Source organism: Leopardus geoffroyi, chromosome D4, assembly GCF_018350155.1.
Source record: "Leopardus geoffroyi isolate Oge1 chromosome D4, O.geoffroyi_Oge1_pat1.0, whole genome shotgun sequence".
Classification (NCBI taxonomy): domain Eukaryota; kingdom Metazoa; phylum Chordata; class Mammalia; order Carnivora; family Felidae; genus Leopardus; species Leopardus geoffroyi.
Window position 1 is genome coordinate 2,103,683 of NC_059342.1, and position 72,089 is coordinate 2,175,771.

The following is a 72,089-nucleotide window of genomic DNA, read 5'->3' on the forward strand; positions in this document are numbered from 1 at the left end:
CTTAACAACCCCATTCAAACACAGCCACTTGAGCGGCACGTTGGTAAAAGTTGTTGTCAGGATATGCAGTCTGTGACTTGGAAAATGCTGACTCCTTGCCCTGCTCTTGGAGAAACGTGACATTTTGTAGGAAGAACTCAGCCCAGGGAGACCCAGAGTCTCATTGACTGTCAAGTCTGTTTCTTCAACAGGAATGCTTTCATTCCTGGTTGGGGATAGTGAAGGTGGATAGTTACTGCCTTCACTGTGACGGCCTTTTGCTGGCGTCACTGACCAAGTTTGCTTTGGTCAATATTATGTACAAAAGTTTGCCCAGAATCTGCCTGTCTCTCAATCAGGCCGCAGCCATGCTGCCCCTGGGATGAGGCATCTCCTCTGTACACCCTGAACACAGTGGTTACTTCCCTGATTTTATGACTGTGTCAGCCATGTAAACTATTATTTCTTGATGTTCTTTGCAACTTTCAATTCTGGAGAAATTGAAATCCTTTTTGTGGATTACAGAACAGTAGGGGCACATCTTGTCTAACTAACCCAGTCCCTTTACAGTCCTTAGTTTTGCCCCTTTGAAGGCCTCCCAGGGGTCAACACCCATGGTCTGGTGAGTTGACAAGATACCATGTTCTATGCAGGTGTGGAAACCCCCTCCAGTGTCTGGGGGGAGTAGGTAGGGGCTTCCGGATGGGAGACAGGAATGCATGTCAACTACCGGGGTGAATCCCAGGAAAGAGTTCCTACATCTGGTGTGGGTCACCTTTCTGCCCCTGTCTGAGAAGAGGCCCTTCAATGTGGGATGATGACCAGCTACTCTCAGAGGGGATGAGGTGGAGCCATGTGTCCCCTACGCACAGAGCCTGAGGCCTGCAGGGAGCACCTGTCAGCACCTCTGTGGGGGTCAGGGCCCAAAAGGGACCTTGGGAAGTGCCTTCTGGAAGGATTTATCTGTCCCTAGTCTAGACATCAGTGCCTTAGGCCTCCACCACGCACCTGTCCTTTTGGGGTCCCACACCCAGCAAGCCACAACCCTGACTTCCATGTGCAGTTTCCCCCATGTGTGGCCAGCCAGGCTGCGACCACCTACCCCGAGGGTGTAGATAAGCAGGACAGAGCCCACTGCTCCCCACTGGTGAGGCAGCTACAACAGAAAGGTGGGGTCCTGAGAGCAGGGCCCAGGTGTCAGGGAAGTGGAGGCAGAAGCCCAAGAAAGCTGATGCCTGACAGATGGACCCATTGCCTGAGCCCACATCCATGGTGTAATTCAGGCTCCTGTGTTTGCTCTGGGATCACATGACCCCACGGTACTGGCTGTCACAACCCTGTGTGACAAGTGCAGTCAGGCAGGGGGGTGTTCCCTGGGCGAAGTGACAGGACACAGCCTCTCAGGGCACAGTGGGCTCCAGACTCAGCATTTATGTCTAGATTGTGAGCCCATTGATTCTGGGGGGCATGACAGCATATGGTGAACAGACGATCTATACTCTGAGTCACACAGGCCAGGAGCCAACCACCGGCCACCACCCTGGGTTGTCAGCTGGCCTGGCCACACTCTGGTGTTTTACAGTTCAGCCTGCAGAAAGCTCGCTGTTGGGAAGGCACACACAAGACAGCCATGCAGAATGTGATCAAGGGTCTTGGGTGCTTCATGCCATCTAAACCAGAGGCTCTTAAATAGCTGGGGGTAGGAGACCCCCAAATCTTTACTGAGATTTCTGAGCCTATCCCCATACCCCAAAGTTTGCACAGATTGCCAAGAGGTTCATGTACTTATTGATAGAATTATTAATCAAAAAGGAATCAGAACTTTGGTGCTTTGGACAACTCTTAGCCTATCCACATTTCAACAATGGGAAAGCTTGTTTGAAGGTGAACACTGGGGTGCTGCTGGGCCACCATTTGAAAGAGAGACCATGGGTGCAGCTCATGCATTTAATCAGCCACCCCAGCAGAGGCTAGGAACAGAGACAGGGTTACTCCAGCAGACACAGTGACCATCTGAAACAAGGGGACAGAGAAGCCTGAAGGAATGAAGGAGGGTGGCCCAAATTCTTGGATCCTATAAGTGGGAGAATGGTGCTATTTGGCCATGAACATGTGCTTCCCTTTGAGAAAGGGAAGGCAGACCCCAAAGGTAGTATAGACATCATCGGGACTGAAAATTCCAGCACAGACCTAGAAGACACAGGCCCAGGTGTCTCAGTTTTGAAAGACAAGATCTCCATCTCCCAGAGCAGTAGTAGTCCACCAAGCTGAGGGAGTGGGGCTGCCTCCTGACCTATGGAAGTGATGTCCCCACTCCACGGGGCCTGGAGGCAAAGCATCTCACCCACAAGGGTTGTTGTCACACATTAAGATCTAATGGGATTTGCCTCACCAGGTTTGGACTTGCTTAGGACCCCTCACCCCTTCCCTCATTCCTATTTCTTCCTTTTGGCATGGGAGTATCTATCGCACATCTGTCCCACACATGCAATTTGGAAACCCATGACTTGTCTGGTTTCACAGATTCATAGGTGGAAAGGAATTTGCCTCAGCATGAATCTACCTCCAGTCCCTCCCAGACCTGATTTGGATGATATTCACATGAGACTTTGGATTTTGGATTTAGAGTTGATGGAGGAATGAGTTAAGACATTTGAGGCTGTTGGGATAGGATGAGAGTATTTTCCAATACGGACTTGGGTAACAGTGGAAGAATGCTATGGACTTGTGTTCTCCAAGATTCTTAAATTGAAGCCATAATTCCCAGTGTGAGGGTCTTGGGAGGTAGGGCCTTTGGAAGATAATCAGATCATGGGGGTGGGACTTTCACGATGGGATTATTGCCCTGATAAGGAGAGACACAGAGATCTCTCTTCCTTTCCTCTGTGTGAGCACATAGCAAGAAGGCAGCCTTGTGCAGGCCAGGAAGAAGACTCTCCTCAGGAACTGGATGTGAAATCTGGGTCTTGGGTCTCTCGCCTTCAGAACTGTGAGAAGTAAATACTTGTTTTTTAAGACACTGGTCTGTGGTATTTTATTATAGTGATGTGAGCTGGAGAAGACACAGGGAATATCTAAAATGGTCTAATATACATATACCCAAAAGTAGAGACAAGAGAGGACAAGGAGAAGCAACATTTGAAAAGATAATATTATGTTTTAGAGTTGATGAAAAATGTGTGTTGTCTATTAATAAAGCAAAAAAGATCACACAGAGGATAAGAAAAAATTTTTAGCCTGAAACTAATCACACCTCATGAAACTGTGGAACTCAAAGACAAAAGGTAATCTTAAAAACAATTAACAAGGAAACATTGATCACCAACAATGAGAGGGCTATGAAAATGGTGGAATAATTTTCAATAGCAAAAAGAAAAGCCTGATTACATAGAATAATTTTTCAAATTCCTAAAGGGAAAATTTTTCTATATAGAACTGATTACCCTGAAACATTGTAATTTATAAAAGTTGGCCAGTAAGAGAACTGATAAGTTATTTTTAATATATTCACACAATGCAAAATTATAAATAATTAAAATGAAAGAAAATCTAATATGTCAATTGTTATCACCTTGAAGTCAGAATGTTGAAACAAAAAGCCAAAGACAATATGATACATAGATTATGACACCATACATGAACAAAAATATTATCATTATGTATACTTTTGATTACAGCTTAAAGCATAAAGACTTTTATAAGATGGATATACACCAAGCTCTATTTATTTTTTAATTACAGTATAATTAATATACAGTGTTTATTAGTTTCAGGTGTACAACATAGTGATTCAACAATTCTCTATGTTACTCAGTGCCCATCATGACAAGTGCACTCTTAATCCCCCTCACCTACTTCACCCATCTCCCCGGCCCCCAAGGTCTTGATAATGGTTGTCTTTCCCACTGTTGGTAGGAGTGTAAAATAGTACAGCCCTTATGGAAAACAATGCAGAGTTTTCACAAAAAATTAAAACTATAACTATTGATGAGGGAGCGTGGGGCAGGCTGAGGGCAAAGTACAACCTAGCACCTCCTCTCTTAGGGTGGGATATGTATGATATTCCTCAGGCATTCCTGGCTGGCCAAGGACAAAGGAAAGGACAGAAAAGAAAACGGTTAAACTGATAGAGTCTACATCAGTTTACAAATATCTTAGTAAATTACAAGAAAAAGGCAATCTTATCAATATCCTAATTTCCAGAAGCCTATAGATTCAGTTTCCTGGAGCCCCAACATCACCCTCCCCTCCATAGTGATGTGGGGAACAAAGGCAAGAAGGAAATGACAGACAAAATTAAATTTCCTTATATCCTGCAGCCCATTGACAAATACTTGAGGCAGCTGAGCAAAACATTTCTCCAGAAACTCCCTACTGTCTTAACATTAATGCTTTGCTAGAGGGAAAAACATTAGCTTGACGATAGCTAGGCCTCTAGTAATCTGTATTTAGCATATGAAAATCTCTTCAGAAACTTCCCTCTTGACTTTGTCTCCCCAGACCCCATAGTATACAATGAGCCACTTTTCACAACCCCAATGCAGCTCTTCCTGCCCACGGGTCCTGTCCCCATGCTTTAGTAAAATTACCATTTTGCACCAAAAATGTCTTCAAGAATTCTTTCTTGGCCATCAGCTCTGAGCCCCATGAACCCACCATCACCCCAAAACCTCATCAACTAGCATATGATCCAGCCATCCCATTGCTTGATATGTATCCAAAAGAATTCAAGCAAGATCTTTAAGAGATATTTGCATGCTCATATTTATTGCGGCATGATTCACAATAGCCAATTGGAAGAAACCCAAATATTCATCAACAGATAAATGGATAAAAAAAAATGTGGTCTAGGAGTTAAGATGGCAGAGAAGTAGGGAGACCCTAAGTTTGTGTTATCCCTTGAACACAGCTAGTTATCAAATCATTCTAAACACCAGAGAAATCAACCGCAGGTCTGAATGAACAAAACTTGCAAGACTGCCTATACAAAAGGGACCACCATTTGGAAGGTAGGAAGTACAGTGAGTTTACTGTTATGCCCAGAATTCGTGATCCCCAAAGACCACCAGGGAGCCGAGTCCGATGCAAAAGTAAAGAGCCTTTATTTGAGCTAGCTCGAGTTCAATCTCCTACTTGCACCGACTATGCAGCAGTGAGATACCGGAGAGAGTGAGTTTCAAAAGCACGAAGGTTTTATAGGGGTCTAGGGGCAGTTGGTGAGGTAATGGCTGTGGCCTCAGCTGATTGGCTGGGGAAGGGTCGTGGCCTTGGCCGATTGGCTGGGGAAGGGTCAGAGTCCTGTTACGCAGGTCACCAGGTGTGTTTTGATCAGGAAGTTTGAACGGGTGAGGGTGAGTGGGAGGTTACTCAAGGGGAGGAGGCGTGGTCTGAGGTTTCTGCGATTTTCCGGAAAGGGGGCATGTCGGGGACATAGTCACTCAAGATGGAGGACACAGAACAAGATGGAGTCGGCCGGCGTAGGTCTGCTCTTTCATTACCAGGAGAGATATTGCTCTGGGCCTGGCTGCAAGATGGGAGCCAGGTTAAGGAGGCTACCACAAAGTAGTATAAGCAGTCTGCTACCATGGGGAAGCACCTGGATTAAAGGTGCTCATGTGGTGAATGCGGGTAGAATCCCAGGAGTGACAGCATCATCTGAGGATCCCTTGGGTCGAAAGGATGGGTCCTGCCAATGGGCAGTGTTGTTTCCAGGCTTAAGAGTGGGCACTCTCTCTGCCTGAGGGCTGAAAGCAGGGGTTCCTGCAAGTTAGGGGTTCCTAACTCTTAACAGCAGCACAGTTGCACCACTGCTTTTTTCCTTCTGCCAGAGGAGCACCATGACTGCATGCTGTGGAAATCCCTAAAATTTGGGAGTTTTGAAACTCAGTCCTGCACTGAAATAAAAAAGCTTACACAGGCAGGGTGAATGTTGAATTCCAAGGGAAACTGGGGACACAAGAGAGGCGATTGATTGCTCTTTTATGAGGGTTCCCTGAAAAGTGGGTGTGCGAACATTCAGCTCCAGGGCTAGAGAGTGGGGCACCGCCATAGTCATCCTGCCCATCAGAGTTGAAAACCTTCAGGTAGCAAAACAGGGTCACCTAGTGGAAGCCAGAGCCATGTACACCAAGCCCTGCCCTCCAAATCCCCAGAGGCGCATTTCCACTCAGTCAAGCTAGCCTGAGAATCAGTGCGGTAGGCCCCTCCCTCAGAAGACCAGTGCACTATCATCAAGTCTCTGATCATAATGTTGCAAAACTTCAGCTCTAGGGGAAATAGGATCTAACTTCCTTTCTTACTTTTATTCTTTATTTCTTATAATGTTTTTCATTTATTTGCCTATTTTTATCAATTCTTTTTTTACTTTTTACTATTATTATTTTTTATTTTTATATATACATTTATATATACTCTTTTTGTAATTTTTATTTTATTGTTTTATTTCATTGTATTTTACTTTATTTTGTTTTGTTTTATTTTATTTTTGGATCTAGATCCTTTGATCTTTTATCAAGCACATCAAAACACACCCAGGATCTAGTTTTATTGTTTGTTTTAGTTTCTGCTTAGTTCTTGGTTTTTTGTTTGTGTAGTCTTTTCTTTTCTTTCTTTGCTTTTTTCTGGACAAAATGACAAGATGGAGGAACTCGCCTGAAAAGAAAGAACAGGCAATAGAACTCATGACCAGGGATTTAATCAAAACTGATATAAATAAGACGTCTGAACTAGAATTTAAAACCGTAATTATACGAATACTAGCTGGGGTTGAAAAAAAGCATAGAATATGCCATAAAATCCCTTTCCGCAGAGATAAAAGAACTAAAATCTAGTCAGGCTGAAGTAAATATGCTATAGCTGAGACGCAATCTCCAATGGAGGCCATGACAGCAAGGAAGGACAAAGTAGAGCAGTGAATCAGTGATACAGAAGACAAATCATGTAAACTCATGAAGCTAAAAGAAGAGGGAAACAAAGGCCAAAGATCACAATACAAGACTTAGAGAACTCAGCAACTTAGTAAACAGGAATAACATTCACATCATAGGAGTCCCAGAAGAAGAAGAAAGAGAAAAGGGGGCAGAGGTTTATGTGAGCAAGTTATAGGTGAATACTTTCCTAATCTGGGGAAGGACACAGACATCAAAATCCAAGAATTCCCACTAAATTCAACAAAAACTGACTGTCACCAAGGCATATCATAGTCAAATTCACAAAATACACAGACAAGGAAAGAATCCTGAAAACAGCAAGGGAAAAAAAAGTCCTTAACCTACAAGGGAAGACAGATCAGGTTTGCAGCAGACCTACCCACAGAAACTTGGCAGGCCAGAAAGAAGTGGCAGGATATATTCAAAGTGCTGAATGGGAAAAATATACAGCCAAGAATTATTTACCCAGCAAGGCTGTCATTCAGGATAGAAGGAGAGATAGAGTTTCCCAGACAAATAAAAACTAAAGGAGTTCATGAACACTAAACCAGCCCTGGAAGAAATTTTAAGGGGGATTCTTTGAGTGGAGAAAAAAGTGAAAGCAAACAAAGAACAAAAGCAGCAAAAACTAGAAAGGACCAGAGAACATTACCATAAATACCAACTCTACAAGCAACACAATTAAACTAAATTCGTATCTTTCAATAATCAGTCTGAATGTAAATGAACTAAATGCTCCAATCAAAAGAGATTAGGTATCAGAATGGATAACAAGACAAGATTCATATATATGCTGCCTACAAGAAACTTGTTTTAGACCTAAAGACACCTGCAGATTGAAAGTGAGGGGATGGAGAATCCATCATGCTAATGGATGTCAAAAGATATAAGCCATACCTATATCAGACATAATAGACTTTTTTCTTTAAATGTTTATTTATTTATTTATTTATTTATTTATTTATTTTGAGAGAGAGGGAGAGAGAGAGAGAGAGAGAGAGAGAGAGAGAGACTGGGGGAGGGGCAGAGAGAGAGGGAGATAGAGAATCTCAGGCAGACTCCACACTGTCAATGCAGAGCCTGACATGGGGCTCAATCCCACAAACATCAGATCATGACCTGAGCCGAAATCAGTTGGACACTTAACGAACTGAGCAACCCAGGTGCACCAGATAAACTAAACATTAAAACAAAGACTGTAACGAGAGATGAAGAGAGGCATTGTAGCATAATTAAGGGGTCTATCCATCAAGAAGATCTAAGAGTTGTAAATATTTATGCCCCCAGCTTGAAAGAACAGAAATATATAAATCAACTAATGACAAACATAAATAAACTCACTGATAATAATACAATAATAATTGGGGATTTAACACCCCACTTAAAGCAATGGACAGATCATCTAAACAGAAAATCAACAAAAAAACACAATGGCTTTGAATAACACACTGGACTGGATGGAGCTAACAGATATATTCAGAATATTTCATCTAAAGCAGAAGAATAAACATTCTTTTTGAGTGCACATGGAACATACTGGGTCACAAATCAGTCCTCAACGAGTATAAAAAAATGTATTAAAAAATACCATACATATTTTTGAATCACAATGCTATGAAATTTGATGTCAACCACAAGAAAAAATTTGGAAAGCCCTCAAATACATGGAGGTTAAAGAACATCTTACTAAAGAATGAATGAGTTAATCAGGATATTCAATAAAAAATTAAAAAATACATGGAAGCAAATGAAAATGAAAACACAACAGTTTAGACTCTTTGGGATTCAGCAAAGGCAGTCCAAAGAGGAAAGTAAATAGAAACTCAGGCCTATCTCAAGAAGCAAGAAAGATCCCAAACACACAAGGTAACCTTACACCTAAAGGAGCTAGGAAAGGAGCAGCAAATAAGGCCTAAGGCCAGCAGAAGAAGGGAAATAATAAAGATTAGAGCAGAAATAAATTATATGGAAACAAAGAAAAATAGTAGAACAGATCGACAAAGCAAAGAACTGGTTCTTTGAAAGAATTAACAAAATTGATAAACCCCTAGCCACACTTATCAAAAAGAAAATAGAAGGACCCAAATAGATAAAATAACAAATGAAAGAGGAAATATCACAAACAACATCACAAATACAAATAGTGATAAGATAATACTATGAAAAATTATATGCCAATAAACTGGGTAATCTGAAAGAAGTGCACAAATTCCTAGAAGCTCACACACTACCAAGACTGAAGAAATAGAGAATTTGAACAGACCCATAGTCAGCAAAGAAACTGAAACAGTAATTAGAAATCTCCCAACAAACAAGAGTTCTGGGCCAGATGGCTTCCCAGGGGAATTCTACCAGACATGTAAAGAGTTAATACATATTCTTCTCAAACTGTTCCAAGAAATTGAAGTGGAAGGAAAACTTCCAACTCATTCTATGAAGCCAGCATTACCTTGATTCCAAGACCAGACAAAGACCTCACTAAAAAGGAGAATTACGGGCCAATATCCCTGATGAAACTGAATGTAAAAATTCTCAACAAGATACTAGCAAATCAAATTCATTTACAATTGCACCAAAACCTATAAGATACGTGGAGATAAGCCTAACCAAAGAGGTAAGAGTTCTATACTCTGCAAAACTATAGAAGCTTATGAAAGTAATTGAAGAAGACACAAAGAGGGGCGCCTGGGTGGCGCAGTCGGTTAAGTGTCCGACTTCAGCCAGGTCACGATCTCGCGGTCCGTGAGTTCGAGCCCCGCGTCGGGCTCTGGGCTGATGGCTCAGAGCCTGGAGCCTGTTTCCGATTCTGTGTCTCCCTCTCTCTCTGCCCCTCCCCCGTTCATGCTCTGTCTCTCTCTGTCCCCAAAATAAATAAACGTTGAAAAAAAAAAATTTGAAGAAGACACAAAGAAATGGAAAAATGTACCATTCTCATGAATTGGAAGAACAAATATTGTTAAAATGTCAAAGACATTTGAGGTCAAAAGACCTCAAATAGCCAAAGTAATGTTGAAAATGAAAACCAAAGCTGGACGCAGCACAATTCTGGACTTTAAGCTGTATTACAAAGCTGTAATCCTCAAGACAGTATGGTATTGGCACAAAAGCAGACACATAGATCAATGGAATAAAATAGAGAACCCAGATATGGTCCCACAAATATATGGCCAACTAATCTTCAACAAAGTAGGAAAGAGTATCCTATGAAAAAAAGACAGTCTCTTTAGAAAATGGTGCTAGGAGAACTGGACAGCAACATGCAGAAGAATGAAACTGGACCACTTTCTTACGCCATACACAAAAATTAATTCAAAATTGATGAAAGACCTAAATGTGAGACAGGAAACAATCAAAATCCTAGAAGACAACATAGGCAGCAACCTCTTTGATCTCAGCTGCAGCAACTTCTTCCTAGACACGTCTCCAGAGTCAAGGCAAACAAAAGCCAACATGAACTATTGGGACTTCATCAAGATAAAAACCTTCTGCACAGCAAAGGAAACAAAAGATAGCCTACGGAATTGGAGAAGATATTTTCAAACAACATATCTATAAAGGGTTAGTATCCAAAATCTATAAAGAACTTGTCAAACTCAACACCCAAAAAACAAACAACTGAGTTTAGAAATGGGCAGAAGACATGAATAGACACTTTTCCAAAGAAGACATCCAGATGGCCAACAGACACATGAAAAGATGCTCAACATCACTTATCATCAGAGAAATACAAATCAAAACCACAATGAGATACCACCTAACACCTGTTAGAATGGCTAAAATTAACAACGCAAGAAACAACAGATGTTGGTGAGGATGTGGAGAAAGATGAACCTGTTGCACTGTTGGTGGGAATGCAAACTGGTACAGCCACTCTGGAGAACAGAGTGGAGGTTCCTCAAAACTAAAAATAGAACTACCTTATGATACAGCAATTATACTACTAGGTATTTAACTAAGGGTACAGAAATGCAGGTTTGAAGGGGTATATACACCATAATATTTATATCAGCATTATCAACAATAACCAAGCTGTGGAGAGAGCCCAAATGTCCATCAACTGATGAATGGATAAAGAAGATGTAGTATAAATATACAACGGAATATTACTCAGCCATGAAAAGAATGAAATCTTGCCATTTGCAGCAACGTGGATGGAGCTAGAATGTATTATGCTGAGCAAAATAAGTCAATCAGAGAAAGACAGTACCATATTATTTCATTTATATGTGGAATTTAAGAAAGAAAAGAGATGAACATATGGGAAAAGAGGCGAATCAAGGAGAGAGGTAAACAAACCACAAGAGATTCTTTTTCCTCTTGGACATTATGCTGATTAAAATAAGCCTGTCACAAAAGAAAAAAATATTGTATGATTCCCTAATCACTCATATGAAGTATCTAAAGTAGTCAAAATCATAGAAAGAGAAAGTGGAAAGGTGGGTTGCCCAGGTCTGGGGAAGGAGGAGGGAGGACTAGTGTTTAATGTGTACAGAGTTTCAGAACTAGAAGATGAAAACATTCTAGAGATCTCTTGCACAGCAATGTGAATATACTTAACACTACTGAACTGTATACTTCAAATCGTTAAATGATTTTAAAAAGGTAGAAAGCAGAGGCATAAATATTCACAACATAGGGTCAGTCAACATATTTTTAGGTCTGGCAAAATGGCACAAACAACAGAAGAAAAAATACATACATTGGACTTCATCAAAATTAAATACCTTTTTACTGCAAAGAACTCTATTGACAAACTAATAAACAGCCTGCAGAATGGGAGAATATTTTTGCAAATCATCTCTGAATAAAAGATTTTATCTAGAATATATAAAGAACTCTTACAACTCAATAATAAAGGACAAATAAACCAATGAAGAATGGGCAAAGGATACATATATATCACTCCAAAGAAGTTACAGAAATGGCCAATAAGCACATAAGATGCTCAACATCAGGGAAATGCAATCCAAAACCACACTGAAAGCCCACTTTAGAACCACAAGAATGACCATTAGCAAAAACAAAAACAAAAACAAAAACAAAAAACAAACAAACAAACAAACAAACTAGATGGTAGGAAGCATTGGCTAGAATGTGGAAAGTAGAATCCTAATACACTGCTAGTGCAAACATACAAAATGGTGCAGGCACTTTGGAAACAGTCCAACAGTTTCTGAAAAGGTTGAATATAGAGATTTCAAACAATTCAACCATTCCACTTTTAGATATATAGCCATGAGAAATGAAACATGCATCCACACAAAATTCACACCAGAATTATTCGTGTTAGCCAAAAGTAGAAACAACCCAAATGTTTGGCAACTAATCCGTGGATATAACAGACAGTAGTACATCCACACAATGGGATATTATTGAAAATGTGCAAACACGAGTGAAACATGGAAACCTTATTCTACGTAAAAGAAAGCAGACATAAAAGGATTATCATATAATCCCATTCATACAGAAGTGCAGAATGTGGGATGTATAGAGACAAAGGAATGAATGGGTGCTTAGGCCTGATGTCCAGATGGGAATACAGGGGGACGGTGAGAGGATACAGGATTTCTTTTGGGGCTGATGAAACTTTCTATAATTTATTGTGGTAACGGTTACAGATTCTACAAACAAGCTGAAAGCCATAAAACTGTACACTTCAAATGAGTGAATTGTATTTCATGTGAATGTCTAAAAACAGTTTTTATTTTATAATTAGGCTAACATGCTAACGTTGCCTATATCTAGGTGTTGTCTATTGTGGTTTCTATTGCATTTTTTTCATTTTTTCTATAAGCTTGAAACATTCCTACTGAAATTACCCATTTTCTAAAATGGAAAATAAGCAGTTAGTGTGAATGCAGGCCATCTGGGATCTATGGACCCTTGTCGGCTCGTTTAGAATCCCAGAGGAATCTCCTAGCATCACCTAGGGTATGGTCTGTGTCCAGCACAGACCTGTTCTGATGATCTGTTCTGATGTCCTGGTTCTGATGACATCAGGATGGTGACAGTGACATACCATTGTGTGACTAGTGCCTTGGGGGCTCTCCTTCTCTACATTATGAAGGATGAGAACACCAGCATCTGGCCAGTTTCATTAACAGACTGTGCAGGAAGAGTAATTAACAATGACCACCCCCCGAGTAAATAAATTAGGAGGCTTACAATTGGGGATGCCTCTGTAGTTTGTGGTTGGAAAACATCTTTTAATGTCCATGCGCTTTGTACGAATTCACACAATACACAGCCCTGAAGCATGATCTTCGGAATGAACCACGACAAAGGACATTCCAAAGGACAGACTATGGGAGGTGGGTGGAGTCTGGCCTTCAGAGACTGCGGTGAAGTAGGGAAAATGAACCCTCACACAGCCCAGCTTAATCGCAAGATATTTTGCTAAAATGAGCACCGAGAGAGAGCCCAGGCTGGCATGCAGGCATCCCAGACAGACGGGCCCTCAGACTCCGTGAGTCACGTCCAGGGCCTCCCAGGAGACCTGCGAGGCTGTGGGGACTCGTGCCAGCTCATCTGGAGGAAGGGTCCCGTCAAGTAGGTCGTGGGGACCACAAGTGGGGACTTTCCGAGCCCTCTGATTCCCGGCCCAGAGTCTCCAGAGCAAATGCTTGCAGGGGTTCCGGGGATGGCTCAGCACTGTCTGTGCTAACAACTGGCCACGACACCATCTTTCTCTGCTGGAGCCCCCTAAGACACCCGTGCCCAGTGATGGCTGATGACCGATGGAGGCATGGGTGCGGGCAGACCTCCCCAAGATCAGCGTTTGGGGAGCATGGGGGCACCCTGGCCAGGATTCCCCAAACCAGCCTGCTCTCCCCCTTCCCGCCCAGCACACAGTGACCTGTAGGACACCCCGCAGCTCGGAATGAAGAACAAACGTGCAGCCAGGACAGGGGGGCAACAGGGAGCCCGACTGCCCGGGTGCCATCAGAAGACATGACACCGTCATCAGTGGGGACAGGTATGCACCTGGATGCGAGGGATTTCCCCAGGACTCCATGGCTACTTTGAGGGGTTTCTTCTTAGGGGAGCAGGAGGAGGACTCTGGAGCCAACGCTGTGTGGCAGCCGCCCTGGTGCCCGTGACTGCCCTCATCCCCTGGCCTCCCGGAGCCCACGGTCCTCAGAAAACAGTGAAGCCTGGCTCCCTCCAGGCTCCCTGTGGAGGCCCAGTGAGCTGACCGGGAGGTGCCACCTGGGACAGCGCAGCGCACACCTCGGCTGGTGGCCCCCGAGTCCCGCCTCAAGCTTTCCCCGAGTCCATCCTCACGGGGATGAAGAGGACCCCCCCCCATCCCTCACATTTCAACGGTCCCACTGGGACTCGAAGATGCTCCTCATACCAGAGGAGCCCCAGAGCCCCAGAGGCCAGAGCCCCAGAGCCTGTCTTCTGCCCTCCCTCAGGCCCACACAGGGAGCCTTGGAGGAACCAAGGAGGATGTAGCCCCCCCAAGCCCCCTTCCCCGCCCCAGCTCAGCCCCAGGGCTGGACGCTGCACGGAGGCAGAGGGCAGCTCCCGGAGAAGACAGGGCTGACTGCAGACTGCACTCTGGAAGATGGTGGTGGTGCAGAGGGCGCCCATCCCTGGATGTTCAGGGACGCCCATGGTGACTGCAAGCCCCCGGAGGCCCCTCTCAGACCCCTTCCCTCCGGCCAGGGCATCTCCAGGCAGCGGCCCAGACGCATTTCCCAGCAAAACCATCTTTATTCCCACGCACACGCAGCGCCCCTGGGGGCTGCTGCCACCCCGCCCGCAGTCGTGCCCTCCCCCTCTCCCCCCAGCCAGGATCAGCACTGAAGGGTGGGCCCAGGGCTCCCTACGGGCTGCAGTGCTGCTTTTTCCTCCTCCCTGGGACAAAGGAGCCACACCTTCTCTTTGGAGGCAGAGAGGGCCGAAGCAGCCCCACGGCCAGGGCCCGCACCGAGCCCCTGAGGCTGGCCCCTGGGAGGGGCGTCTTCCCGGCAGCAGCGGCCAGACCCGCACGCAGAGCCCGCTTTCTGGACTTGGCAGCTGGGGGAGCGGCTGGGCTGCGGCCTATTCTCTGAGCAGCGGGGGCCTGGGCAGCTCCCCGCGGCCCGCGCCCTCCAGGGCTGGGGAGGCCCGGGGCCAGAGCAGGACTCTGGGAGAGCCCCCAGGGCAGCAGGCTGTGCCGAGAGGCCAGGAGGAAGGCCAGGCTGGGCAGCTCCTCCTCGTCCTCACTGGACCCATCTGCTGGCCCGCCAGGCTCCCTAGCAGGGGGGGCCTCTCTGAACACGGGGGCATCCCTGGGGCCCGGCCGAGGAGGGGTGCGCCCTGGCCCCTGGGGAGGAGAGGAGAGCCCACCAGCCCGGAGGGCAGGCAGCTCCTGTTGTCCTGGAGACGCGGCAAAGGATCTGGGTCTGCACGGGTGCGCGTGTGCCCGGCTGTGCCTCCGGAGGTCCTGGCACTCGCTGTCTGCTGGGCAGGCTTCACGGCTGACCCCTGGCCGGGCCCTGGCCTCACCCTCAGGCCCGGAGCCCAGTGTCGCTGCACAGTGACTCGGGGTTGTGGGCACACCGTCCTCCACCGCCAAGGCCACCAGTCTCTTCTCTACCAGCTGGGAGGAGGGAGGTGACGGTGACTGGCCAGCACGGGAGTGTGAGAGGGGAGGTGGGACGGTGGCATGGGGGGTGGGGGGTGGGAGGAGGGGACGGGTGGCCCGTGAGGCCCTGGCTCTCCTGATAGCCCCCTGAGTCCCTCCCTCCCTTCCCAGGCTCCACATCCTGTAGATGCCATTCTCTGCTCAGTACCTGCCCTGGAGCTCCTGGAGCTCGCCTCCCCAGTGCCACGCCTCCTAGGCGGGGAGCGGGGACCGAGTCACGTGTGCCTTGTACTGAGTGCCCTCCCTTCCCTGGCTCACCTGGGTCCCCTCCCTCCCCTGGCTCAGGTCCTCTCCTGCGTCTCTCTTTGCCCTGCTCACCTCTGCAAGGGAGAGTCCTTCCTCCTGCTCCAATGTCTCAGCGAGGGCCAAAAGATCCAGCTGTGGTTCTGAAGACAGCAGTTCTGCCAGGAATCGCGGGTGAATGACTGCCTCCACCTGGGACAGAAGGAACAGGCTGTGGGCACCTTGGCAGGGGGCACCTGTGAGCCAAGGAGGACCCGGAGGGAAAGTGGTCACGTGAAGCCCCACCCCGCCTTCTGCACAAGGCAGGATGTTTGAACCATCATGGTCACTGGCTGCACGCACACGCAGACAGGCGCACACGCACACACACACAGGCACACACAGGCACACATGCAGACAGCACAATTTCACACATGCATACACAGAGAGACAAAGCCTATACATACATACGTACATATATACACACGCACATACAAAAGCCACACAAATGCGTATGCACACACCCCCCCAACACATATGTGCCCACACAGAGACACAGAAGCATTCAAATGGTAGACACCAACATATCCTCACAAACATATGCATACACACACAGACACTCACACAGGCTCACCCACACCTGCACATGTGCACACACACACAAGTACACACACATTCATGTACACAAGTACCCACAGAGGCACACTACACATAGGCACAAACACGTGCATGGACGCACACGCACACACGTACACACAGGTGCACCCTACACGCAGGCACACTTACATGCACGTAAGCACATTCACACAAGTACACATACAAACAAACCCTTGCATGTGCATACATGCACACAAGTACACACACGCCACGCACACTACACGCAGGCACACACACGTGCACATAAGCACATTCACACAAATACACGCACATGCACACACATACATGTATGCACATGCACACAAGGCACACACACATGCACCCTACACGCAGGCACACACACATGCACATAAGCACGTTCACACAAGTACACACACAAACACTGGCATGTGTGTACATGTACACAAGTACACGCCCATGCACACACATAAATGGACGCATATGCACACAAGTATACACATATGCATGCACACAAGTACCCACACGCACATGCACATAAGCACATTCACTCAAATACACACACACAAACCCTTGCATGTACGTACATGCACACAAGTACACACACGCACACTACACGGAGGCACACACACGTGCACGTAAGCACATTCACACAAATACACGCACATGCACACACATACATGTATGCACATGCACACAAGAGCACACACATGCACCCTACACGCAGGCACACACACATGCACATAAGCACGTTCACACAAGTACACACACAAACCCGTGCATGTACGTACATGCACCCAAGTACACACATGCAAACACACACAGGCACACACACATGCATGTAAGCACGTTCACTCAAGTACACACACATACAAACACTTGCATGTATGTACACGCACTCAAGTACACACACATGCACACGCACACATAGACGCACAAACACACAGGTATACGCATGTGCATACACACAAGTACCCACAAGCACACTACACGCAGGCACACACATGCACATAAGCACATTCACACAAGTACACATACAAACAAACCCTTGCATGTACATACATGCACACAAGTACACACACGCCACGCACACTACACGCAGGCACACACACGTGCACGTAAGCACATTCACACAAATACACGCACATGCACACACATACATGTATGCACATGCACACAAGGCACACACACATGCACCCTACACGCAGGCACACACACATGCACATAAGCACGTTCACACAAGTACACACACAAACCCTTGCATGTACGTACATGCACCCAAGTACACGCATGCTCGTAAGCACATGCACCCAAGTACACACGCGTGCACACACACGTGCCTGCACACACACAGCTCAGGAACGAGGAACAGAGCTTGATCCCAAAGGCCCAGGCACAGCCCCACTCCGGGTGTCGGAGTGGCAATGCCTGGAATCTTCCAGACGCCAGGCTGTGGGCCAGCCCACCTTGGTGATGAAGTCTTCCTGGGAACACAGCTTGTCAATGTAGCTGAGAAGACCCGGGTCCAGGTAGATGGCGTCCTCGTCCTGCCGTGGCTCCTCTCCGTCCTGTCCCCATTCACCCGCTAGCGCCCCCGGGGCTGAGCAGGCAGGCCCCAGCAGCCCCTCCATGATGTCCACGTACTCTCTCACAGCCTCAGGGGGGATCTCCTTGGGTGCCTTGGGCTGCGGGGGTCTGTGTGGCTGCGGGCAGGGTGGCTGGGCCCTGGAGCCGGCCTTCCTGGGAATGCAGGCTGAGGCAGAGCGGGAAGGAGGGAGGAGGTGAGAGGGGCTCCAGCTTGCTCGTGGAGAGGGCAGGGTTTGGGGGACACTGATGTCGGTTGGGGCTGGGTCAGGGCCACCTGAAGCCACAGGCACCCTGGGACGGGGGGGGCTGAGGGGAGGAGCATCTAACAGCGTCTCCTGTGAGCAACAGAGGACCCACCGATTCTCCAAGGGTCTCCCCCGCAGCCCGCTTTCCAGGCAGAGTTTTGTGGGGTCCCTTGACAGGGAGGTGGGAGAGTAGTCACCAACTTGGCCAGGTCAATATCTCACGGTGACAAAGGGCAGCTACGACCCCGGGCTCTCTGGGGCTGGTTTGGTTGAAAGACCAAGGCCCACGTGAAGGAGGAGACAGGACGTGGGGACAGCGGCCTTCCCTAGGCCCCAATGCCTTCGGCCGCCAGCTCCCTTGGGAATGTGGGTGCTGTACCTGGCTGCCGGCCCCCCTCCAGGGCTGGGGACCCCTGTGTTCCAGGCTTGGGTGGGGCTGGAGCAGATGCGCCCTGGGCCACCTTCACCCACTGCAGCTTCTGAATCTGTATCTCCTCCTCTGCCTCAAACTCCATGAACCTGGGGGTGAGGAGACCCAGGCCACACTGAGGAGGGGCCCGGCTGTGGAGCCCAGGAAAGGCAGAGGCCGTGGGGGGACCGGAAGAGGCAGTGCCCGGCAGCGGCAGCCATGGTCCTGGCCCGCCAGGAGGCAGCAGGCTGGCCGATCCGGCCCGGCCCGGCCACAGAGGGGGTCCCACCTCCCCGGGGTCGCAGGTTCAGCCCCCATCCTGAGACCTTCACATGGAGGCAGGGGTGGGTGTCGATCAGGTTGGGGTTGAAGCCTGGGCAGGTAGGTGAGGAGGACCCTGTGCTCAGCCCGGCCTCACGGGTCCCACCGGCCTGGGGCTGGGACCCTGACTCACTTTCCTGCCATCTCGTAGTAGATGACCCGGTCAAAGTTGCTTCTGCACCGCCACTCCTGCACGGCCCGCCACACTCCCTCCTCCAGCGTCATGGTGGGCTTCAGGCGGGCCAGGGACCGAAGCACTGGGCTGCAAGCCCTGGGGGTCAGGCGGCGGCTGCGGCCTGGTGGCCCCCACCCTGCCCCACCCCCGCCCTGTGCAGCACGTGTTCCCCGCCCACGTGACTCAGTGCTGGCAGGTGACAGGCGGTGTCTGGCCGTGCAAACCAGCCCCCTCCAGGCGACCACTGTCACTGCCTCACACTGGGCAGCCCCGGGCCCTGGGCTCCAGGCTGACCACCCACCCGCACCCGGATCAGGGAGCTCTTTGCCCCCGGACCCCGCGTTCCATAATGACGATACCGAGCGTGCCGTGCCAGGCAGTGATCCTGTCCCCCGGTCCCCGGCGGGAAGTGCCGTCACCCCGTGTCCAGGGGGGGACCCCAGAGGACCCGCGCCGCACTGCCTTCCCAGAGCGGCACTGGCTCACACCCTCGTCTCCTCAGCCTGAGGCCCCCGCCCTGGGCACACCCCAGGGTCCTGGCTGAGGGCGGCCGGGGGCAGAAGGCGCTCACATGAGAAAGCAGGAGAGGGCTTCGGCGTCGGGGCTCTGCGGGAGGTGCCTGCGGGCCAGGACCTTGAAGCACTGCCAGCGTCTGAAGTTCTCGTACACACTCTTGGGGCTACAGGAGTCCGTGGGCGAGGCCTTGGCGGGGCCGCTGGCCAGGCTGCCCTCCCTGGCAGCTGCGGGGGACTGCGGCCCTGCGGTCCCCGGGGGCACCATGGGGGCCAGCCGGACAGCCGGGGGGGGAGCCTGAGGTCGAAGGCCTGGGCTGGAGCCTCCCTTGCCGGCCCAGGTGCCCCCGACGGCTGGCGTGGACACGGGGCTCTCCGCTGCCGACGTTGCCAGGAACAGGGGCGTGGGACACGCAGCACCCCCACAGAGGGCCCCGGGAGGACTCCAGCGAACGGGGGCCTGGGTGAGGACGACGGTCTGAGTCTGGGGGGCATCTGCGGGCCCCCACTCTGACCTGACCTGGACGATGACGTTACAGGCCCGGGTCCCACCTGGGCCATGGACGGCATCTCCTGCCACCAGCGGTCTCCTGCAGAAAGTGGGCAGCACCACGGGGCTGCCAGGCGTGAATGGCGGGGTCACGTGGGGCGGCGAGTGCTGCCCCCGGGGTGACCAGTGCGAGGCGCCAGCAGCAGGTGGGGGAAACGGCTGTGCCGTCAAAGAAGACACGGAGGCCTCCGGGTCCATGGCCACATGCGGTCCCAGCACTGGAGATGCTGTGGACAAAAGGGAAGGGCCGGATCGAGTCGGAGAATCGCAGCCAGGACGCAGGATCCTGGGCCCCTTTGCTCACTAGGGAGCGGAGTGGGGAATTGCGACACGGGAGGGACGCTTACAGCAAAAGGTGCGGTTTGCAAGTGTCCTGGAGTGATTTCCATGCTCTGGCCTCCAGACGACAATTACTGTCCCGCCCTTCTCAACAAGACAGCCTGCCTGCCTGGAGGAGGCAGCCTTGGCCCAAACTGACTCTGGGAACCTCCCCAGGACCCCAGACACCACCTTCCATCCTCCTGGGCTGTCCTCCTGGACGAGGGGCTGGGTGGACATCTGCCCCGTGGGAAATGCCCTCGGCCGGCTCCCAGGCGGCTTGGGTTCTGCTCCCAGGTACGTCCGAGTCACCTGAAGGGCCTTTGTGAACGGGCAGCGTCTAAACCATTTGGGCCCCTCTCCTGCTCAGACCCCCAATGCCTGACGCTCAGTATAACTCCCTCCCTTTCTTCCTGTCCTAACATAAGGAAACAAACGCTTGTAATATCTTTCTCCCTATAAACGCGGCCTCCAAGCCCCCACGTAACCCCGTCTTAGGAACCCCCACAGCCCACACGCAGCACGGGCCAGGTTCTGCCACCGCTCAGCAGCTCGGATCCTGGGAGAGTGTGAGGCAGGCGTCATGTTCCCTGGTTCCTGTCACTCGCAGCCCACGGTGGCTACAGAAGATTAGCAAAGGGCAATGCAGAGGGGGCAGCGGGCTGTTGGGGTGGGGGGGACTCTGGAGCCGGGTCACGTGGGACTGGTTGTGGGAATGCTGGCTTCTGTGGTCTTCCCCTTCCAGCTCCAACAGTGAAAGTGAAGACACACGAGGAGCCCAGCATGAGCCCAGTGCCAGAAGGAAAAGGGGCTGGATCCTGTGCCTGTTCATGAAGAACCCACGCAGGTCCTCGTTCGGGAGGACAAGGGACACACCTGCACATCTAACTGATCAACAGGTGTCCCACGACATGTCATACAACCATAGAAGATGGTCCTCCCGTCCAGGCTCCCCTCCTACCCCCTGTAAGGAGGACTCAGCTTTCACAGATGCTGCTTGGGACACCCAACCACACTACACTCTGTTCCCCATCCACGGCACAGGGACGTGGAATACAAGCAGACTCTTCATCTCAAAGGTGGCTCCCAGGGTTGAGGGTTGGCCAGGAAACACTGGACAAGATGAAGCAGGTTGAAGGACCGCACGTCCTCAAGAGGAAGAGGGACCCAGAACAGCTGAGGAACCCAAGGCCTACCTTGGTTGAGGCCACCTGATGCCCTGTCCCTGCTGAATCTATGAAAAGGGTCACCTGTGCTGGGGAGAAGTCAGCTCTGGGCTGGAAGGAGTGGAAGTCCTGGGCCGGGGGTGTTAGAGGAACCTCCAGCCCCGCTCCCGGGGAGGACATTGACCATAAGACCGCCCCACTGAACCACGTCCTGGCTCAGACCATCTCCCGCCACATCCCTATCAGGCACTATGGAGACCCAGAATCTGCAGTCAAGTCCCTCGGAGGGTATGGTGGGGGAGGTCCAGGTGTCTGAGGAATACCACACCGGCTGTCCTTTCCCTGGGACCCTGCCTGTGCCACCACCACGACACGGTGCCACCTCTCCTACAAACTGTCAAAGTGGTGTGTGACTCCAGAGACACGCAGTGTGCCTGCCTCCATCCGTTCTCCACACCCAGGGCATTTCCCCCTACGAGGTCTCGACCCGCCCTCCTCCCCAGGGTCCTTGCCTCCCAGGAAGGTTTCCACGGACTCCCAGCCTCCCAGATGAGCTGTCCTTGGCCCCCACCCTCTTTCCCTACCCAACCCCCACCCCAACCCCCATGTGCCCCTGTGCCCAAGTGTCACATTTGAATCCCACGGATTTGAGGGATGGCAGGGACGCAGACACACCTGCCCAACCCACCGGCTTACCTCCTTCTGAAGCCATCCCCGCAGGCTTGGGCAGGGACCACTGTATCCTACAGCCACCACAATGAGAAACGTCAAGTCCAGGTCCCAGACAGCGACCTGCTCCGGCAGATGCTCAAGATCCAATTAAGGAGGGAAAAGTTTGAATGTAAACAGGGACAGAATGTAGGGCTCCTGACATTCTGCCGCGGGGGAGGGGCCGAGGGCCAGGGCCCTGGGTGGCGGTGGGGAGACATTCCCTGAGGGCTCTGGCAGGTAGGCAAGGACCACAAGTCCCTCTCAAATGACACAGGGGCAACACAATTGCTGTGTGCCTTTGGAGGCAATTTATACAAGTTGTTCAGATTCCGAGCACCGAGGTGTTACTCGGTGGTCCTTTGCTTCCGTTTTCATCCATCGGCCGAGTTTGTGTCCCTCAACCCAGTCTGCTTCCCACCTGGCTCTTGACTCACTTCAACCGAGGCCGGACTTTCCGAACAAGATTCAGAACATGTATTGTGATGAACACATGGGTCCTGAAGGCCACATGGAACTGAGGTTCCAAATGAGCATGGTCTCAGCAGATCCCGCGTGCCTGCTTGCACACGGGTCCTTCTGTCCTCGCCGCCCTCCGGTGCTGGAAGCTGCTCAGACTCCAGCAGGACGAGCCTTACTAATGCTCTCCTCTGCTGGAAAGCCCCAGCCTATCAGACAAAGGTCGTGCAGCCCACACATGCAGGACCAGAAATCTCTACTTTTTGTTTCCCAGCATCCTGTGCTGTCATTCAACATTGACTGTTAACATTTTTCCTTCTTTTAGTGGAATATCTCAAAGAATCAATAGCTTTGTGTGGTTCAATGTCAAAGGACATAAACGAATGTGCAGTGATGACTCTTCCTCCCACCTCTTACTCCTGGGCACCAAGCCCCTTTCTCGCAGGAAACCAGTGTTATCTGTGACGTTCAAATCTTCAGAGAGACGGATTATGCAACTAAAAGTACATGTGAGCTATGTTCATTTTCAAAAAATGCTTGTATTTTTTTCTGTGGCTAAAAGTTGACCCATATTCCAAACTAGGTGTGAGTGTGCCCAGTGATTGACTTTATGCTGATACTGTGGCTCCTGTCCTTATTTCTGGAGACTGGATTCTGGGAACATGGAGTTCTACAGTCCTTTACATTTCAAGGACCCTGTGGAATAGGGTGGCTGGATTTAGCATATGAAATAATGGATGCTCAATTGAGTTAGAATTTCAGATAATAGGGATCAGCTTTTAGAATAATTGTGTCCCATGCAATATTTTGGATATAGCTTTTAATGGAAATTTGTTCCCAGTTGATTTGAATTTTGCATTTAGCTGGGGTTCTGTACTTTATATGGCATCTCTACCCAAACAGTGTAATATATTCAGCTAATATTAGTCACCCTGTGAGAAAGAGAACTTGGATTAGGAGACTCAAGAGTGCTACTTTGAAAAAAAAAAGAGTGCTATCTTGGCTCACCCACAAAATCATTTGCCTGCGCACACGCACGCGCACACACAGACACAGTGTCTATAGGCTCTTTGGGTGATGTGGAATTTGGAGGCGCCAAATATACAGATTGAGTATCTGGAATTAATGGGACTAAGGACAGAAGTAAGGGATAGGAAACCTTCCCCTTCCTAACATCCTATAGTCCTGGTTTTCCTAGGGGTTAAAATCAATCCCCATGAAATGGATGTGCACCTGCCATCTATCCACTGACGTCCAACCCCCATTCACACAACCAGCTTCCTCTAAGTTCTAATTGGCCAATGCTAGCCTGGAAGCCCTGCTCACGGGGTTGTGTATTTCCTGTCTGCATGAGAGACCCTTGTTCTTTGGAATCCATGCTCATCATGCATGTGGCCCCATCTGCACGAGAATCATGGGAGCACCTCTTTAAAGTCTTGTTTGATTCTTCTTTTCATATTGCACATCAACATCAGTTTACAGGGAAGGTTCAAAATGATATGAAAGACATTGGACTTTTGTGTTGTCAGAAGAGCGGACTGTTAGGAAATTGGCCAAGGGTGACGAGGGTTAAGAACCTCAGTGGTTTCCACCAATCTCTTGGGAGACCTGCTTCACTCCTGCTCTCACAGCAGTGCAGCTCCTAGGATGGCAGGGTGTTGGGGAAGGAAAGGGAGGTTTAGAAGGATGGCTCCACACTGAACATACACTGAAAAAGACTCCTGGTTAAGGCACTGAAACAATTCCTTGCCCCCTTGAGGAAAAGTTGACTCCAAGGGCCACCACTGTGTGGAAACTGAACAGTGGACACCCTGATGCGGAAAGGCACTGGACTTTGAGTTCAGGACCTGGAGTTCCTCCCCTCCCCCTGCTCCGTACTATAGTCATGTAAGAGAGTCATTTCCCAATTCCTCTCCAATCTCCACACGGTTTCTAAGTTTTCTCCCAACTCCCACCCTGACGGGGCCCAGGGATTATTTATATTAGCACTTCTGGAGTGCAGGACCAGCCACCCAAAGCAGGTGAGCTCCACGGTGCAGCCCTTCAGGACATTCCCCAGGCCTCTCCCACTCTGCAGTGTGGAAGGGACTCTCCACAGGCACCCATCTTTGTGTTCTCTCTGCCAGCTGCTCTGAGCACGCTTCCTGGACGTGAGCTGGGGAGATGAGCTGAGAGCCACTCAAGCAAATCATAGTGAACTTTATTGCAAACATCCCTGCTGGGCATTGAAAAATGAACAACTTGGAGACACTTCTCAAGACCTGAGCTTTTATCCGGGGAAGGCTGAAATGGGTTTCAAGCAACAGCTTTGTTTTAGAGAGTTTTGAGGCAAAATGTACTCAGGCACTCGTGAAAGCAGGCTCCTTCTTGTTTGCTCCCTGTGTCCAGTCAGTCAACCAATTATTGCTAAGATTCTCACTCAGGGCTCAGAGGTAGGACTTGAGTGACCCTTCTCAGGGCCACTGATAAAAGATGACACTGCAGAAAACTTCTCTGGTCCCAATTCTGCAATCATTTTCGAACACTCCGAAATCTAGCGTCCAGAAGCAGATGGCATCAAATTAGCCCAAATGTAACTTGGGAAGACTGGTCCTAGGAGGGAGTAAGAGCATCCCTTTAGACCCTGATCTCTGGCCGTTCCTGCATTAACTTCTGAGACAAACCCATCTCTGGACACGGATCCCAGGCCTCAGAAGAGGGATGGCCTTCCACACAAGCAAGGACATTAGCAGAGTGGGGGATATCATGCTTGTGTCTCTTGGAGTCTGCAGCCCGTGGACTTGGAGGTGTGCCGTGCGAGGTTTCATCGTTCTGCTGTGGCTGAGAAATAGCACGAAGGTGGCAATTGGCCACAAGGAGGTTGTGGAGGTTGAAGCTTCTCCCAAGAATATTACAAAATCTGGTCAGGAAGTTGAGTCTTTTTTTTAAAAAAATCAGTTGAAATTCTTCGCTGTTTTGAAAAGGAGGGAGGGGAGGGCAAATCGTTCCCAGCCCACCTGTGTGACTGCATCTGTCCAGCAGGATCAAAGGCACAGCACAAGCCTCTAAGGAGACGTCCGTGCATCACAGGTACCGAGCAGCCCGTGTATCAGCAGCTACACTAAGGAACCTAACCTGGCACAGGCAGTGCCTTCGGGAAACTCTGGGAGAGGAGGCGGGGAGGGAGGGGGCCCTTGGAGTGTTCCCCAGGTCTGCATTCTCCGCCTGATCTGTTCCTTCATGGAACCTTCGGGCTCGGGCGTCCAAGGGGCACAGCACTTGTGGAAAGGCGGGGACGAGAAGAGGGACGGGCGGTCCCGGCCGAGGGCGGCCGTGGCCCCACCGGAGGCCGTGGGGCTGCAGGTGCACCTGGTCCCTAACTCGGTGGGAAGGCCGCGTCAGAGGGCGCGGAGCGCACGTGTGCGGTGTTACAATCGCCAGTGCTGGCTTCACAGGCGCCGGCTCCAAGGCTGGACGGCCATAAAGAGTCCGTCCCGTCTGAGCTAGAGCCGCCCGAGTGGCTTCCCAGCGCGAGAGGGTCCCCTGGTGCCCTACCCCGCAGGGACCTCCAGGCGCGTCCCTGCGTGTCCTTTGCCCGCCCACGCACGCCCAGGGGGGCGGGGCTGCAGCGCTCCTGGACCCGCCCCCCAGTGCCCGCCGCGTCCGTCCGTTGAGGCGGTGCGCCGGGGAGCGCGCGCGCGTACGTGGGGGCGGGGCTCCACGGCCCTTCCGGCTGGAGGCGGTGCCCTGCCTGGCGGCCTCGTGCCACCGTGACGTCAAGTCGAGGCCAGGGACGCGCGCCGTTAGTCGCTCAGGCGTAGCTGCGGTCGCCCTGTTAAGGCCTTAGCTTGTGCGCGCGCGTGTCACGTAGCAACCGGCCGCGTGGACGCTCGGCGACCGCCGCCGCGACGGTGAGCTGACGCGCGAGTGTTTCGGGCGGTGAGCGGGTGTGGACCGTGCGGGGCTGAGACCGGTTCTTGGGAGTCGGTGTCGGCAGCGGGTTCCCGGACGGCGTTGAGTCTGGGGGTCTTCGCCTCGGCCTCTCGACCCAGTGGTTCTGAGGCGGGTTCTTGGGTGGCGGCAGGGTCCGGCGGCGTGGGTCTGGGGTCAGGTGTGTGGAATGGGCGGGTGGCGAGGAGACGTCGTGGTTGGCGTCTGAGGGTGCAGCTCCGCGAGGGAAGTGGAGCACAGGTGGCACTGATGCGGAAGTGAAGGAAAAACCAACATCAGTAGGTAAGATTCCATTAAGTAGGTGGAATTGACAAGGAAGAGTATTTTCTGTTTAATTGTAAATTATTTGCACATCCATGGTATCAATGAAGTGAAATACGTGTGTGTATATTCATGAAATACGTGTGTGTATATACGTGTGAAGTGAAATACGTGTGTGTATATTTGGGTCCGGTGCAGCTGGTTCGGATTCTGAAGCCATTGCCAGCACACGCTGCTGCCTGTTCCTTTGGGATTTAAGGTGGTTTATGCTTGTGTTCTGTGGGAGTGAGGAGACTCTGAGGGTGAGTTTGTAGTGCAAAGTGTATGTATATGTGTTCGTGGGTTGTTGAGATTCAGTGTTTATTTGAGGATAAGTTTTGTGTTTGGTTGGAGATTGGGACGTTGTCGGTGGTTGTATCTGGAAATGTGGTGTGGTGTATGTGTGTTTGCGGGTCTCCTACAGATTGTAGGATTTCATGGGCAGTGGTGGCTTTGTACCTGTCATATTAAAGAGTCTCTTGGAAATGTGTTTACATGGATTCTTAGTTGAGGTTTGTCTTTTTATAGAGTTGATGGGAACGTGACTAGTATATCCGCATCTGTGTGTTGGTGATGTCTATGTGGATGTTTGGGGTTAAGTGGAAGACACGAGTGTGTTTCTTCAGGGTGGGGTTAAGTTTATTTAGCGGGTTTGAGTTGTAATTCAGATGTAGTCCAGGTGTTTGGGTTATGTGTTTGTAATTTAGGACTTTGGGATTGTTTGTGTATGTATGTTATTCCCTTGAATGTTGGCAGTTTGTAGTGTCAGGTTTGGAAGGGTTAGCTGCTTGTGCCTACTGGCAATATTGGGGAGAGTGTGTTTATTACTTTTGGTGTAGGGTCTCTGCATATTTTCTATGAAAATAAGTAAAGAGCTCTCAGGCACTACCAGTCACTCCCATATGTAGACCCAGTAAGAAAAAGCATACCTGACTACTCCAGCAGTAGAAGATTTTCTCCTTGCCCAACAACAGCCCAGCCAATGGAAAACTGCCACCACATCAAACTCTTGATCTTCTCCAACGAACTTTGATTCAAAACCGCTCCTCCCAACTTACTCCTTTTATAAAAACAAGCATCTCTTTTTGTTCTCTAGGCTTGCCTATGGTTTGCCATAGTTTGCGTGTTCCAAATTGCTTTTCCTCTGCTATTCCTGAATAAAGTAATTTTGCTGGTAAAATGGCTGGCTATTTTTAAGGTTGACATTTTGAAAAGTGGATGGGTCCTTTGTGCACTCAGGACATGCTGTATTGTTACATGCATTTCTTTTGTGATTTCCAGGAGTTGTGAGCACATATCTGGGGGGTGAGGACAGTATGTGACTGTTTCATAGGTATGACTGGCAGTGTGTCAGAAATGTGCAGACGAATGGATTGTATGGTGTGGGCTTAATCTGTATTCTGGAAGATGGTGGAGTTATTGAGTATATGAGAGTGTGATTATGTGTATGTGGGTTATGTGAAGCTTTATGTGTATTGGGAGGTATAAGGTGGTTTGTTTTCACATTTGTAGTGTGCTGGGTAATTTGGGATATATTTGGGGCTTGTGAGAAATGTGTGTTGTGTTTGTATTCAAGGAGCATGGCAGATTGGATGAATATTTTTTATGGTGAGTGTTTGCATTTTTCATTAGGGGCTTATTAGTATGTATCTGGGAATATTTTTGTATTGACAGAGTAATGGAGTTATGTGTTTATACAGGGGAGTTGGAGAATTGTATTTGTATGTACTGAGGGTGCATAATACGGTTTTGTGAGTACTTAGGAATGTGGAAATTTGAGACCTTTCATTGGGGACTTCAAAGGGTTTTATGTGTATTTATATATGATGTGCCAGAGGGGTTTCCTTGTTGTAGGAGTGTATACTAGTTTGTATGTACATTTATCAGCACACATGTGAATTTTGTAAGTTTATTCATAGGGTTTGGGGTTGTCTGGAATAGTCAAAGTTATCTCCTTTGGAGAATGCTAGGGTTTTTGTACATTTTGGGGATTGTTTGGGAAGTGTGGTGGTAATGTTGTATTCTGGAAATGTGAAGATGATGCATAGTGTTTTGGGTGATGTCTGTATTTAGAGATTTGGAGTGTGTGTGTGTGGGTGTGTGTTTGTGTTCATGTGTGGAAGTTTGAATGTAGAGTGCAATGATTGTTGGTGTTTTGTGTGTATCCGTGAGGGTTCTATGTATATTTATATTCATGGCTAGTTTGTGAGTATGTGTGTTCATGGGTTCAGGGATTCGCTTGTGTCATTTCGGGAATGTAATGGTTGCAGAATTTGGCTAGTTGGCTTATATGCATGGTTTCAGCATTTATGGGGTAGTCTTCTATGGATTTGGTAAATTAGGTTTTTTTTGTGGCTGTGTGTGTATTTGGGTTCATGGTAGCTTATGGGGTGTGTATTCTACAAGATGTGGGAGGTTCAGTGTATATATTTTGAAACAGTCTGAGTAGGTTGTGTTTGTGTTCCGGAATGGTAGAGTATGTGCATTTTAGAGCTGTGATATTATGGGAATATTTTGGGGTGGTTCATGAAACTACTGGGTACATGGTAGTATTTGAGAGCCTATGTGTCTTTTCAGGGTATTCACTGTAAACTTTTGGGTAGCGTGTTCATTGTTCATGTTTGTATTTGGGCACCAGTTGTGTGTGTGTATATACTTGTAGGTATGGCATGTGAGTATTTGAGGTGAATCAGGTTTTGTCTGTAAAAATCTGGTTAGTAAGAGGTTGTTTGTAGTATATTCAGGGTGCAGGTAGAAATTGTATGTATGTATTTAGGTATATGAAAGGTTGTATATTTTGGGGATATGCAACATTTTTATTTTGTATATTTGGGTAAAAGTTTAGGGTATTACTTGGGATACAAGTGAATTATGTGCACATGTTTTTGTGAATGAAGATAGGGTGCACTGGAACTGGCTTGTACTAGCTTGGAATAGTTAATGGTGCATATTTCTTCCCAGTTCTATGACATCAGGTGGAATTAGTCATGCTGAGAATATGAACACTAGGCAAATTGTTAAATGCCACAGATTAACGCTTTACCACCTACCCCTAAAGATCATTTTATTAAACATTTACCAGAATTTAACCACTGGTGTATGGGGGTGTGGTGCGTGTGAAGCAAGAGAGAGAGAGCATGAGTGTGAAGCAAGAGCAAGAGAGCGAGCGAGCATGGGGGAGAGGGGCAAAGGGAGGGAGAGAGGAAGAGAGGGAGAGAGGAAGAGAGGGAGAGAGGGAGGGAGGGAGGGAGGGAGAGAGAGAGACAGAGACAGAGACAGAGACAGAGAATATCCCAAGCAGGCTCCATGCCTGGCATCATGACTTGAGCTGAAATCAGAGTCGGTTATGGTTAGAGTTAGCTTTTAGGGATTAGGGTTAGGGTTAGGGTATGTGTCTTGTATTTTGCCGCTCAGACCTCTCCAAATGGTTAGGGTTGGGTTTAGGATTAGGGTATGTGCATGCAGTACAGAAACCTCTTCAGAGAATAAAATCCCAGACTTCTGCTGGAGTGAGAATAGACACAGTAGAAATCTAGGATAGTTCTATTTTTAATTGTTTAAGGAACCTCCCTACTGTCTTCCACAGTGGCTGCACCAGTTTGCATTCCCTCCAACAGTTCATGAAGGTTCCTTTATCTCCACAACCTTACCAACACTTGTGTTTTTGATTTTAGCCATTCTGACAGGTTTGAGTTGATAATTCATTGTGGTTTTGATTTGTATTTGATAATGAGTGATGTTGAGCAATTTTCATGTGTCAGCCATCTGTATGACTTTGGAGAAATGTCTGTTCATGTCTTTTGCCCATTTTTAAATTGGATTATTTGTATTTTTGGTGTTGGGTTTGTATTTTATTAGAGATGCCATTTGTAGATTGTCTTTTATTTTGTTTCCTTTGCTATGTTGAAGATTTTTATTTTGATATACTCCTAATAGTTAATTTTCTTTTGTTTCCTTTGCCTCAGGAGATATATCTAGAAAGAAGTTGTTACAGCCAATATCAGAGACATTACTACCTATGATCTTCCCTAGGATTTTTATGGTTTCAGTTCTCACATTTAGGTTTTTAGTCCATTTTGAGTTTATTTTGTGCATGTTGTAAGAAAATGGTCTGGTTTCATTCTTTTACATGTAGCTGTCCAATTTTCCAAACACCATTTGTTGAAGATCTTTTCATAGTTTAAATCTGAAAATCTATACCTATTAACTTTCCATTCTCCTCTCTACCCCACACCTGGCAACCATTATTTTTTCTCTTTGTGAATTTGACTACTCTATATACATCATATAAATGGAATCTTAAAGTATTTGTCTGTATTTTTGTGAGTGGCTTATTGAATTTAACCTAAGGTCCTCAAGTTTTATCCATGTTGTAATACATTAGAGAATTTCATTGCTTTTAAATGCTAAATAACATTTTGTTTTATGTATATAGCACATTTACCTATGTGTTTATTGGTTGGACAATTGGGTTACATCCCACATAATGTGACTAATTCTGCTCTGAACATGAATGTATAAATATCTCTTGAAAACCTTGCTTTTGTTTCTTTTGGGCGTATTCCCAGAAATGCAGTTGCTGGGTCCTATCATACTTTTATTTTTAATTTATTGAGGAACCTTCTTACTGTTTTCCACAGTGACCATATCATTTTATATTCCCAATAGTGCAAAAGGGTTCCAATTTCTCCAAATCCTTGCCAAATCCTCTCGTTTTCTTCCAGTAGCCATCCTGATAGGTGTAAGGTAGTATCTCATTGGAGTTTTGATTAGCATTTCCCTAGTGATAAGTGATGTTGAGCATCTTTTCACATGCTTATTGGTCATTTGTTTATCTTTTTTAGAGAAATTCTATTCAAGTTGTTTGCCCATTGTTGAATCAGTTTTGTTTTGTTTTCTATCAAGTTTTAGGAAATTTCTACATATTCTGGATAGTGATTCCTTATCAGATGCATGATTTACATGTTTTCTCCCATTCTATATGTTGTGTTTTTATTTTGTGGATAGTGCCTCTTGATGTCAAAATGTTTAAATTTTCTTAGTGTCCCAAGTTCGTCTATTTTTTGTTGTTCCCTATGCCTTTGGTTATCCTATCCAAAAAATCACTGCCAAAGCCAGTGTCATGAAGCTTTAGTCATATGTTTTCTTCTAAGAGCTTTATTATTTTAGGTCTTACATTTGAGTTCTTTATCCATTTTGAGTTAATTTTAGTATATTGTGTTAGGTAAGGGTCCAGCTTCATTATTTTGCATGTGAATATCCAGTTTTGTTGAAAAGGCTGTCCTTTCTCCATTGAATAGTCTGGGCACTCTTGTCAAAAATCATTTGACTTCATATGCAAGGGTTTACTTCTGGGCTCTATATTTGATTCCATTGGTCCATATTGTGGTTTCTTTATGCCAATACCACACTGTTTTGACTCCTGTAGCTTTGTAGTAGGCTTTGAAATCAGGAAGTGTGAGTTTTGTTCTTAAGGTTGTTTTGGCTATTCAGGGTCTCTTGAGATTCCATATGAATTTTAGGATAGGTTTTCCTATTTCAGAAAAGATATCATTGATACTTTGGTAGGTATTGCATTGAATCTGTAGATTACTTTGGGTAATATTGACATTTTAACAACATTTAATCTTCTAATCCATGAGCATGGGATGTGTTTCTATTTATATCTTCTTAATTTCTTTCAGCAACATCTTGGAATTTTCATTAGCTTTCATTGTCTCCTTGATTAAGTCAATCCCTAAGTATTCTTTTCTGGTGCTATTGTAAATGGACTTGTTTTTGTAATTTCCTTTTCAGATTGTTCATTTTTGCATGTAGAAATGCAACTGGTTTTTTGTGTTGACTCTATATCCTGATACATTGCTGAATTCATTTATTCTAACAATTTTTGTGGTATCTTTCTTTAAGGTTTTCTACATATAATATGTTCTCTGCAAACAGAGATAATTTTATTTCTTTTTATTGCCTGATTTCTCTGGCTAGGACTTCCAGTGCCATGTTGAATAGAAGTTGTGAAAAGCATCTCTGCGTTGTTTCTGATCTTAAAGGAAAAGTTTTCAGTCTCTCACATTTGAGGATTATGTTTGCTTTGGGTTTTTCCTTTATGGCTTTTATTATGTAGAGGTAATTTTCCTTCTATTCCTATCTTGTTAAGTGTTTATATCATGAAAAAGTGTTGAATTTGGTAAAATGTATTTCCTGCATCAAATCAGATGACCATGTGGGTTTCTTCATTCTGTTAATATGGTGTGTTGATTGAATTTTCTATGTTAAACCATCCTTGCATTACAGGAATAAATCCCACTTAGTCATGCTGTATAATCCTTTCAATATGCTGTTGAATTCTGTTTGCTATTATGTTGAGATTATTAAGTGTTTATGAAAGATACTAGTCTTAGTTTTCTTCTGGTGGCTTTTCTGGCTTTGGTATCAGGGTTATGTTGACCTCACAGAATGAGTTAGGAAGTATTCCCTCCTCTTCAATTATTTGGAAAAGTTTGAGAAGGATTGATTATTCTTTAAATGTCTAGTGAAATTCACAATTGAAGCCATCAGGTCCAGGGTTTCCTTTGTTGGGTATTTTTTTATTAGTAATTAAATATCCTTACTAGTTATAGATCTATTCAGATTGTTTTTTCATGATTTTGTTTTGATATGTCTTGTGTTTCTAAGAATTTGTGCATTTCACATGACTTATCCAAATTTTTTGTGTACAATTGTTCCTTTTATTCTCTTACAATCCTTTTTATTTCTGTAAGGTCAGTCTTATTGTCCCCACTTTCATTTCTGAATCTTATTTCTGATTATTTGAGTGTTCTCTTTTTTTCTTAGTCCACCTAGCTAAATGTTTGTCAATTTTGTTGATTTTTTTCAAAGAACTAGTTTTCAGTTTCATTGATTATTTTTTTGTTCTCTATTTCATTTATCTCTTTTCTTTATCATTTCCTTCCTTCTGATAGCTTGGGTTTAGTTTGTTCTTTTTTTTAATATTTGTTTATGTACTTAGGAGGGGTAGAGAGTGAGGGAGAGAGAGAATCCCAAGCAGGCTGTGCGCTGTGAGCACAGAGTCCAACGTGGGGCTTGAATTCATGAACTGTGAGATCATGACTTTAGCCAAAACCAAGAGTCAGATGCTTAATCGACTGAGCCATCTTGGCACCCTCTTTTCTTTTTCTAGTTCCTTAAGTTGTAAATTTAGGTTGTTGGTTTGAGATCTCTTTTGTTTTTTAATGTGTTCATAGTTAGAGATTTACCCCTTAAGCACTGTTTTCATTGTATGCCGTAAGTTTTGGTGTGTTGTATCTTCATTTTCGTTCACAGCTAAGTATTATCTAATTTCTCTTGTGATTTCTTCTTTACCCACTGGTTGTTGAAAACTGTTTAATTTACACAATTTTGTGAAGTTTTCATTTTTTATGTTACTGATTTCTGTCTTCATCCCACTGTGGTTAGAGTAGATACATTGTATGATGTCTGTTTCTTTAAATCTCAAGACTTAATTTTGTTCCTAACATAGGGCCTATCCTAGAATATGCCCCGTGAACACTTGAGGAAAAATGTGTATGCATTTGTTGTTGGGTAGAGTGCTCTGTATATGTTAGATTCAGTTGGTTTATTATGTTGTTTAAGTCTTCTGATTCCTTATGTTCCATCTGGTGGTTTCATGCATTATTGTGAGAGGGATGTTGATGTCTCCAACTATTATTGTCGGACTATTTCTCCCTTCAGTTCTGTCAGTTTTTGCTTCATATACTCTGATGGTCTCTTATTAGGTGCATAGATGTTTACAATTGTTTTATTTTGCTGTGTTGAACTGTTTATTAATGTATTATGTTCTTCACTGTCTCTTGTAACCGTTTATTTAAACTCTATTTTGTCTGAGAAATAACAAGTGCTGGTAAGGATGTGGAGAAGAGAGAACCCTCATGCACTGTTAGTAGGATTGTAAATTGGTGAAGCCACTGTGGAAAGCAGTACGGAGGTGGCACACTCCCACTCTCACCACCACTCAGCTGCTGGCAGGTGGCATGGCGATAATGTGAACATGTCTTGTAACTCACCTACAGGAAAGTTGCAAGGATCCCACCTGGGAAACGTGATCATACTTTGTAAACATTTAAAAGTGGCAAGAGAGAAATCTTATAATACAGCAGGCCTAACTATCATAAAAATATAGGCCTGTACATCCATGAGACCCAAGAAAGGTTCATTAGATCAGCTAGACTTTATGAAGTGGAATGTGCATTTCTAACTGCAGCTCCCTAAATATCGCTTAAAATTTCACAGATTTGTATATCTGGCCTACATTTTTGTTTGGGTCTTAGATACCTGATAATACAGATATCAAGGCAATAAAAAAATTAGTTTTCTTGTTTCATGTTCTGTATAATAATTATAAGTGTTCTGAAAATTATACAGATTTAAAACTTGAAGACAGTTTTGGACAAAGAAAATAATCAGTTTTGGTTTTTCCACTTATCTGCCAACTGAGTAGTTTTAGAGAATAGAGAATTGTAACATTGTATGAATAGCCTCAGCATAAACAGAATGCCATTTTAACATAAAAATCCTCTTTCATAACTGATGGACCAGAGAGCCTTTCAAATCCAAGAGGTCTTAGGACTTCTGGCAGAGCTATGCCTTGGGTGCCTTAATTATCTCAGTCACTCCTGAGATTGACAGTGCAGTGATGCCCTGCCATGTCATTCATGTATTCAAGTCCAAACCCCAGAGTGACCCAGCTGAGCATAGGCATGTGGTAGGTTTTTCTAACATTCATTTTTATTTTTGTAAACAAAATCTTTTAGAATGACTTAGAACTTTAGGTGTGTAGGATTTTTCTTTTGTTTTTCTTTCATTTTTACCTGTCTGTCCCCAATTGTCCCCCCCCCCTTTTTCTTTCTTTGGGTGTTCACCTATTAGCTCCTGAGTGGCCCCTGTTGTGAGTGCTGACCACCCTTTCTCAGGCATTGCAGTCAGCGTCAGGTGGGCTGGGGTCAGCATCCAGGAGAACAGTGATGGCAGCATCCTGATTTTGCAACAGTGGTTTTGAGGGGGTTTTGAGCAGACTCATAGTATGCTAATGGGCTCTGGCATTTAGGAGTGCCCAGACACATTGACCAGGAGATTTGTGATCTTAAGTCAGCTGAGAAACGTCCTCAGGTATCTTGAGGGGATGAGAATGAAGTGCTCCTTCCCCTTGACAGAGATTCTGTCCTGGGAAGATTCTACTCAGGCTTTTATGAACTTTTCCAACCAGCTTCTTCTGAGTTCTCTGCACTGTTCAGTTTTAGCAAGAGTCCTGCTAAGTCAGTTCAGCTGGAGTCCCCACCCTTGGTATCTGGTTAGATTCCTCATCCTCCACCATCCCCCAGGTGGTGTCTGATCACCCTGGCCTGCCTCCAGCAAGAATTATGTGAGGTCTGTTTAGCCCTGGTCAAGGACAGGCTGGGATCATACACACACTTCTGATGTTCCTTCTTACCAGACCTTATGGCGACTTCTGGAACTTTGTATGAACTCCCCCCATTCTCCAAAAGCTGGACTTTGACCTCTATCATAGCAGCTTTGACTGACAGAGGGCTTGGTGGTCAGGCTGCAGGGACTGTGGAATGTGGGATGAGTAGGGGTAGGGTGAGCACAAGCAGACACAGAAGGGTTTAGTGGTCAGAAGAGATGCAGGACCATGCACAGGCCAGAGAGGCACTGGGACATGCTGGGGGTACAGTACCCATTCACTGTTGGCGGTAGTAAAACCTGTATAGTTTAGGTCCTGCTTAATGAACACACATTACAAGGGAGATATTACTGGGTTTGAGGAGCCTGTGAGGACTACAGAAAATGCCAGCTCGACACAAGCTGTTAAAGCATTAGCCATCCTCTCCCTTTAACTTGCACAGAACAGCTTCTAAAGCACACGTTCGCTCTGCAAGCACTTTCACGCCTCTCTTCTAGTCCAAGACAGCCCTGCAGGAATGCATGTCCTAGGATGGCCTGCCTCCTCCACCCTCAGTGGAGTGGAGGGAGTGGCTTCCAGTGAAGGAATGATGCTGCTGTCTGCCCATGTGTTAACGTGGGTGCACGCATGTTTCTGTGCATGCACACCTGAGGGATTGAGGGGTGGAAGAGTGCAGTATGTCTGTTTGGTTGTGACTGCATGAAGGCACAAGGGACTCTGTATAAATGCTTGTCTCCAACATGTCACAGACCGAAGGACATGCACGTTTCATCACCTGTAAGTCTGGACCTGTGTTGTCCAGTACGATAACCACAAGTCACATGGGGCTATTTGAATTTAAGTTTAATTAAAATTAAAATTTTAAATTTAGTTCCTTGGTCACACCAGCCACATTTCAAAGTGTTCAATCCATATATGGTAGTGGCTGCTGTATTGGACAGCACAGATATAGAACATTTTCATTATTACAGAAACTTCTACAGGACAGCCCTGCCCTAGACTGTGTGTTTGTGCACCCATGTGTTTTTACGTGTCCTAGTTCATGAATGTATGCATTGGTTCATGTGCTGCTTGCATCTGTGTACCCAGAAGTGCCTTCTTGAGTTCACATCTCTATGTATGCTGCTGGCTCTGCAGATGGGATAATGGCTGCAGGGAGTCACGTAGGGTTAGAGGTCCATTTTGGACAGAGTTCAACTCTCTGAGCTTCAGTTTCCTCACATGTAAAATAGCAACAGTAATCCTTTCCTGATGCTGGGTTGTTGTAAATGATGGTGTGCTGATCATTATCATCCTTATTTCAGATATAGAAGACATCTTAGAGATATATTCCAAAATACAATGTGAGTGATTGCTGTGTATGACACCCTTATAATGATTTTTCCTGAACATCTCTGGTGGCAAATGTGTTATTAATGGTCACCTCCAGATGCTGGGAGAGTTGCTCACTATCCTGAGCTGTAATCTTCCATCTCTACCAGCTAACACTAGTTTCCTGTCAGCATACATGCAGTTTTTATGATAGTCCTTGAGTTATTGGAAAGCAGTGTCTTGTCCAAATCTTCTCTACCAAAAGATCACTTCTACGCTTCTTGCCAATCTGATAATCTCTTCTGGTATGTCATGTTTGTAAAGATCCCTTTGCTCCTTGCTTCCAAAAGTGTGGGCCCATCAGACTCCCTTAAAGTGTGGTCTGATTGGGCTATCAGTATGTGTAGTCATTAGTAGTTGGTTGATAATACAAACAAGTTTTGCTAAACCTTTTGATGATTTCCAAAGGCTACAGTTGAAAGTTGAAAATTAGTAAAGTTCTCTTGTTAGAAGAAAAATGTGCTTTCCTGTTAATTAGAAACATTCCACATTGCTCAGTTTTCCTGCCCATTATTAAAGAGGACTGGAACAAATATACATGTATCTGCTCTTAATAAGGCTAAAAGGAATAAAGTAATATCATCAAAGATTTTGTTTATAGCAGCTCTATCAACAATAGCCAAATTATGGAAATAGCCCAAATGTCCATCAACTGATGAATGGATAAAGAAGATGTGGTTTATATATACAATGGAATACTACTTGGTGCTGAAAAAGAATGAAATCTTATAATTTGCAACAACGTGGATGGAACTGGAGGATATTATGCTAAGTGAAATAAGTCAGAGAAAGACAGATACCATATGACTTCACTCATGTGGAATCTAAGAAACTTAACGGGAGGGTGGGTTAAATGGACAATGGCATTAAGGAGGGCACTTTTCGGGTTGAGCATTGGGTGTCATATGTGAGAGATGAATCCTGGGTTCTACTCCTGATGCCAGGTATGCTATATGTTAGCTAACTTTAAATTAATAAAGTCCTAGCTAAAATCTAAAAACAGAGCCATAAAACCTGTTATCTGTCCTTTCCAGAAGGAATTTTGAGTTCAGGAATAAATGGAGCCCAAACCATGTTGGGGAGAGTTACAAAGTCTTTAAGTCATCTTTGAAGACCAGAGTTTCTAATGGTCCACTCTTCACAAGAATTCATACTGATTTATAGAACTGTAGATTAATCTGATTCATAGAACTATGAATTTGTACTGATTCATAGAACCATGAATCCACATGGACTCCTAGAACCATGTCCTACTGATATCTTCAATTCCACTCCAGCAGCAGAGTACGTTATAGCCTTCCTCCTTTGCTTTGTTTGTAGTTTCTTTTTTTAATGTTTATTTATTTATTTATTTATTTATTTTGACAGTGCAAGCACATGTGTGGGGAGAGACAGAGAGAGAGAGAGAGAGCAGGAGAGAGAGAGAAAGAGAGAGAGAGAGAGAGAATATCCCGAGAGAGAGAGAGAGAGAGAGAGAGAGAATGAATCCCAAGCAGGCTCTGCACTGTTAGCACAGAGCCCAACGCAGGGTTCGATCTCATGAACAGTGAGATCATGACCTGAGCTGAAATGGAGAGTCAGACACTTAACTGACAAAATATATACCCAAGTGCTCCTCTCTCTTCCTTCAACCCTATTTCCATTTCCTTATCTTAGCCCCTTGTCCCTTCCCAGCTCTATCATCTCATTTGTTTTTAGTTTGTATTTTCTTTAGGGTTTTTTTTTTTTTGGCACATGTGATAGGTAACATGTACATTTTCTCGTTTCCTGTTCCTTCTTATATGAAAAGTAGATACTTCATGAGGAAGTTTTTGCCTTTTAAGTCCAATCAAATACCTAGACAAATGAGAGAATCTAAACATTTAGCACCTTCAGGGGAACACATAAGGAATGAAGCTTCTAAAACTAATCTGAATTATGGACTCTACTTTCTATTTTTCTCTATCTGTAAACATTCTTGTCCTGCATATGGGTGCCCAAAGGCACTTAGCATTCAACCTACGTGTAACCACAAAACAGCAGTAGCCATCCTGATGCCACTCTGGTGTGTTGAAACACTCATCTCTGTTTCTAAACTAAGAGTGCATGTAAACTTAGAAACTTCCTCTGATAGGCAGACACAAAAGTTCGGGTTAAGCAGATGGATCTCTGATGCCACTCATCCCCAAGATTCTGTGACTCTTGTTCCCATGGTGTCATGGTTCTAATATTCCAAACTGTAGGAGACTCATTTTACTGAGACATTTACAGGAAGCCTCACTCTCCTGTCTTGACCTTCCTCTGCCAAAGTTTCACAATGGGTGGAATGGGCTACCCAGTACAGAAGAGCACCTTGAAAATAGGAGATCCCATGTACCTGAGGAAGGCCCTTGTGAACAACCTTGGAGAGGAGAAGAGGACTAGACTCCACATTCAGAAACTCCAAAAGGCTTTAAATATCCGGTTCAGGGAGATTGATAAAGAAAAAGCAGCCCTGAGGAAGTTTTTGGGAAAGCTTCACAAGACAACTGGCTATTTTCCTTGACTGCCCTTCTGGTGACCAGTGCCACTATAGGTGAAGAGCTTATGGAAAAGGCTCAATACAAAACACATCTGTGTCCCATGTTATCTCTGTGTGACCCAAGAAAGCAGTACAAGGAACCACTGAGACAAGGTGGAGAAAAAAGACTATACAGTGGAAGATCCAAGTGGAATGCCTATAAGGGAGTCAACAGATATCACCTACAAAAAAGAGAATAAGGCCTTCTTGTTTCTAGATGATCCTACAATTCCCATAACTTTACAACTGGAAGTGGTAACATGCAGTGCATATGCTATTTCCATTCAAACTTTCCTTGAGACAAGAATAAAGCTTAGCTATTGTAGAGATCTTTGTTATATTGATCGTGGAATGCATCATATATTTGCCTTTTGTTCTTTTCTCATTGATATAACTGTTAATTATTTTCCTGTAGTTTAATAGCATGAATAAAAGTTGAGGCAAAAATTAGGAAAAGCATAAAATCTTGAATCTATAAAAGAACTTGATTCAAATTTCTTTGCCATGTATTGTGTGATTCTGGACTTAGAAACTCCTTTCTCTCATTCAAGATGGAAATAACACCTCCATTAAAAGATTGCTTTAAGGGTTAAATAAGATACTGTATATACAGGGCATATTGCAGACACCCTCAACATAGTAATAGCTAGTATTGTAATTGATTCTGTTTTAATTATTCCTGTGTAATAGAGCTCTGGTTTTATTCCTAGTTCTTTTACTAACATCCTAGGTTTCTAGGCAAGTCTGTTTCCATCCTCAGGCCTTAGATTTTGCAAGGTTGTAATGTGAGAACTGGACTGGACCATCTCCAAAGCCTCTTCCACCTGTCAGCTACTTAACACAGCACTACTTCAGAAGGTGTCTACAGCACAGAGAAAGGATCCAGCAATCAGAATGCATACCTAGGTGACTTTAGAGGCTTGGATACATTTTCTTTTCATCCATGACTTACCAATCACATGTTTTAAATTTTTTTTCAATGTTTATCTTTTTTTTTTTTTTTAGAGAGAGAGAGACAGAGACAGAGCATGAGCAGAGGAGGGACAGAGAGAGAGGGAGACTCAGAATCCAAAGCAGGCTCCAGGCGCCAAGCTGTCAGCACAGAGCCTGATGCAGGGCTCGAACTCATGAACTGCGAGATCATGACCTGAGCTGAAGTTGGACTCTTAACCAACTGAGCCACCCAGGTGCCCCTCACATGTTTAAAGGTAAACGTTATTCAAGTATGTATATTCTTAGCAGCCTCTTGTGATATATTTTCTGGGTGACTGCAGAGCAAATGCAACCTACTTCTTGAAAGCCTTTGGGATTGAGTTGCATGTCTTTATTACCTGTTTAGCCTCTGCTGTCAAACAGACATGGATTCTGCCAGATATTGCTATTTGATACCAGGTAAATTAGCTAACACTTGAATACCCTCTGTGTACCTTAAGTTGTCTCGGTTTTCAACTGTACAATGGGAATAACCATACTTCAGTTGGAAGATAGTTGTGATGTCTTCCTGTGATACTGTATATATAGATAGATGTTAGCACAACGTCTAACGCATCGTAGGCTTTCAATACATGGAATTTCCAGGAATAGGCAACAACTGGAGCTTCTGAGCTAAGAAATGGCGTTATGGACTGTATCATTACTCTTGAAGCTCAGACAAGATGACCTGCTTAGCTAGATCACAGGCACACGCAACAGAAATGTGTATATGTGTATTCAAAAAAGATGAGAAAGATCTAAAGGTAGAATGTAGTGAGTTTGAGGATTCCAAGGCTGATCAAGGAAAAGACATGACCACAGACAGCAGTATCACACAGTAAGCTTTATTAGGGTGGTGCTTTCATAGGTTACATGAGGGGCAGAGTCCCTCACAGAAAACCTTCCAGAGGCAGTGGCTCAGGACTACCGCCCGGAAGGGGGAACAAGGCAAAGGAACTCCTGGGAAAGAGGGGTATTGGACGGGGGCTTAGGTGTCTAGGCAGTGTTCCTCAGCAACAAGATGGGAAGTGCATTGGTTTGCTTGGGCTGCTGTAGCAAGGTGCCACAAATTAAATGGCTTACACACAAATTTATTCTCATTTCTGGAGGCTGGAGATCTGGGGTCAAGGTATCGGCAGTGAAAGTTTTTCTGGAGGTCTCTCCTTGGCTTGCAGGTGACTATCTTCTAGGGAGTCCTCACAGGGTCGACCCTACTATGCAGCTGCTCTTCAGAACATACGAATGTACCCAAATTCATATGCTGTCATCTTAACCCCCAGTACCACAGAATGGGATTTTATTAGCAGATAGGATCCTTAAGAACTAATTAAAGTAAAATAAAGTCATCAGGGTGGGCCCTAATCCGACCTGTGTCCTTATAAGAAGAGATCAGGACACAGGCACAGGGTCTTTCATGGCCCTAAGGTTTGCTTTATCTGTAGCTAGCAGATGTTAGGTGTGGTTTCACAAGGTATGCAAGGCAGGTGGGCTCTAAACGGGCTTATTTGGACTATATTTAAAGCATAAATGTAAAAATTTGAGTTTGATACTAGTATGTTATGAACTAGAGGTCTCAGCCTGCTTGTGAAGAAATAAACAGCATAGGAGCCAAAATATGGGGCGTCTTTGGTTCACTTAACATTCCATCTGTTGGCTCCGTGTTCGTTTTACAATTGAAATTGTGTGTTACTTTATAATGCCCGAGTTTGGAGCCAGTGATAAAGCATTCTAAGGACCCCCTATCCTACAAAAGCAAGATTTCAAAGCCCATTTACAGCCAGCTGCAGGGAAATCCCAGAGAATAGATCAGAAATGAAGAGTTTGACTTGTTTGATCTGTTTAGTCAGTAGAGTGACATTCTGGTCCCATTGATACATGTCCCTGGCTATCTGTAAAGCTTGATGCAGATTACCAACCCACATACAGCAAGATGTGTGAGCAAGGGCACGATCCCACCCCTCTTTAATAGCTTATAAGAAATCTAAGTCTTTGCAGTTGTGTAACACTATGGTCCTAAAGTACATGGACATTCAGCCAAGAGTTCCTGTCCCTGGGCCATTTAGTTTCTGTGGATAATTCCTTGGACACAGCTGTTTGTTTCTTTTACCTGTTGTGAGGTGCCCTGCACGGCCTGGTGTCCTCAGAATTGGTGCTCAGAATTGGTGATTCTAGAGTGGTTAGCACCAGGGGACTGGTGGGAGAACTCATTTGTGGCATTGGAGAATTTTGGCTGGCATGGTTTGTAAACACAAGTACTTGGGGTTCCCTTGCTGAGTAAAAATCGAATGGGATTTTAAGCCATATCCAAGTACAGAAAGTACTTTGCAGTGTTGGATGGGGGAAAGCTTATGATGGGGAGGCTGTTTGACTCTTTTAGGTCCACCAGACTCCCTCTGCTCCCTGTATGCTATATGTTCCTGAGAGGGGTGAGTTTGTGTGGCTCAGTGAGATTCCAAGTGGTGTGAATAGGAGCATATAATTATGGCCTAATGGTCATGGATGTTAACTTCACACTCGGCACCCGGGTCAACTAAATGGGTTTTGTGCTTAGCCCACCATTGCCCACGCATTTCTGTGGCTAGCCTCACGCAGATTCATTGGATTTCAATGCTCTTGTTGAGGGGAGTAGGTTCACGTCGATGAGTGAAGTTTACAGGAGACTTTGGCAATGGGAGAGCTATTATTCTTATGTGCACCAAAATCAAGTTGTCAGAATGAAGTCCAGCATGCGAGTAGGTCTGTTTAGGTATATATTGCTGTGGCTAAGGCTGTACACAGGTTTGGTTTGGTGAGTGGTTGTATATTCCTTTTTACTCAGATTATTGTGCCTTAGGGATTGAGCTTCCCCCTGATTGCCAGTAGTAAGGAGCATCAGTGTGCTTCCGTGAGTGTGGGATGAGTTTCACAGGTGCTCTTGGTGGTTTGAAAAAAGGTTACTTTAGCTGTGTACCAAATTAGAGCCTCATCATGGGGTACTCACACATGGGATCCTCATAGGTGGGCCAAGTTATTTCAAAAATAGACATCAGTTGTATACACATTCATCCCATTTTTGCCCATTTATGAGAATGTTGCTGTGTTTCACTGTAGGACCACATGCTCCATTTGTCTCTATCTAGGGCGGATGTTTGTACAGCTTTTGTAGCTTCAGGGGTGGTACCTTGGGAAGTGGTGGTGTGATCACACCAAGAAATTTCCTCCCAGCTTATCTTCCTTGCTGTTTTTTCATTATTGTTTCTATCTTCTGTAAGGTGGGATATGTATGGGTTTTATAATTGAGATATAATTGACATGTAATATTAGCTTTACGTAAACAGCATAATGATTTAATATATGTATATATTGTAAAATGATTACCAAAATAAGTTTAGTTAACATCCATCATCTCACAGGTACGATTTTATTCTTTTTTCTTGAGATGAGAATTTTTAAGATCTACTTTCTTAGTAACTTTCAAATGTACAATATTGTTACCTGTAGTCACCATGCCACACATTACGTTCCCAGAACTTATTTATCTTATAACTGGAAGTTTGTGCCTTAAAAAAATAATTCTAACATAGTTAACATACAGTGTTATATTAGTTTCAGGTGTACAATACAGTGGTTCAACAATTGCATGTGTTACTCAGTGCTCATTAAGATATGTGTACTCTTAATCCCCCTTCACCTATCTCACCCATCCCTCCACCCACCTCCCCTATAGTAACTATCTGTTCTCTATAGTTAAGAGTCTGTTCCATGTTGTCACAAATACCCGAACTTTCTTCTTTTTATGGGTGCATAATATTCCATTATATGTATATGTATGCATGTATCTATATATATCTGACAACATAGTTATCCATTTATATAACAATGGATCCTTAGGTTGTTTCCATATCTTGACTGTTGTAAATAGTGCTGTAATGAACGTGGTAGTGCTCATATCTATTTAAGATAGTGAGTTCATTTCCTTCAGGTAAATAACAAGAAATGGGATTGCTGAATTATATGGTAGTTATATTTCTAATTTTTTGAGCAGTCTCCATACTGTTTTCCATAGTGACTGCATCAATGTACATTCCCATCAAGAGGATGCAAGCATACCCTTTGCCACCACTTACTTAGTCTTCCTGGTAATAGCCATTCTAACTGCTGTGAGGTGATGTCTCATTATAGTTTTGATCTACAATTCCTGATGATTAATGATGTTGAGCTTCTTTTCATGTATCTGTTGGCCATCTGTATGTCTTCTTTGGAAACATGTCTATTCAGATCCTCTGCCCATTTTTTCATTGGATTGTTTGGTTTTGCTATTGGGTTATATGAGTTTTTATAAACTTTGGATGTTAGCCCCTCATCAGATATATGATTTGCAAATATCTTCTCTCATTCTGTAGTTGCGTTTTCATCTTCTAGATGATTTCCTTTACTGTTCATAAGCTTTTTAGTTTTATGCAGTTCCATTTGGTTATTTTTGCTTTTGTTGTCTTTGTTTTTGGTTCAAACCAAAAAAAGCATCACAAAGATAGATGTCAGGGAGCTTACACCCTATGTTTTCTTGTAGGACTTTTTAGGATTTCAGGTCTTATATTCATATCTTTAATCCATTTTAAGTTAATTTTTGTGTATGGAATAGTTATCCAGTTTTCCCAAAACCATTTATTGAAGAGAGTGTCCTTTCCCTGTTGAATATTCTTGGTTCTCTTGTCATAAATTAATTGACAATATGTGCATGAGTTTATTTCTGGGCCCTTTGTTCTGCTCCATTGATCTATATGTCTGTTTTTATGTCAATACCATACTGTTTTAATTACTACAGCTTTGTAAGATAATTTGAAATCAAGGAGCATGTTACTTTGTTGTTCTTTCTCAAAATTGCTTTGGTTATTTGGGGTATTTTGTGGTTCCATACAAATTTTAGGATTGTTCTATTTTTGTGAAAAGGCCATTGGAATTTTGATACAGGTGGCACATAATCTGTAGATTGCTTGTAGTGTGAATATTTAAACATAGTAATTCTTAGCTAGGAGCATGGAATTTCTTTCAATTTATTTGTGTCTTTAGTTTCTTTAAAAAGTTTTTTTAAATTGTTTTTAATGTTTATTTTTGAGAGAGAGAAAGAGAGAGAGAACGAAGGGGGTAGGGGCAGAGAGAGGGAGACACAGAATCCGAAGCAGGCTCCAGGCTCTGAGCTGTCAGCACAGAGCCCAACGCCAGGCTCAAACTCACAAACCATGAGATCATGACCTGAACCAGCTGAGCCACCCGAGTGCCCCTTAAAAATTTTTATTATGTTTATTTTTGAGAGGTAGAGAGAACATTAGTGGGGGAGGGTCAGAGAGAGAGGGAGACAGAATCCAAAGCAGGCTCCAGGCTCTGAGCTGTCAGCACAGAGCCTGACACAGAGCTTGAACTCATGAACCATGAGATCATGACCTGAGCTGAAGTCGGACACTCAACCAACTGAGCCACCCGGGTGCCCCTTAAAAATTTTTATTATATTTATTTTTGAGGGAGAGAGAACATTAGTGGGGGAGGGTCAGAGAGAGAGGAAGACAGAATCCAAAGCAGGCTCCAGGCTCTGAGCCATCAGCACAGAGCCCGATTTGGGGCTTGAACTCATGAATTGTGAGATCATGACCTGAGCTGAAGTTGGTGCTTAGCCAGCTGAGCCACCCAGGTGCCCCTAATTTAATTTTAAATTCCAATATAGTTAACATACAGTGTTATGTTAGCTTCAGGTGTACAATACAGAAATTCAACAGTTCCATATATCACCCTGTGCTTATCAGACAAGTGCATTCCTTAATCCCCATCACCTCTTTCTCCCATACCCTCACCCACCTCCCCTCTGGTAACCATCAGCTTGTTCTCTATAGTTAAGAGTCTCTTTCTTGGTTTTTCTGTTCATTTTTGTTTGTTTGTTTCTTAAATTCCACATACAAGCAAAATCATATGGTGTTTCTCTTTCTCTTATTTCGCTTAGGATTATGCTCTCTAGCTCCATCCATGTTGTTGTAAATGGCAAAATTTTGTTCTTTTTTATAGATGAATAATAATCCAGTGTGTGTGTGTACCACATCTTCTTTATCCATTTATCTATTGATGGATGGTAGGGGTGCTTCCATACTTTGGATATTGTAAATAATGCTGCTATAAACATAGGGGTGCATGTATCCCTTTGAATTGGTGTGTGTGTGTGTGTGTGTGTGTGTGTGTGTGTGTGTGTGTGTTGGTAAATACCCAGTAATGCAATTATTGGATTGTAGAGTAGTGCTATTTTTATGTTTTTGAGGAACCTCCCTACTGTTTTCCACAGTGGCTGCACCAGTTTGCATTCCCACCCACAATCCAAAAGGTTCCTTTTTTTCTACATCCTTGCCAACATTTGATCCCTTCTTATGTTGTTGATTTTAGCCATTCTGGAAAGTGTGAGATGATATCTTATTGTAGTTTTTATATGCATTTTGCTGGTAATGAGTGATGTTGAGCATCGTTTTATGTGTCTGTTGGCCATTTGGATGTCCTCTGGGGAAATGTCTGTTCATGTCTTCTGCCCATTTTTTAAATTGGGTTATTTATTCTTTGAATGTTGAGTTATATCAGTTCTTTATATATTTTGGATACTAACCCTTTATCAGATATGTTATTTGCAAATGTCTTCTCCTATTCAGTAGGTTGCCTTTTCAGTCTTGTTGATTATTTCCTTCACTGTGACAGAAAGAAGCTTTTTATTTTGATGTAGCCATAGTAGTTTGTTTTTGCTTTTGTTTCCCTTGCTTCAGGAGAAATATCTAGAAAGAAATTGTTATGACTGATGTCAAGGAAGTTACTGCCTGTGTTCTCCTCTATGACTTTGATGGTTTCCTGTCTTGCATTTAGATCTCTCATGCGTTTTGAATTTATTTTCGTGTATGGTGTAAGAAAATGGTCCAGTTTCATTTTGCATGTTGCTGTCCAGTTTTCCCAACACCATTTGTTAGATATTCTTTCCTGCTTTGGCCATATATTTGTAGGTCCATTTCTGGGTTCTCTATTCCATTGATCTATGTGTCTCTTTCTGTGCCAGTACCATACTGTTTTGATTACTACAGTTTTATAATATAATTTGAAGTCTGGAATTGTGATGCCTCCAGCTTTTCTTTTCTTTTTCAAAGTTGCTTTGGCTATTCGGGATCTTTTGTGGTTCCATACAAATTTTAGGATTGTTTGTTCTAGCTCTGTGAAAAATGCTATTGGTATTTTGATAGGCATTGCATTAAATCTGTAGATGGATTTGAGTAGTATAGATATACTAACAGTATTTGTTTTTCTAATCCGTGAGCATGGAATGTCTTTCCATTTCTTTGTGTCATCTTCAGTTTTTTCATCAGTTTTTGACAGTGTTCAGAGTACAGATTTTTCACCTCCTTGGTTAATTTTATTCCTAATTTTATTATTTTCTGAGCAGTTGTAAATGGAATTTTCTTAATCTCTCTTTCTTCTAGTTCATTATTCGTGTATAGAAATGCAACAGATTTCTGTACATTGAATTTATATCCTGTGACATTCTGGAGTTTATCACTTTTAGTAGTTTTTTTTTTGGTGGAGTTTTTAGGGTTTTCTCTATGTAGTATTATATCATCTGCAGATAGTTAACAGATTTACTTCTTTACCAGTTTGGATACCTTTTTTTTCTTATATGATTGCAGTAGCTAGGACTTCCAGTACTATGTTGAATAATAGAGTGGACATGTTGTCTTGTTCCTGACTTTAGGAGGAAAGCTCTCCGTTTTCCCCAAATGAATTTAATGTTTGTTGTGGGGTCTTCATATATGGCCTTTATTAGGTCAAGGTATGTTCCCTCTCTCCCTACTTTGTTGAGGATTCTATCATGAATGGATGGTGTACTTTTCAAATGCTTTTTCTGTGTCTATTGAAACGATCATATGGTTCTATTTTAATGTGTATCACTTGATTTGTGAATATTGAACCACCCCCACAGCCTAGGAGGAATAAATCCCATTTGATAGTGGTGATGATTTTTTAAATGTATTGTTGAATTCGATTTCCCAATATTTTATTGAGAATTTTTGCATCCATGTTCATCAGGGATGTTGACTCAGTTTTCTTTTTTAGTGGAGTCTTTATCTGGTTTTGGTATCACAGGGTAATGCTGGCCTCAGAAAATTAATTTGAAAGTCTTTCTTCCTTTTTTATTTTTTGGAATAGTTTGAGAAGAATAGGTATTAACTCTTTAAATGTTTGGTAGAATTTGCCTGAAGCCATCTGATCTTGGACTTTTGTTTGTTGGGAGTTGATTACTTGTTGATTACTGATTAAATTTCTGAGCTGCTTATTGGTCTGTTCAAGTTTTCTATTTTCTCATGTTTCAATTTTGGTTAATATATATGTTTCCAGAGATTTATGCATTTTTTTCCAGGTTGTCAAATTTGTTGGCATTTAGTTTTTCATATTTTCTTATAGTTTGTATTTCTGTGGTGGTGTTTGTTATTTCTCCTCTTTTACTGGTGATTTGGTTTGGGTCCTTTTTTTTCCTTCCTTCCTTCCTCCCTCCCTCCCTCCCTTCCTTCCTTCCTCCCTTCCTTCCTTTTTGATGAGTCTGGATAGAGGTTATCAACTTTGTTGATCTTTTCAAAGAATCAGCTGGTTTTCTTGATCTATTGATGTTTATTTTTGTTTCTATATTATGCATATATACATATACATGCATTTTGTTTCTATATATATGCATACATATATATATGCTCGAATATTTATTATTTCCTTCCTCCTGTTGGTTTCGGGTTTTGCTTGTTGCTCTTTTTTCTAGCTCCTTTAGGTGTAAAGTTAGGTTTTTTGAGATTTTTCTTCTTGAGGTAGGTAGGTTTTCATTTTCATTTGTTTCCGTGTACTTTTTTATTTCTTTGATTTCTTGGTTGACCCACTTATTGTTTAGTAGCATGTTATTTAACCTCCATGATTTGCATTCTTCCCAGATTTTTTCTTGTTGATTTCTAATTTCATAGTGTTGTAGTCAGAAAAGATGCATGGCATGACTTCGATCTTTTTTAATTTGTTGAGACTTGTTTTGTGACCTAACAAGTGATCTATTCTGGAGAAAGTTCCATGTGCGCTTGAAAACAATGCATATTCTGTTTTAGAATGGAATGTTCTGAATATATCTGTTATATCCATCTGCTCCAGTGTGTCAGTCAAAGCCACCGTTTCCTTATTTATTTTCTGTTTAGATAACCTGTCCATTGATGTAAGTGGGACATTAATGTTCTCTATTATTAATGTGTTATTGTCAGATACTTCCTTTATATTCATTATTAGCTGCTTTTATTTGGGTGCTTCCATGTTGGGTACATGTATTTTTATACTTGCTGTATCTCATTGTTTGTCCCCTTTATTTTTATATAGTGTCTTTCTTTTTACAGTCATGGTTTTAAAATCTATTTTGTCTGGGGCGCCTGGGTGGCGCAGTCGGTTAAGCGTCCGACTTCAGCCAGGTCACGATCTCGCGGTCCGTGAGTTCGAGCCCCGTGTCGGGCTCTGGGCTGATGGCTCAGAGCCTGGAGCCTGTTTCCGATTCTGTGTCTCCCTCTCTCTCTGCCCCTCCCCCGTTCATGCTCTGTCTCTCTCTGTCCCAAAAATAAATAAACGTTGAAAAAAAAATTTAAAATCTATTTTGTCTGATATCAGTTTTGCTGCCCTTGCTTTCTTTTGACATCCATTTCTGTGGTAAATGTTTCTCCATCCCCTTACTTTACTTTATAATTTTTTTAAATATTTGTTTATTCTTGAGGGGGGGTGGACGAGGAGCAGAGAGAGAAGGAGACACAGAATCTGAAGCAGGCTCCAGGCTCTGAGCTGTCAGCACAGAGCCTGATGCAGGATTTGAATTCACAAACCATGAGATCATGGTTTGAGCCAAAGTCAGATGCTTAACTGACTGAGCCTCCTTGGCTCCCCATTTCCATCCTCTCACTTTCAACCTCACTTTCAACCTGCATCCTCTCACTTTCAACCTTTAGGTCTGATATGATTTTCTTGTAGGCAGCATATAGATGGATCTTGGTTTTTATTTTTTTTTTTAATCCATTCTGTCAATCTATGTATTTTTTTTTTCAGTCTGTGAAAAAAAAAACAAACCTGGAACTTTATTTACATTCAAAGTAGTTATTGATAATTATGCACTTACTACTATTTTGTTACTGGCCCTGTGGTTTTTGTAATTTTTCTCTGATACTTTCAATCTTTCATGGTTTGCAGGTTTTCTTTAGTGAAAGATTTCTTACTCTTATATTTTGCGTATCTTTTTATTTATGATTACCATTAGATGTATATATAACATCTGCATGTAGCAGTTTATATTAAACTGATGGTTGCTTAATTTTGAACTCATTCTTTTTTTTTTAAAAATTTTTTTTTCAACGTTTATTTATTTTGGGGACAGAGAGAGACAGAGCATGAACGGGGGAGGGGCAGCGAGAGAGGGAGACACAGAATCGGAAACAGGCTCCAGGCTCTGAGCCATCAGCCCAGAGCCTGACGCGGGGCTCGAACTCACGGACCGCGAGATCGTGACCTGGCTGAAGTCAGACGCTTAACCGACTGCGCCACCCAGGCGCCCCTTGAACTCATTCTTTATTCCCCACCACTGTTCAGATATTCAGTATCATATTTTATGTCTTTATTTTGTGCTCTTCTTGACTGATTTTTACAGATATAATTTATTTATTTTGCTTTTGTGCTTCCTACTTTTCTTACTCATGGTTTTGTTTTACACTCAGAGTCCCCCTTAAAATTTCTTGTAGGGCTAGTTTGGTGGTCACAAATTCTTTTAACTTTTGTCTTGGAAACTTTGGATCTCTCCTATTCTGAATGATATAGCCTTGCTAGATATAATATTCTTGGCTGGAGATTTTTCCCTTTCAGCACTTAGAATACATCGTGCCACTCCCTTCTGCCTTACAGAGTTTCTGTTGAAAAATCACCTGATAGCCTTTTGGGGTTTCCTTTGTATGTAATCTTTGTCTCTTGCAACCTTTACATTTCTGTGTCTATCAGTATTTTTTGCTATTTTAATTACCAGGTGTCTTGGTGTAGACCTCCTTGGGTTGATTTTTGTTGGAGGCTTTCAGTGTCTCCTGATTGGTTTCCATCCCCAAATTCTGGAAGTTTTCAGCTATTATTTCTTAAAGTGCATTTTCTGCCTCCTTCCTCTCTTTTCTTGTTCTAGGATCCCTATAATGCAGCTGTTATTACTCTTTACAGTATTTCTGAGTTCCCTAACTCTCATTTGTTATTATTTTTCACTCTTCTGTTCAGCTTGCTTTCATTCCTGTCTCCTCCAGATCACTCAACCAATTCTTCTGCTTCCTTTGGTCTATTTATTTTCTTTACTGTATTTTAAATTTCAGTTTTTCATCTCTGATAGGTTCTTTATGTTTTCAGTCTATTAAGAGTCTCACTGAGGTCCTGTACTCTTTTTTTCAAATCCAGTGAATACCTTTATGATCATTACTTTAAATTCTCTAGCGGACATATTACTTATGACCATTTTGTTTAGCTCTCTTGCTGTGATTTTGTCTTGTTCTTTCTTTGGGACATATTCCTCTGTATCCTCATTTTGTCTACTTCTCTGTGTCTGTTTCTATGTATTAGAAAGGTCAGCTATATCTCCCACTCTTGAAAGTTGTGGCCTTATGAAGAATAGGCTCTGTTGGATCTTTCTGTGCAAAGTCTCCCACTCACCAGAGACTGGTGCTTCAGGGGTGTCTATATGTGTTGTGTGAGCCCTCTTGTTATGGCTGAGCCACTTTTGTCTTCAGTCATCTGCAGTGGCTTTCTTTGTCATGGGCAGGGTTTGGTCCCTGTTGTTGTTAGTGGGCCAGTGTTGGGCCACTGTGAGCTTGAGTTGAGTCAGACCAGGTATTTGCCAGAGATACAGTAGCACCAAACTACAGGGTGATTTCTCTGTGTTGTCCCCTGAGAAGCTTTTGTTGGTGGGCCTGGCCATTCCCACAGATGTCTGACCCTAGTGCACAGCTGGGTCCACATTTGGACTGTTGGGTGTGGTCATCTTCCCCCTCTACCCTGGACAGGAGTCACTTTGGAGTGGTGCTGCCTCCTGTCAAGGCTGCTTGCACACTGCCAGGTTTGTGGCACCACTCTGCATGGGCTTGGGCCTAGGGTGTATTGGAGGGCTGGGTCCACAAGAGAACACAGGGTGTGGGTGCTGTTAACACGCTAGGCCAAAAGTGTTTGCACTGCACTGGTTCCCAGAGGGGGTCCGTGTGTCAAGGCTTGGGGGGGCAGGGGAGGGAAATGGCATCTGGCAGCTTCTTTGTTCCTGGAGAAGCCCCCCAGAGATCCCTGCCCCTCCAGCACACACATGAGATTAGTAAACAAATGTCCCTCCTGTACACCCCTAATGGTTTTCAAATTGCTGCTTCTATGCTGTATCACCATGGTGCCATTTTTTCTGTCTCTTTAAGGGCAGGGACTCATTTTCCTATTGCCCATCAGATAGCCACTCTTCCAGAGTGGAGCCCACTGATTTTTAAACTTCCAGTGTTAAGCCCCCAAAATTATACAAACTCAAAATATTAGGCTCCTCTGGTTTTCACAGCAAAATATTACACAGACTCGTCTTATACAGGTCCCCCCGTGCCTGGGGTGCTTGGTGTGAGAGTCTGTTTCTCTTCCCTCTTCATGTATAAGGTGTTCCTCCCTACTAGGGATAGTCCCATGGGTCTATTTAACTCTGGACTCTGTTTCTACCCTTCCAACCCTCTCTGATGTGGCTTCTTCTCTACATTTAGCTTTGGGGAGTCTGTTCTGCCAGCCTGCCAGGTGTTCTCTAGGTGTATCCATGGGATAAGGTGATCCTAGTATCCTCCTACTCTGCCATTTTCGCCAGAAGTCAGCCATTTTTAATTTATTTTTGTATATAGTGTAAGAAAGTGATCCAATTTTACTCTTCTGCATCAGCTGATTTTCTCAGCACCATGTATTGAGGAGAGTGCCTGTTAACCGTTGTGTTTTTGCCTCCTTTGTTGGAGATTAATTGACCATATAAACTTGTTATTTCTGTTCTGTATATTTTACTGAAGTATATGTCTCTTTGTGTGCCAGTACCACACTGTTTTTGATTACTACAGATTTGTAGTATCTCTTGAAATCTGGTATTGTGATAACCTTCTTTGTTCTTTCTCAAGATTGCTTTGGCTGTTTGGGGTCTTTTGTGTCTCTGTATAAATTTTAGGCTTATTTTCTAGTTCTCAAAAAACACCATTTGTATTTTGATAGGAAGTACATTCAATCTGAAGATTGCTTTGGGTAGTATGCACATTTTAACAATATTAATTTTCCCAGTCCTTGAGCGTGGTATATCTTTCCATTTGTTTATATTCAGTTTCTTTCATCAGTGTCCTATAGAGTGTAGGTCTTTCACCTCATTGGTTAAATTTATTCTAGGGAATTTTATTCTTCTTGGTGCATTTACAAATGGCAGTTTTAATTTCTTTCTCCTACACTGTTAATAGCATATAGGAACACAAAATTTCTGTATATTAACTATGTATCCTGCAACATTAATGAGTTTGTTAGTGCTAATAATGTTTATGGTTGTAGTATCATGTCATATGCAAATACTGACAATTTAACTTCTTTACCAATTCAGATGCCATTTCCTTCTTTTTCTTGTCTGATTGCTATAGCTAGAACTGCTAGCAATGTATTGAGTAAAAGTGGTAAGTAGACACTTTATCTTTTTCCTGATCGTAGAGAAAAAGCTTTCAGTTTTTCACTATTGAGTCTGATGTTAGCTGTGGGATTTTTATATATGGGCTTTATTATGTTGTGATATGCTCCCTCTGAATGCACTTTGTTGAGAGTTATTAGCATGAACCAGTGTTGTATTTTGTCAAATGCTCTTTCTCCCATCTATTGAGATGACTGTACAGTTTTTATCCTTCCTCTTGTTAATGTGATGTATTGCATGGATTGATTTGTAAATATTGAACTATCTTTGCATTCCTGGAATACATTCCACTTGATTATGGTGAACAATCCTTTTCTGTAGTGTTGAATTTGGGTTGCTAATATTTTGTTGACATTGAGCCTTAATTGTTAATTGCTGTGGGCATACTGGTGGGAAGGACTGGCTGTAATTATCTCCTCTGGATGCTGAAGGCGCATTGTGGACAGGTTTTACTCCATACACTAGTGGCTGAGAGGTCCAGTGCAGCTGCTGCAGGCTCACTGGTGGGAAGAGTTTCTCCCTGTGCTTCTGAGAGGACTGGCTGCATCCACCATAAGCTTGCTCTTGGGCATGACCAGCGCTTAGTCTGGTTGTCTGCGGTTACCTGCTATGACACCAGGGGCAACAAAAGGCAGGGCTGGCTCACTGCACACCCAGGTAAGAGCCCTACCTGCAGGAGCTACAGCCATGTTAGTGTATGGGGTTAGCTACCTACATACTCAGGGCAAGAGTTGTTTTGCAGGGGTGTTGGTACCAGTGGGGTTGCCTGCTGGATGTGGCAGGATAGTAACTGCTTTGGAGGGGCATGTGCTGGGATGAGTTGGGTGGGGTTGGTCATCAGAGGAACACATGGGCAGGGCATGTGGTGCTAGCAGTGTAGATGGAGAATGTTAGAACTAGCTCCTACAAGGTCCAGTTATCTAGGCTGGGGAAGGGTAAGAAAAATGGTACCTGCCAATACTTTTGTTCCTGGAGAAATCTGGAGATCCCTTCCCTTCTACCCCATGTACTTCAGGCACTTTTGAAACTGCTGCTTCTGTGGTTGTCTTGGCATAGTTGTTTAGCATGCTGGCTAAACATGGTGGAAGCTAGATTTCCTGTAGTTTTCAGACACTTTTAGAGTTAAGCCAGACTGATTTTCAAAACTAGACATGTGAGGACTCATCTTCCCAGTTCATGTCCTAAGAGTAGTGGTGCCCATTGTGGGATCTGATTCCCTCACTCCAAGCTTGTGATGTCCCTTTTGTTGTAGTCATTCACCCTGGGGACCTGGTTCCCAACCACTTCTCTGCCCCTCCTGCCATTTCTGATGTCGCCTTCCCTCTGTGAGTCGCTGTGGAAGATCTGTCAGTTTTCAGGTCATTTTCAGAGTGAAATACAATACATCTTTGTTGTTCCCTCGGTGTGTCTGTGGGATGAAGTAAACTCAGGACCTTACTACTCTGCCATTTCCCTTTCTCCCCCACTTTTTAATGTTTTTAATCAAATCTTAGAAGTTTGCAGTCACTATTTCTTCAAATGCTGTTTCTGCCTCTTTATATCTGTCCTGTCCTTCTGTATATCTATTTATGTACATTTTGGCATGCTTGATGGCATTCCACAGGTAGCTCAGGCTATGTTCTTGTTAGAGTTTTTTTTTTCAATCAGTTTCTCAAACTGGATAATCTCAGTTGACATATCTTCAAATTTTTTGATTCATTCTTCTGCCAGCTTAAGCTTATTATTGAACTTCTGCATAGAATTTTTCACTTCAGTTATATTTTCCAAATCTAGAATTTACATTCTTTTTCATAATTTCTCTTTATTGATACTGTATATGTTAGGACACTATTCTCCTGGTTTCCTTAAATTCTTGTTCCATGTTCTGTGTTATATAAAAGCCTAATAAACGATGAGTGAGTGCTCCAACACAGAGCCAATCTGTAAAAGACTGAAGAAGTATTTTTTCCTCTTTTATTCCTTCCTTTCCTCTTTGTTTCCTTCCTTCATTTCCTTTCCCTCCTCCTTTCCTTTCATGTTTGCCCCTCCTTCCTTCGTTCCTCCTTTCCTTTGCTTCCTTCCTTAGGAATTCAACTGACCATACATTAAAGAAACAGAGACTTTAGAGACTATCCCACAAATAGAAACTTTACTCAAGTCACTAAACAAACTACTACAACCAACACTAAGTAACAAAAGCAAACTTTAAAGAGGGGGAAGAATCTGGGGTCCAGAGTTACCAAATTATAGTATTTAAAACATACAGTTCTCAACAAGAAAAATGACGAAGCATGCAAAGGAACAAGAAAATATGGCTCACAAACAGGAAAAATTAAGAGCAACTGAGCTCCAGAAGCACGGAAATTGAGCTTGCTATACAAAAACTTTAAATCAGCTATCTTAAAATTTTTTTTTTCAACGTTTATTTATTTTTGGGACAGAGAGAGACAGAGCATGAACGGGGGAGGGGCAGAGAGAGAGGGAGACACAGAATCGGAAACAGGCTCCAGGCTCCGAGCCATCAGCCCAGAGCCTGACGCGGGGCTCGAACTCACGGACCGCGAGATCGTGACCTGGCTGAAGTCGGACGCTTAACCGACTGCGCCACCCAGGCGCCCCAAAATTAGCTATCTTTAATATGCTCAAAAGAGCTAAACAAAACCAGGAAAAAGTTTCTCAACATAAAGGATTATATAAAGAAATTATAACATTCTAGAACTGAAAAATACAATAACAAATGAAAAATTCGCTAGAGTTTTTAAAGATGATTTGAACAGAAGAGTCAATAAACTTGGTAAGACAACTGAAATGATCAAGTCTGAGGAGCAGAAAGAAAAAAGAAAAGTGAACAGAGAAGAGACCTGTAGAATACCATCAAGAATACAAACATATGGGGGTGCCTTGGTGGCCAGTTAAGTGGCCTATTCTTGATTTTGGCCCAGTTCATGACCTCGTGGTTCATGGGATCAAGCCCTAATTTGGGCTCCACACCAACAGCATGGAGCCTACTTGGGATTTTCTCTCTCCCCCTCTCAAAGTTTAAAATAAAATATAAATAAACTTTAAAAAAGGAATACAAACATATTCATCATAGGACTCCCAGAAATAAGAGCAAGAAAGGGGCAGGAAGAATCTATGAATAAATCATGGCCAAAACTTCCCCAAAGTGATAAAAAAAAAAATCATGCATCTTTAAATCTAAAAAGCTCAGTTAACTCCCAAGTGTGTAAACCTCAGGGTCCTGCACCAAAACATAAAGCATCAAAAGCTAAAAACAAAAAGAATATTGAAAGCAGAGTAACCTCATATAAAAGGAATCTTCAATAAAATTAAGCCAGTTTATCAAAAGATTGCTTTAGCAAGAGGTAGGATGATAATATATTTAATAATTGCTGAGAGGAAAAAACCTGCCAACAAATAATTTTGTATCTGGTGAAACTGTCTCAAAAGTAAAGGAAAAATTAAGGCATTACAAGATAAACAAAAACTAAGGGAGAGTGTGGCTGTTGGATATGCCCTGTAAGAAATGTTTAGGGGCACCTGTGTGGCTCCATTCGTTAAGTATCTGACTCTTGATTTTGGCTCAGGTCATGATCTCAAAGTTCATGGAATTGAGCCCTACATCAGCTGGGGTAGCACTGAGCAGAGCCTTCTTAGGATTCTCTCTGCCACTGTGCCCCTCTTCCACTCAAACCCTGTCTCCCTCAAAATAAATTCTTAAGGGTGTCCTTCAGGTTTACATGAAAGGACACTAGACAGTAACTCAAAGCCATATGAAGAAATAACACTGATAAAGATAACTACACAGATAAATAAAAAATCACTATAATCAGAAGGAAGCTAAGATAGCAGCATAACAGGAGGACCCTAGGCTTGCCTCATCCCTCAAACACAGCTAGATAACTATCAAATCATTTTGACTACTCAACAAATCAACCTGAGTTAGATAGAACAAACTAAACAACTAAAGGGAGAGAAGAGGCCGCTTTGAGGAAGACAGGAAATGCAGAGACATGGTTTGGGGAAGAAATGGATCATGGTGCTGCAGAGAGAGGAGGGAGCTCTGGTCACAGAGAAAGGCGAGAGAGAGTAGAGAGCACAAGGATAAGCACAAGGAGAGCACTTCCCCCAAAGCCATTGGCTGGGAAAATGACAAGGGCTGATTTTCATGAGTTTTTGCAAGCGGCAGGGCTCAAAGATTAGAGTATCAGAGTTTCCCTAGCTTGGCTGGGATAGAACCCTGAGGATATTGCCTTACTCAAGAGACAGAGGCAGGTAAACACCTCCAGGGCACACTGTGCAATCTAAGGAACACCTAAGTGGCAGACGGAGAGCCTGTTCATTCTCTTTAGAGCACAGCTATGAGAGGTAGCATTACCTCTTTGGGGACAAAAGAACTGGTGGGTGCCATTTCCCTACCTGCCCCTCAGCATAGGTGCACAGACACCTGCTGAGGGCAGCCAACCCAGACACTTGCTTTGCTCCATACTGCATGCCACTGTGCTCTGGCACAGCTGCCCTTCTGGGTCAAACCTGCATCAGTCCCAGCATGGTGAGACCCTTTACCAGAGGATCAGTACAGATACCCACCCTACTAGGTCCTGGAAATCTGGAATTTTAAAAGTCAGCTGGCCTGGCTGGGATAGAGCCCAGGGTGCACTGAGCTGCTCCAGGAAGGCAAGCAGCCCAGAGACTGAAATGAGGGATCTGAAAAATGTACAAGGGGAATTTATTAATTCCTCTGAAACTGCCTCCCTGAGAGCAGCCAGCATGTACTCCTCTCTCCAGAGAGAAGCTGGCTGGTGCCATTTCCCTCCCACATCCCTAAGCATAAACCAACTTCAGCAAAGAGCACAGCACCAATACTGGCTGCCTGACCTACTTACACCAAGTCCCACCCCCCCCCTGCACTCTTCTGGTACTTTCTCAGGCAAGTGTGCCTAAAGAACAGTGCAGCAGACCCCTCCCGCAGAATACCAGCACACACCCCTGTACATGTTTACAGACCATGGTTCTTCGAAGCTTCAATTCTAGTGTAAGTAGCATCAAGTCTCTTTTAATGAGCAGAGCAGAGCACACCTAGTTAAAACTTGCCACACTGGCCAACGTCCAAATACTTGCCCACTTCAGGTAAGAAGAAACTCTGTGGGCAACTTACCTGAGGGATACAGCATCAAAACACAGCAGCAGAGTGTATGCAGGACACTTCTTGGAGCACGAGGCTCTGCACATTTTATGACCTCTTCTTTGTAAAGCCATTACTCTCAGAAGCTGGAAATTAACAGGCTTTCTTAACACAGAAGAAGACAGACCTAGACAAAATGCCAAGATGGGGGAATTCATCCCAAAAGAAAGAACAACAAAAGGTCACAGCCAGGCATCTAATAAAAACAAATAAAAGTAATATGCCTGATCCAGAATTTAAGGCAACAATCATAAGGATACTAGCTGGGCTTGAGAAACCATAGAACACAGCAGAGAGACCCTTACACTTGAGAAACCATAGAACACATCAGAGAGACCCTTACCAGAGAGATAAAAGACCTAAAAATAAATCAGGCCAAAATGAAAAGTGCAATAAGAGTTTTGAAACTGACTGCATGTAATGATCACCAGAATGGAACGAGAATAAGAATCAACACACATACAGGCAAGAGGTCTGAACCAGAATTTAGAGTCAAGATAATAATACTATCTGGAGTAGAAAATAGATTAGAATCCTTTTCTGCAGAGATCAGTAAAAGCTAGTCAGGATGAAATAAAAAAAAATCCTACAACTGAGCTGCAATCTTGAAGGATGCCACGGCAGCAAGGATGGATGAAGCAAGAGCAGTGAATCAGCGATATAGAGGACAAACTTACAGAGAATAATGAAGCAGAAAAAAAAGGCAAAAGAGTATGGTGTAAGAATTAGAGAACTCAGTGACTCATTAAAAAGGAATAACATCAGAATCATAGGGGTCCCAGAAGATGGAGAGAGAGAGAGAGAGAAAGGAGTAGAAGGTTTATGTGAACAAATCATACTGGAAAACTTTCCTAACCTGGGGAATGACACAGATATCAAAATCCAGGAAACACAGAGAACTCCCATTAGATTCAACAAAAGCTGACCATCAACAAGGCATATCATAGTCAAATTCACAAATACTCAGGCAAGGAAAGAGTCATGAAAGCAGCAGGGGAAAAAAAGTCCTTAACCTACAAGAGAAGACAGATCAGGTTTGCAGCAGAACTATCCACAGAAACTTGGCAGACCAGAAAGGAGTGGCAGGATATATTCAATGTGCTGAATTGGAAAAATATGCAGCCAAGAATTCTTTATACAGCAAGGCTGTCATTCAAAATAGAAGGAGAGATTAAAAGTCTCCCAAACAAAAATTAAATGAGTTTGTGACCACTAAACCAGCCCTGCAGGAAATTTTAAGGTGTACTGAGGGGAGAAAAGTCGAAAACAAACAAAACACTAAAAAGACAAAAAAGAACAAAGAATAGCAAGGACCAGAGACCACCAGAAACTCCAACTCTACAAGAAACATAACGGCACTAAATTCATATCTTCCAGTACTCACTCTAAATGTGAATGAACTAAATGTACCAATCAAAAGATATATGGTAACAGAATGGATAAGAAAACAACATCCATCTATATGCTGTTTATAAGAAACCCATTTTAGACCTGAAGACACCTTTAGATGGAAAGTAAAGGGATGGAGAACCATCTATCATGCTAATGGTTGCCAAAAGAAAGCCAGAGTAGCCATATTTATATCAGAGTCTAGATTTTAAAATACAGACTATAACAAGAGATGAAGAAGGGCATTATATCATAATTAAGGGGGTCTATCCACCAAGAAGTTTTAACAGTTGTAAACATTTATGCTGCATTATGTGGAAGCACTCAAATATATAAATCAATCACAAACATAAACTCATTGATAATAATACCATGATAGTAGGGGACTTCAGCACCCCACTTACAGCAATGGACAGATCATCTAAACAGAAAATCATCAAGGAAACAATGGCTTTGAATGACACACTGGACCGTATGGACTTAACATATATACAGAACATTTCATTCTAAAGCAGCGGAGTACACGTTCTTCTCCAGTGCACATGGCACGTTCTCCAGAATAGATCACATACTGGAACACAAATCATCCCTCAACAGGTACATAAAAGATCATGATCATACCACATATTTTCAGACCACAATGCTATTAAACTCAAACCACAAGAAAAACTTTGGAAAGATAAATACTTGGAGATTAAAGAGCATCCTACTAAAGAATGAATGGGGGGTGCCTGGGTGGCGCAGTCGGTTAAGCGTCCGACTTCAGCCAGGTCACGATCTCGCGGTCAGTGAGTTCGAGCCCCACGTCGGGCTCTGGGCTGACGGCTCAGAGCCTGGAGCCTGTTTCCGATTCTGTGTCTCCCTCTCTCTCTGCCCCTCCCCCGTTCATGCTCTGTCTCTCTCTGTCCCAAAAATAAATAAACGTTGAAAAAAAAAAAATTAAAAAAAAAAAATGAATGGGCTAACCAAGAAGTTAAAGAGGAAATTAAAAAGTACATAGAAGCCAATGAAAATGATAATACCACAACTCAAAACCTCTGGGAAACAGCAAAGGTGGTCATAAGAGGGAAGTAAATAGCAATCCAGGCCTTCCTAAAGAAGGAAGAAAGATCTCAGATATACAATCTAACCTTACACCGTAAAGAGCTGGAAAAAGAACAGTAAATAAAACCCAAATCAGCAGAAGACAGGAAATAATAAATATTAGAGCAGAAATCAGTGTTCTGGAAACAAAAAGCAAAACCAAAAACAGCAATAACAAAAGAACAGTAGACCAGATGAATGAAACCAGGAGCTGGTTCTTTGAAAGAATTAACAAAACTGATAAACCCCCTAGACAGTTTGATCAAAAAGAAAAAGGAAAGAACCAAAATAAATAAAATCAAGAATGAAGGAGGAGAGATCACAACCACACAGCAGAAATACAATAATAGAATATTATGAGCAACTGTACACCAATAAAATGGGCAATCTGGAAGAAATGGGAAATTCCTAGAAACATATAAACTACTGAAACTGAAACAGGAAGAAATAGAAAATTTGGCCCATAACCAGTAAAGAAATTAGTAATCAAAAATCTCCCCCAAAACAAGAGTCCAGGGCTGGATGGATTTCCAGGGGAATTCTACCAAACATTTAAATAGAAGTTAACAGCTGTTCTTTTGAAGCTGTTCCAAAAAATAGAAATGGAAAGAAAACTTCCAAAGTCATTGTATGAAGCCAGCATTACCTTGATTCCAAAACCAAAGACCCCACCAAAAAGGAGAACTACAGACCAATTACCCTGATGAGCATGGATGCAAGAATCCTCAACAAGACACTAGCCTGCTGGGTCCAACCATACATTAAAAGAATTCTTCACCATGACCAAGTGGGACTTATACGTGAGATGCAGGGCTGGTTCAATATCTGCAAAACAATCAATGTGATACATCATATCAGTAAAAGAAAGGACAAGAACCACATCATCCTCTCAATAGATTCAGAGAAAACATTTGACAAATACAGCATCCTTTCTTGGTATAAACGCTTTAGAAAGTAGGGATAGAAGGATCATACCTCGAGATCATAAAAGCTATGTATGAAAGACCCACCACTAATATCCTGAATGGGGAAAAACTGAGAGCTTTCCCCCTGAGGTCAGGAACACGACAGGGATGTCCACTCTCACCACTGTTATTCATCATAGTATTGGAAGTTTTAGCCTCAGCAGTCAGAAAGCACTAAGGAACAAAAGGCATACAAGTAGGCCAGGAGGAAGTCAAACTTTCACTCTTTGCAGACGACCTGATACTCTATATGGAAAACCCAAAAGATTCCACCAAAAAACTGCAGGAACTGATCCATGAATTCAGCAAAGTTGCAGGATATAAAATCAATGCACAGAAAATTGTTGCATTCCTATACACCAATGATGAAGCAACAGAAAAAGAAATCGAGGAATTGATCCCATTTACAATTGAACCAAAACCCATAAAATATCTAGGAATAAATCTAACTAAAGAGGTGAAAAACCTATACACTGAAAACTATAGAAAACTTATGAAAGAAATTGAAGATAAACAGAAAAGAAAACTATTTGATGCTCCTGGATTGGAAGAGCAAATATTGTTAAATATTGATACTACCAAAACCAATCTACATATTCAATGCAATCCCTACCAAAATAACACCAGCATTCTTCACAGAGCTAGAATAAACAATCCTAAAATTTGTATGGAATCAGAAAAGACCTTGAGTAGCCAAAGCAATCTTGAAGAAGAAAACCAAAGCTGGAGGCATCACAATCCCGTACTTCAAGATGTATTACAAAGCTGTAGTCATCAAGACAGTATGGTACTAGCACAAAAACAGACACTCAGATCAATGTAACAGAATAGAGAACCCAGAAATAGACCCACAAACGTATGGCCAACTAATCTTTGACAAAGCAGGAAAGAATATCCAATGGAATAAAGACAGTATCTTCAGCAAATGGTGCTGGGAAAACGGGACAGCGACATGCAGCAAAATGAACATCCACCACTTTCTTACATCAAAGACAATAAACTCAAAATGGATGAAAGACCTCAATGTAAGACAGGAAGCCATCAAAATCCTAGAGGAGAAAGCAGGCAAAAACCTTTTTGACCTTGGCCGCAGCAACTTCTTACTCAATATGTCTCCAGAGGCAAGGGAATTAAAAGCAAAAATGAACTATTGGGACCTCATCAAAATAAAAAGTTTCTGCACAGTGAAAGAAACAATCGGCAAAACTAAAAGGCAACTGATGGAATGGGAGAAGATATTTGCAAACGGGTTAGTATCCAAAATCTATAAAGAATTTATCAAACTCAAACACCCAAAAAACAAATAATCCAATGAAGAAAGGGGGAAAATACATGAGTGGATACTTCTCCAAAGAAGACATCCAGATGGCCAACTGATACATGAAAAAATGCTCAACATCACTCATCATCAGTGAAATCCAAATCAAAACCACAATGAGATACCACCTCACATCTGTAAGAATGGCTAACATTAACAACTCAGGCAACAACAGATGTTGGCAAGCATGCAGAGAAAGAGGATCTCTTTTGCACTGCTGATGGGAATGCAAACTGGTGCAGCCACTCTGGAAAATAGTATGGTGGTTCCTCAAAGTTTAAAAATAGAACTGCCCTACTACCCAGCAATTGCACTACTAGATATTTATCCAGTGGATATAGGTGTGCTGTTTTGAAGGGGCACATGCACCCCAATGTTTATAGCAGTGCTATTGACAATAGCCAAAGTATGGAAAGAGCCGAAATGTCCATCAACAGATGAATGGATAAAGAAGATGTGGTATATATACACAATGGAGTATTACTTGGCAATCAAAAAGAATGAAATCTTGCCATTTGCAACTACATGGATGAAACTAGAGGGTATTATGCTAAGCAAAATTAGAGAAAGACAAATACCACATGAATTCACTCATATGAGGAATTTAAGATACAAAACAGATGACTATAAGGGAAGGGAAGCAAAAATAATATAAAAACATGGAGGGGGACAAAACATAAGAGACTCTTAAATATACAGAAAAAAACAGAGGGTTGCTGGAGGAGTTGTGGGAGGGGGGGCTAAATGGGTAAGGGGAGTTAAGGAATATACTCCTGAAATAATTGTTGCACTGTATGCTAACGAACTTGGATGCAAATTAAAAATAATTAATTAAAAACAAAAACTCACAAATCTGAGATCATAACCTGAGCCAATGTTGGATGCTCTACTGACTGAGCCACCCAGGTACCCTTGAATAAAAATATTTTAAATCTTTTATTTTTTGAGAGTTCACACAAGCAGAGGAGAGAGGCAGAGGGAGAGAGAATATTAAGCGGGTTTCATACTCAGTGCGGAGCCCGACATGGGGCTTGATCCCATAAACCTGGGATCATGATCTGAGCCAAAATCAAGAGTTGGATGCTTGGGGTGCCTGAGTGGCTTGGTTGAGCATCTGACTTTGTCTCTGGTCATCATCTCACGGTTCATGAGTTCAAACCCCACATCAGGCTCGCTGAGCTGAAGCTGCTGTCTGTGCAGAGCCCACTTCAGATCCTCTGTCCCTCTCTCTGTGCCCCTTCCCTACTTGCATGTGTTCTCTCTCAAAAATACAGAATTTAAGGGGCGCCTGGGTGGCACAGTCGGTTGGGCGTCCGACTTCAGCTCGGGTCGTGATCTCACAGTTCTTGGGTTTGAGCCCCATGTCGGGCTCTGTGCTGACAGCTCAGAGCCTGGAGCCTGCTTCAGATTCTGTGTCTCCCTCTCTCTCTGCCCCTCTCCCACTCACTTCTCTCTCTTCTTTCTCTCTCTCTCTCTTTCTCACTTCTCTCTTTCTTCCTCTCTCTCTCTCTCTCTCACTTCTCTCTCCTTTCTCTCTCTCTAAAACATTTAAAAAAAATTTTTAATACAGAATTAAAAAAATTCAAATTAAAAAAAATATAGGTCATTAATACTAAATGAAAAAACATGGAGAAGACTTGACTCACGTGATGAAATAAAGAGCATCAGCAAGTATTAACTACAGAGAGGTAAATATAAAAGACAGTACAAATGTATTTGTTGTTTTTAACCTACTTGATTTAAAAGAACTGCATAAAGCACCAATCTGTGTTGTTGACACAAAATATATAAGAGATTTTGTGTGACATAACAGCACAAAGGAAGGCACAAGGACAAAAACCGTATATGAACAAGTATTTTGGATACTATTAAAAGAATTTGGTGTTAATGCAAGCTAGGTTGTTATATTATTAGTAATTCCCTGGGAAACCAAAAAGAAAACAACTAAGAGATGTAGAGTGAAATAAATGACAAGATTGTGGGGAATAAGCTTAGGAATTCCCTGAGCCTGCACTGATGGGTTAACAAGGGATAAAGAATTATAAAGCCATAGGATGCTCACATCCATGCTTGGGAAACAAGAGTGCCCCCAGAATAGAGTGGGGGGGGGGGGCAAAGGCCCCCAATACAAAGGTATATGAGGTAAACAAGATTAGGTATTCAGGACAAAAGTGCCCCCCCAATTTAGTACTGTAGTAGAAAGCTGCTTTCACAGGAAGGAAGGACCAAATTAGGCAAACAGGTAAATAGGGCTATAGACCGCTGCACTGTAGATGAAACTGCCCAGAGCAGAGCTGATTAGCAAAAGAAAAGGTGCATTGTTAACCCTGAGGTTACTTGCTCTGTCTTATCCCCTAGGCTGGCTAAGATAAACAGATAGGGCACCTCCTGTCTGCTGTTAACAACCATCTGCCCAGAGCCAGGATTTTGTTTCATATTTTTTTTTAACGTTTATTTATTTTATTTTTATTTTTTATTGTATTTTTAACAGAGAGCATGAACAGGGGAGGGGCAGAGAGAGAGGGAGACACAGAATCCGAAGCAGGCTCCAGGCTCCGAGCTGTCAGCCCAGAGCCCGACGCGGGGCTTGAACTCACGGACCGTGAGATCATGACCTGAGCTGAAGTTGGACACTTAACCGACTGAGCCACCCAGGCGCCCCATGTTTCATATTGACCCAAACCCCAAACACTGTGTATCTTCAAAACCCCCTTTTCCTCATGCCCATGAGTTCATGTTCACTGATTCATTGTCTCTTTGTGCACTCCTATCACGTTTGTAAGCCTTCTGGTCTTAATAAATATGGGGTAAGGACCCTTATTTGGGGCTCTTGTCTTTTCCCAGACATTAGCCATCTCTCACTTTTAATCCTGCATCTTCTCTCTTGCTGGCCAAGAGAGAACTTTAGACTTAGAGTCTACAACAGATGGTGACCCTGAGGTGAAAGAAGGAAAGGGGTACTATGGACCATTGTGGGCAAGGAGCCAACATGGCCAAGAGGTGGTGCGACACGAGGACTGCATGATGCTGCAGAACGATTGAGGGGCTCCAAGAAAACAATCGCACCGGATACAGTCTCTATCTGACAAGGTAAGGGATAAAGCGGAACTATATTAGGATTTGCTGCCACAGGATGTTTTGAGAGCTCTACCATGGGAGGCTCCCTAGCCCCTAAACAAAAGTGCTATATTCGAATTCATCAGTCCCTAGGAGACACAGCATGGACTACTCTAAATTATAAGGCTCTCCTTAGATTATTGCTGACTGTCCAACAAAATTGCCCTTGGTCCCCAGAACAAGGAACTTAAGATCTTGAAGTATGGGAACAAATAAAGAAAACATTGAAGGCCTGGCATTCTGAAAAGGCTAATGTCCCCCCTGAGGTAATCCTCACCTGGTCCATCATCCACACTGCTTTTCTCCCCTTGTGCTTGGACAATGTATATGAAGACACAGAGTTATCTAAAAGGGAGGAAAAACCTCCGTCCCCCTATAATCAGGCTGTGCCTCTGGTGCCTGTACAGCCAAAAGATACACCTCCTCCCCCAAAAGGGTGGGGCGATATCGAGCCTCTAAAAACCTCACCAGCCGGCTCTGATAAAGTCCTTAGCCCAATGAAAAAGTACATCTAAAAAGCCCATGAGGCCAGTAAATTCCAGCTGTTTCCCATTATCAGGAAAAATGGGCACTACATCCATGAAGGCCTGCTCTTTCCAATAGTAAGAGAATTGCAAAAATCAGTTCAGCTGTATGTCCATCACAGCCCTTTTACAATTGGCATTTTAGAAAATATTTGTGGTGCTTATTCCATGTGTGTCTGGGACTGGGGCTCTCTTATGGACATCATTCTGACCCTAGCCCAGTATGCTATCTGTGCCCCAGAGTTTCATGTGCTTGCATAACTCGTGCTATGCAGAACTTTGCTGCTGTTGTTCTGGGGTCTTTTTAACAACTGTCTGGCACAGGGCAATATTCCCATCCAAGGCAGCAAGCCCAGCTTCCTATCATTGTCAGTAAAACAGTCCATTAAAATAGTGCAGTATATTTTACACAGGTTATCCCTAATATAGGAGAGTCTAACTCTATCTCTTACTGTTTCTCCCTATACACGCTAATTACTTTTAACTACATGTGAAGGCTTCTCCCTCATTCATTTCCTGGATTAATGAGTATGATGACTAGAGCTAATTGTCTCTGGCTAGTCTATCTCTGGATAGAGATTTTAAGGAATATTCCCAAGCAGCTGCCGAAACTCCTTTTGTTTCGGGGAACTTCCCTGTCTTCTCTGGCCTGACATAGACTGCCTAATTCCACTAGTGGAAAACAAAACAAATAATACAAAACAAAACAAAAATTGATATCTGCTTACCTATCTGAGCTGACAGGCTTTAGGACCACGTGAACTCTTTTCTCTGCCCTCTGTGCCTTTGTCTGCCTTCAGGCCTCTTGGAGGCACCTCACTTTTTCTGCCTTCCCTTCCCACTCCTCCTGTTTCTGCATTACGTTGGGTGCAGCCTTCAAATCCGGCTCTTCAGTGTCTCATGTAGCATCAGCTCCTCCTCCCCACACTGTCAAAAAGGAAAAAACACACCCTTAAACTTCAGATGTCCTCACTGGTTCCACAGGAAAAAAATTAACAATGGTAAACTTTTAAGGGGACACAGATGAAATGTTAAGATAGGCATATCTTTTAAATTATAGATCCTTATTCTATTAAGGTCTATTAAAGGTCAAATAAGCTCATGTTATCTCTGTTCCAATTTGTTAACATAAAGGATGACTTAATGGTTAACTTTTTTGCCTTATAGTTTTCATGGGTAATTGTTAAGATAGCTTTCAGGGTCTTTGGTAACCTAAGACTTGAACGTTTTGCTTAAATGATAAATTAAGTTCTTCAGACATTTAGGCCTCTTCTAAATCAAATGGAATGTTGAAGCATTTTGTACTTAACATAGGTTTATGCTTCTGGCTTAAGTCAAAAAAAAAAAAAAACCTAAGAATATTTAAATCCATTAAAGGGGCGCCTGGGTGGCTCAGTCGGTTGGGCGGCCAACTTCGGCTCAGGTCATGATCTCACAGGTCATGATCTCAGAGTTCGTGAGTTCAAGCCCCATGTTGGACTCTGTGCTGACAGCTCGGAGCCTGGAGCCTGCTTCAGATTCTGTGTCTCCCTCTCTCTCTGCCCCTCCCCCATTCACGCTCTGTCTCTCTCTGCCTTTCAAAAATGAATAAATGCTAAAAAAAAAAAAAAAAAAATCCATTAAAAAAACATGCTTTATGCTTAATGGAATCATAAGTCTACCACCTAAAGAATTTTCTCATATAACAGACAATTCACAGTTGGTTACTACTTAGTTTTCACTGGAGATTGAAGTTTCTAAGAATTAAAATTTATCTACTAAATGTAGTTAAAACTGATAAAAATAAGAAAAGCAACTCTGTATGTAGAAAAGTAGATATGAAAAAAAGACATAAGAAATGGAAATATAATTTTGTTGAAGGTAAAAGAAAGTAATTTTGTCCTAAATAAGACTGGTTATTTGAAAAGAAATGCCTTGGGACAAAATCTAAATGCAAAAAAAGTTGTAGAAGTTTTGTGAAGAAAAATCTTTACAAAGAAATTTTACATGTGCTCAGAACAGACTAAGGTTAAAATAAATGCATTTTAAAAACACACAGGGTTAAGATTAAGATTCCCCTTCCTTTGATCCAAAGTCTGGGAAAATGATGGCAATACTCTTGGTGCCAGTCTCCAAATCCTCCACATTTGTGTTGTTCCTGTTTAGCAGAGGAATGGATGCCTCTACCATATGAAGAATGGATAATATATGAAGGGCTTTTACTAAGATACATGGAAGCCATTTTACTAAACATAGCCCATTGTATGCCACAAATGGGTATCCACATGGCTGAAACATATTTATATGGGCATTGCTAAAAAAGGCAGGGGAATAGACCCTGACTTTGGTCATTTAGCCCCCTCCCCCAATGGCCGATGGATGATCAATATATGTTACTGCTGAGCCAAAATAAAATTAGTGCATCCTACAACAACCACAGAAAGATATATTTTTGTTAATGGTAATAAATAAGTAAATAAATAATTTTAACAAAAAAGGGTAAAACAACAGGACAACACACCCTTTTAAGTTGTTTTACTTAAGCCTTGGTTGGAATTACCCATTCCTTATAATCCACAGGTGAAACAGTTGTAAAATAAGCATATATTACTCTCAAAAACATGTTAAAAAAACAAAAAGGGGGAGATACCCCTGGTTGTCTGCATTACAACCTCAGCTCCTTCTTAATCATACTATGATTACTCTTAGCTTTTTAAATCTTAATCCTCAAGGACTAACTGTAGCTGAGTGACATTCTTCAAAATAATATAAACCCTCTTACCCTATGGTGCTATGCAAAACCCCTGAAAGGGGCCCACACGAACTGGGCTCACTAAACTCCCACCTGGGGTCGAGGATAAAACTCCCACCTGGGGTCGAGGATATGCTCGTGTTCTTTCAGATTCCAGACCTCTGTGGATCCCCTCTCGGGGTAGGGTGAAGCCTTACCATGGCATGGTGGAGACCCATAGGATATCTTCCAGTGAATCAAGACTTGCGGAGAATGACTGAGCGGCCACCGCCCCTCTTTTTCAAGATGGAGGAAGCCTCTTCACGGACTCCTCATCTTGAAGCCAGTCCATAAATGCAAGTCTTTGCCCCTCATATAACATGGGGAAGCCTTAAATGCCTGTCTAACCAGGCCAGCATCCTCTTATAACACAATGATATTATATATACCCCTGATTCACATTTGATGGCAGTGATTTCTGTCATTAACAAAAATTCGATTTGTGTAACCCTGATTCTTCTCCTTGCCCTCATTTGTCCAGGCCAAGCTCAATATTCATATTGGGCTCATCTCCTTAAGCCATCTATATTTGATACCTTAACACTCCTAGCCTGAGATATTCCTATTAGCAATAATGACAGAGTTCATGGAAGGAGCCAGTCTTAACACGCCCTTCCAAACG

General features: G+C 43.6%; 1 protein-coding gene and 2 long non-coding RNA genes across 3 annotated transcripts; all 3 read right to left on the reverse strand.

Moving 5' to 3' along the window:
* Positions 1-14,620: 14,620 nt before the first annotated feature.
* Positions 14,621-24,393, reverse strand: LOC123593194 (NUT family member 2G-like). The gene is made up of 7 exons (XM_045468766.1): positions 22,360-24,393; positions 19,689-20,406; positions 19,076-19,204; positions 18,592-18,731; positions 17,847-18,133; positions 15,862-15,978; positions 14,621-15,498 (listed from the first exon to the last, which is right to left on the reverse strand). Exons 1-7 carry the CDS (start codon positions 22,373-22,375, stop codon positions 14,740-14,742), a joined length of 2,166 nt encoding a protein of 721 aa, XP_045324722.1. The 5' UTR covers positions 22,376-24,393; the 3' UTR covers positions 14,621-14,739.
* Positions 24,394-25,009: 616 nt separating this feature from the next.
* On the reverse strand, positions 25,010-26,358 carry LOC123592605. Its single transcript, XR_006709867.1, has 2 exons — positions 25,827-26,358; positions 25,010-25,747 (listed from the first exon to the last, which is right to left on the reverse strand). It is a non-coding gene; the product is annotated as an uncharacterized LOC123592605 (long non-coding RNA).
* A 43,155-nt stretch (positions 26,359-69,513) lies between these two features.
* Positions 69,514-71,641, reverse strand: LOC123593060. The gene is made up of 2 exons (XR_006710091.1): positions 71,547-71,641; positions 69,514-69,624 (listed from the first exon to the last, which is right to left on the reverse strand). It is a non-coding gene; the product is annotated as an uncharacterized LOC123593060 (long non-coding RNA).
* Positions 71,642-72,089: the final 448 nt, after the last annotated feature.

Bases quoted from the DNA above. Each gene is read 5' to 3' on its own strand.
- LOC123593194 (XM_045468766.1), bottom strand. The intron at 19,205-19,688 runs GTGAGCGCCTTC...CAGGGCTTGCAG, and splicing joins GCCCTCTCCTGCTTTCTCAT to CCCAGTGCTTCGGTCCCTGG. The intron at 15,979-17,846 runs GTGGGCTGGCCC...CTTCTGTCCCAG, and splicing joins AGGAAGACTTCATCACCAAG to GTGGAGGCAGTCATTCACCC.